Source organism: Cryptomeria japonica, chromosome 7 (genome assembly GCF_030272615.1).
Source record: "Cryptomeria japonica chromosome 7, Sugi_1.0, whole genome shotgun sequence".
Taxonomy (NCBI): Eukaryota; Viridiplantae; Streptophyta; class Pinopsida; order Cupressales; family Cupressaceae; genus Cryptomeria; species Cryptomeria japonica.
This window is the reverse complement of record NC_081411.1, coordinates 257,587,669-257,659,757: the sequence shown is the minus strand read 5'-3', so window position 1 is coordinate 257,659,757 and position 72,089 is coordinate 257,587,669.

The window sequence follows — 72,089 nt, the reverse complement described above, 5'->3', positions numbered from 1 at the left end:
TATCAACTGACTATGAGTCAAATGGAACAATCACATCCTATGGCTCCGAGTGATAAGGGTGATAGCAGTCAACAACCATTTGGGAAGTTTAAACCGAACAGAGATTCCATCAAATTCAATGAAAACATCATCAACAGCAATGTGAATGCAGCATCAGGTGTGTCTCCTATTTCTAAGTTTTTCAAGAAAGAAAGAAAGTTTACTCCTTTGAATGAATCATTGCATAGTATTATGAATAAGTTATTGGAACAAAATGTGCTTACTCTTCCTCCTATAAGGCAAATTGATCCTGCAAAGATTAATTCACCCTATTTTGATAACAAATCTTTTTGTCAATTTCATCGTCAACCTGGGCATGATACTGAAAAATGTTTTGCTTTAAAGGGGAAAATTCAAGATTTTATTGATAATAATACTATTTCTATTTCTAGAGTGAATGATAAAGGCAACACATCTGTAGCTCCTCCTAACCAAAATCTTCAGATTTTCACTGATCCATTACCTTCTCATACCTCTAATGTGATTGATACTACTGATTCCTTTGTCTCACCTGATGATCTTGTGTCCATGACTCCGAATGTGATTAACTTTGTGGAGCAACAGAAAATCCCTAAAGAACCTTCCATCACCTTTGATTCTAGTGAAACTATCAGAGCACCTGATGGTCCTTTATATATAGTTGCAAAAGTCAAGAATACACCTTGCCGTGGAGTGCTTATTGACCCTTCTTGTATGGTTAATGTCATTACTGAAGAATTTCTTTTTACTTTGCAATTGAATCAAGTGATCTATGATGAAACAAATGTGGTTGTGAAATTATTTGATGCATTTTCTTCTCCTGCAATTGGTTCTATTACATTACCTATTGAGGTCCATAACAAATCCCTTGATGTGAACTTTGCTATTATTCCATCTTCCGAACAATTCCGTGTGAAGCTTGGCTATCCTTGGTTATCTTCCATGAAAGCTATTGCTTCTCCTATTCATAAGTGCTTGAAATTTCCCCATAATGGTGAAGTTGTTACTATCAATCATAGTCTCTTTAAACTAGCTGAAAGAACCTCTAGTGTTCCTATTGATTATTTTTGGCCTAAATAATTCCAATCTCTTCCTCCACGAAGTGATCATCTTTTTAAATCTTATCAAAAGTGGAAAAAAGATATGATCCTATCTCTAAGTGAACCTAGAACACCCAAACTTGATATTCTTATCGTTCTTGAGAAGGAAGTTCTTCCTTTGAAAGATAAAACTAAAGTCTTTCCTCAAGAAGATACCCAACCCATCCCTATGGATGTGACTATGTCTATATCTAATAAACTTCCTAAGAGTAGACCTATACCTCCTCGTCATGATGGACTTGGTCTCCTTCCTAAACCAAATATTCCTCCTTTATATGGAGCAGTTCCTCCTCCTTCCTCTTATGGAAAGAAGAGACCTTCCTCTTCTCCTATTATCCAGCCTAAGAGACCACAACCTAAACACCCAAGTGATAAGGATGAGAACATTCCTCCTCCTCAATCTTCTCCACTTCCTACTAAGACTAGACGAAATCATTCTGCACGTGAACGTCGACGAAAGCGTCATCTTAGAGCTCAAGCAACTGCTTCTCAAACTTTGTGATCCCCAAAAACACCTTCAACAAGCATTATTCCATTTTCTCCTCAGCCGACGATTGAGCCGAAATCTCCTAAACATAAGATGCATGATGGTCTTGATCCTGTGCGAGTTAAAGATCCTATTTTCATAAATCTTGATGATGATGATATAGATGAAAATGTTATTCATGATGCAAATACTTCTCCTGTTCATTCTGATAGTGAATATGAACTTGTTGATATTGATAACCATTTATCTAATGAATTTTCTAAAGCACTTATCCTAGCTCCTAGACAAGAACAACGTGGCTTGGGATATGAACATAGCCCTTGTTTGGATCTTGTGATAGCTCCATCTGCTGTGTTGGATGTTCCTCCTCTAGCGTGTTCCCTACCTTCCCGAAACATTGATCAGCAAGATCAGGGGGCAGATGACATGCTAGACTAGTTTCATTAGCATGGCAGATTCTCTCCTCCTCTCTTTCTTTCGTTACTTCTTCTATGTGTTATTCTCATTCTTCTATTTGTTGTCCTTAGTGTTTTCTACTTGAGGACGATGTAAAACATTGAGATCTCTTTTGGTCTCTCTCATGTTGACTCAAAAGACACATGTGTTCCCTTCTTCTAGGTGACCTTCCTTGATTGGGGAATGAAGAACAATTGTGCATACATACATATGATATACATGAATTATCATACAACATACTGACCCCGAGGAAAGCGAAGTCACCTTGTGCTTTGTGTTTTGTGTCTATTATCCTTGGGCTTATCTCACACTTGGGGGCTAAATCCTTGTGATAACGTGCTCCTTTCCCTTTTTCATTTTCTTATATGTATCACTACCTTAAAGCAATCACCCCCGGTGAGGTGTGTGCGATCGATTTAACGTAGGGGGGCATCCCGTTCATATCTTTTCAAGATACTTGAAAATTTCTTGGCAAATTTACCCTTGCCTTGAAAATTTTTGATATCTTTCTTGCATGACTCATAGTGAGGGAACCTTGCTACTGACAGTCATGGTTCTCCCTCATGATCTTCCCTTTTACTTTGTCAATCGAATTCATAAGATTCTTAGTCCACTGGGGGCTTGGTGTATCTTGCCTCCTTGACGTGGTGAAAGTTTTTCAATGTTGTTTCCTTGTACTTTACTGGAAGTATTGGCGTACGCCTATACTCCCACTAAAGTGGGGGCTAAATGTAGTGTCCTAAAATTGTGACACTTGCAATTTTAACTACATTTGGGTCTTCACGATGGTGATGCAACACTAAACCTAAATGGAGACCCCGAAACTTTCTTATGACACTGAAAACTGCATTTTCTTGCACCCTGGCCTGAACCTCCTTTGCACCCTATTGTCCCGGGAGGTGAGACCAGAGCGCCCAGCACCCTGGTCCTTCAGGACCAGGGCACCTAGCGCCCTGGTCCCCCAGGACCATGGCACCCAGCACCCTGGTCCCTGGCCCTATTTTGGGCCCGGTCTCCTATGGGGCTTCGGGTCCTTTTGTTTGCAATTTGGAAAATAAACTTTCTTGGTCGGCCTAAGGTCGGGAAAATCAGTCTATCAGCCCTAATTGACAAGTATATAAACTACATTTTCCTCTTTCATTCGAGATGATGGAAAAAGCATGGAAACTATACTCAAGCATTCAAGCATTCAAGCATTCCTTCAAGTAATTGATCATTTCAAGTCTCCATTCAAGGCTAAGTGTTGCATTCAAGACAAGGATTCAACCATTGAAGAGGAGATCACTTACAACACATGCTACAACATACAACATACAACAAACAACAACATCTATACCTTCGCACATAAGGATACAAACATCCTTACAACAAGGTATTAGTACTTGTTTTACATTACATACATTTACATTTACAGCATTTCTCATTTCTTGGTTAATTCCAAAACCGGGGTTTGACCTAAGGGCAAACCCCTAATCCCTAACCCCCCAATCATCTTCTCTTTTCTGTGTGTAGGTTGCAGGTACGTGGCTGAAATTGAAGATCTGGAATCCTTGTGCAGAGACGAATAGATCCCCCTTCGTTTCGCGGATTTTTCGGAGGACCGTGTGCACACCGAGCGCCATCGTCCCGTCAACTTTTGCTCAAATTTGCAGGACAGCACCGTATCGACATTTTACTGCTAATTCCAGGTCCACAACTTCATCCTATATCCCTATCTCAGTTTATAAGTGAATCTTTGTCACTTTATATGCATTCCTAGCTTAATTCTTCTATCAACATTCTTTACAAAAGAGGGTAGCCTTGCTTTCTTAACCCTTGAAACACATTTAGCATCCAATCTTGCATTGTGTTAGATTGGATCTTGTGGGTTTCAACCCCTCTTTTGAATGTAAAGTCCCTCCTAAGTGAAAACCATCAACCCTAGAGTGACTCTCCCTTCTCTCTCCTTGGAGTTGGAAGAGGGGAGAGCAACTAGGGTTCGATCGCGATTTTTCGCTTTACAGGTAGATTGATGATTCTAGAGGACTTGGATTTGTACAAGGTGAAAGCTCTTGTACTGCAAATGAAGATCAGACAACCGGTATGCATAACTCATCAGACCAGAGGAAACCAGTAAGGCAATCCAATGCTTATAAATTCAATTGTAGATGCTTTTTTTGTAATAAATTTGGGCATATGGCTAAACAATGTAGAAATAGAGAAAATCAAAACTACAATTCTATTCTTGGTCAATGCACAAATTACAAGAAATATGGTCATAGATCAGAAGATTGCCGAATGAATATCAAATGTCATTCATGTGGAAAGTTTGGTCATTTGGCTAATCAATGTAGGTCAAGGAATGACACTAGATATGTTAAAGCAATTCAAAAGAACAATGTTACCTACTATGCATGCAACAAAATAGGTCATCTTACTAAGTACTATAGAAGCAAGACTCAACCCAGTAGCAATGATAAAGCAAATGAGAAAGGAAAGCAAAAGGTAGATGAAATTCAACAAGATCACACCAAGAGATGGGTTAAAAAGTCTAAAGAACCAAGTGGAGATGGATCTACACTGATAACTCCACCGATAGAACAAAGTGTTCCTGCACTAGCAAGAAATTCCACCAATAACTAAGGCATACGCCTTAGGGGTTGGAAAATCTATTGCAAATCTTGAAGATTCCCTGAAAGAGATCTAGAAGAGATCTCTAGAGTTTTCTTAATCATTGATGAAGGTTTACCTGACATAAGACTATGAAACCAGGACCTAGTAGGGTACATCGCGAAGCATTTAAGACACTAAAGGATTAGGGTTTACTTGCTGATAAAAGGAGAAAGTGAATTCATTTTCACTCACTCAGAATTCAAGAAATCCAGAGTGAAGCAAAGGAAAATTTTAGGAGATTAAGAGTGAGCAAAGACATTCTGAGAGAATTTCCAACAATCATCAGAGAAGTTATCAAATCTTCACATTGATGATCATTTTTCAGGTATTTCTTCAAAATAGCATCCGGATCATCTGCTCCTACTTTCATTGCAAATCCCACCATTGTTGAAGTTAAGGATAGGCTGAGACCTGTTTTCAAGGAAGTTCTCTAGATAGATAAGAAAGAAGACTCTGTGGGTGCATTCTCTAGGGTTCTCAATGATGTGATGTATGTTGAAGATGTAAGGGCATATATTCACTGCACCTTGGAGGATCTAGGTACAGAAGAGATTAAGGGCATGTATTAATCTATGATACTGGGAGACTCTTGAATAGCTAAGCCAGAATATAAGATGATCAAGAATCTAGGGTTAACCAGTATTCAGTACATATCAGAACTCAAAGATGAGGTGATCAGATATGTTCTGAGCATGGTTCACAATGAGTTCATATGGCTAGATAGGCCCTACATGATCACAAAGGAAGCAATTCAAGTAGTCACTAGCTTACCCAAAGTCAGACAAGAACTTGGTAGGAAGATTTCCACTACTGCAGTTGAAACGCTCACCGACGCAACCCATGATGAAAGATCTATGAGGGTCAACACAATCAAGGACTTCGATGTGAAATTTGTCAGCATGATAATCAACTATAAGGTAACCAAATCTAGTCGATTGAACTCTGTTGGTAGTTCTTACATCCATTCTGCTTATCAGATGTTAAAGAATCATGAGAAGTATGATTTATGTGAATGGATGAGAAGTGAGTTAATGATAAATCTTGTAAATATTAAGAGTGTTAAGAAAGGAACTTTTAGGTTCATAAATCTTATTGCTTGTTTAAATCTTTACTTCATGAATGTGCTACCTGGTCTAGGGAAGAAGAGTTGGGCACATGACATATCGATAGGTATGAAAATCAAGGAAGCAATCACTAGTGTTGGTACTGGCAGGGATGAAAAGATTTGGGGCTATTTCAAAACATTTCAGGAAAACATGAGACAAAGGGAAATAATATCAAAGCACATTGTGGAGAAGTACTCCACTGATATTTGTTTTATGGTGAAAATTGATAAAACTCTTATGGAAGTAGTAGAACCTAGGATAATATGGATTATTGAGCTTGGATATGATGTGGATGATAGCATTTTTTAACTCTATGCAAAAATGTTGCTTGAAGCTCCATTGGATGATAAAATAGAAAACTTTGGTACTGCTAAAGAAAAGGCTCTTGAAGTCAAGATTGGCTTCAACAAGAAAAGAAGAGAGAAGAAAATAGATAAGATGTTTACATATATACAAGATTTAATTAATAATATAGATACTCAATTGGATTTTGGATCCAAACCGACAAAGGAACCGACAATGGTTAGTGCTCTTGAGGCAAGGAGGCCTGCAACTTTCATTTCTTTTGTCACTTCTGACTCTTATCCAGAGGATAATGAACCTTTAACATTCAGAAGGTTACAAAGAAAGAAAGTTGACTAGCCTCTAGTAGAGGAGAAGAAGGTGGAGCCAAGGAGGAAACTTGTGAGAAAAGTAACAAAACCTATTGTACCCCCACCTCTGGCAAGGAAACCTATTCAGAAGAGGAAACTTGTCACATCCACTTTGGTAACTCACAAGAAGAAGAAGAAGAAAGATGATGATAATAAATTTGGTAAGGTTATAATGACCTATGCTAAATTGATTAATGAAATAACCAATGATGGAATTTTGAAAAATGTATCCATTTATTATGAAGATTTAGAGGATAATGAGCAGAATAAGATTGAAGAGGCAATTTTGTTACATATAGATATATATAAGAAAGCTTTAGTAGAAATTTTGAAGGAAATTCCTCTATCACTATACAATAAATTAGATGCTAGAAGACTTGATGTAGTCAAGAGGGATAGAGAAATTAAGGAAGTAGAAAATTTGGGTATATGTGGATCAATAAACAATGAGGAAATGAAAAGATGCATAGATGTTGCAAACAAAACAATTTCTAGTAGAAAACTTTGACAAATAAGCCTAATGATGGGCAGGGTAAATGAGGTAGTAAATGAGACCAAAGATGGTTGGACCAAATTCTTCCAAAAGAATTATGATTTTATCACCTCCCAAGAAGAATTTGTAAAAGCAATAACTTCCACCATCCTAGATAGATCTAAAGGGAAAGGTATTTTGGATAGTTCAGCTCAATTTTGAATAAACCGATAGTAACTATAAGTATATAGACACCACCAATAGTAAAGGAGAGTGTACAATCAATACCAACAAAAACAACTTTTGAACAAGGCAATGTACAGGTTATTGACAATATTATGGCTAATAATCCACAGGCAGTAATAGATACTACACCAAGTTGTGAAGCCACCACTGCTAAGGAGGATAAGGAAAAGGGAACTGAGACTATACTGACAATTGATATTGATTCCTTAGCAAAGGTTTTGGCAATTGACACTTCTCAAGTTGAGAAGAAATCAATCACTGAGATGAGTCCCACTGAGTTAATGATGATGGCTACTCAGAAACTAATAAAGGAGGGATCAACAGATAAAGGAATAATAGATCACTCAATCACTATTTTGCACAGATTAATTCTTGATTGTAAGATTGAAAATAAAGAAAGCCCTTCTGGCAAGCTTAAGGAATTAACTGAGAATATATCTAATAACTTTCAATCTTTGTAGCAAATTTCAGACAGACAGGAACTTGAATATTTACTGTGGCTAAGGGAGCTGCTTTTGATCAAATTATTAAAATAGAGAAGAAGAAAATTGAAGAAAATTTGATTCTTATTGAGAATTGTTTGAAATAGTGTACAAATATCTATAGGGTCTGTTGTAACATAGAAACTCTTAAAGCAAATGTAGATAGCAGATTAAAGGAGTTAAATGATAAGGTTGCAAGTATTGCAAATTCGTTTGATGGATTAACCTCACTAACAACATCTATTGATGGACAAATTTTGTCTTTGGAGAACCAAATTTTTTCTTTTGAAAAGGAAAGAGACAAGATCATTTGGAGAGAAAGGAGTCTTAGAGCATTGGTGAGTCCTATATTGGATTCACTCGGTGTACATAAGAGGGAATGTATGGATATGATTACTAAGCCCATACCGGCAGAAGTCAAGGAGAAGGAAACATTTTCACACTTACTGAGTGGACTTGTATCCATATCTAAAACCTTCAGAACCAGATGGGATACATATTTACAGTTGCTAGACAAGGCTTACTCAAAAATTTTGAAATTGGTCAAGCTCCGGTAAAGTAATCTGTATTCATTAATTCTTTCAAATTGTTTCACTGGTCTTTGGCATAGATGCCAAAGGGGGAGTGTATATAATGTGAAAAAAAATCAATCAAAAATATGGGAAGGATATTAGGAAGGAGTTTATTTCTCAGGGGGAGCATACTTAATGTTGAACTAGTAGGGAATCCATTTTTCACATGCATGTTGCCATCAATGCCAAAGGGGCAGATTGTTGGCAATTGACACTCATTGGATTTATATGTTGTCATTGATGGCAAAATCAACATGGAAACATGGTTACTTGGAAACAAGATTCATAAGGAAGAATACATTGGCATATAACAACACTAGGAGGCATTCACCGGTAGACATTGGCATTGGAGTATCCAGAGTTACACCGGCACCGATACTGACATCCAACACTTCAGTGAAGCCGACATTAGGCTTGGACCTGAAGGAAGTTTTATTTATAAAATCATTTTGTAATTATTGTATAAAGTTGACATTGTATATCTTTTGTAATGCATTATAAGCCAACATAAGGCATATTGTTTGTGAAGGGTATATAGGTCAGTCTTCTAGGTCATTTCAAAAAATGTGACATAGAATAATTATAACAGAATTGTATGATGCGAAGAATATGTATGTAGATCATTTGTATGTGAATATTATATCATGCAATGCTCTGTAGATAGTTTGGAAAGCATTCTTGGAGGAGAAGAGCTACTGGTAGAAGTGTTAAGGATTTATGAACTGGTACAAAGAAGAACTATAATGGGAACTCTTTTTGGCATAGAGGATGCATTTTGTGAGTTCATTATTACTGTTTCATTTCAATAGAAGCTTGTAGTTAGTGAGACTCTTTTTGTGGCGAGCAGTGTGCTCTAGGTAGTGTGCCTTTCTACATGTGCACCATTTTATGTAATATCCTTTCATATGGCCAATGAACTGATATTGTGCATCACAAATCCCACCTTGGTTTTTCCTCTTTGAGGTTTTCCATGTATAAATTCTATGTGTTATGGTATTCATTTATGTGGATTGTTTATTTTTTCAAGTTATATGTTTCTTAATTTACCGGTTTACATGTGTATGTTATAAAAGGGTAAAATCATATCTTACCAACAGAGCATTGATTCACCCCCATCTCAGTGTTCTTGGATCCCAACAGTATCCACTAAAATGGTTGATAAATTAGGCCTAAAGAAGACAACACATCTAACTCCATATAAGTTTCCTTGGATACAAAAATGACATCAAGTATTGGTAAATGAACAGTGTTGAGTGGAGTTTAAGATAGTGAGTTACAAAGACTAGATAATATGTGATGTAATGCCAATGAATGTATGGCGTTCTATTTTAAGTAGGACTTGGGAGTTTGATAGAAAAGCAATTCTTGATGGAGGAGGTAATACATATACTTTTGAAAAGGATGGCAAGAAGCACACACTCATACCTCTTAAGGATGAGAATGCAAATAAGGAATTAAGTCCTAAAGTGTTGATGCTAAGTGGAAAATAGTTCTTACATCAAATCAAGGATGAGGAGGTAAGTTTTGCATTAATTGGTAAGACAAGGGCAGTCATTACTAGCACAAAGTTGATTGATTTCCCTAAAGAAATTCAAAATTTGTTTAATGGACTTGTTAATATTGTCATAAATGAATTACCTAATTATTTACCTTGAGTGAGAAGCATTAGACACCATATAGATCTCAATCCAAGAGCCCATTTACCAAACAAAGAAGCTTATAGAATGAGTCCAAAGAAAAATGAAGAAATCAACAATTAAGTATAGGAGTTGTTGGACAAAGGACTAGTAAGAGAAAGTTTGATTCCTTGTGTTGTTCCAATAGTGTTGAGTCCAAAGAATGATGCAAGTTGGAGAATGTGCACACATTCAAGAGCCATCAACAAAATCAAAATCAAGTATAGATTTTCTTCACCTGAAATTGATGCCTTGATGGATTGTCTAAGTGGTGCAAGGTTATTTTCCAAAATAAATTTAAATAATGCATATTGTGTGAACCCAAAATAGTGGGTTACACTTTTCAGCCAAACTTGACATTGTAATGAACATTTTGAACTAAATCTTCACTTTTTGACACCTATAGCTACTAAAAAGTGAGGAATTTGAAGATGATGCAAACTAGTGGTTTGTGACATTTTGTTTGTAGATTCTAAATATATTGTTTAATTTTTTTTTGGAATCAAATTTAATTTCTTTTTCCATCTCCTTGAATAAATAGTTTTTAACATTAAACACCATTTTTAATGAGTGATGTGTACTATAAACCACATAATGTGTTTTCTATAAAGGATAAATTCTATTTTTTACGAATTTAGATTTGTAACTATGATATGTAATATATGCATATGGTTTCATAATTTTTTGTTGAATAATTTTTTAATCAAGTTTTTAATTCAAACCAATTACAATTTAGACATAGGTGATCTATTAGGAGCATACCATTTTTGTATGTAGTGAAATTCAATATTTATTTTTGTTGGATCAAGGATATAAATATCAATTGCACATATATTTTTCAAATTTTTTTGGTAGTTTAATATTTTTCTCCTATTTAGAACAAAGAAGTTGATGTTTTCTCAAAAAACTTATCCTTAGTATAACTAAAAAAAATCATAACAAAATCAAAATATCTTAAAATTATAGTTGTTGGAAATCTTGTTTTGATGTCTACCATTCTACAATTTATCTTGTCAATTTGATTTCATTTAAACCTTCAACCTGACCTTCAAAGGCCAAAAGGTTGCAAAAAGTTGCAAGAAGTGGAAGATGTTACTACTTATCAAGTTGCCATTAGTTTTTATATTCAAAGTCATACTATATATTCTAGTCGATTAGCACTACCGAATCATGCAGTCAGTATATCAAAGAAGTCGGTATACACAGTCTAGTCAGTTATAGAAGAAAGCAGTCATAGAACACAATACACACCGAGCTGTCTACTGAGTATCTTTTTATGTCTACCGAGCAGTAAAGATGACACACCGAGTTGACATACACCAAGTGAAATGTGTTACCAGATAAATTGAACATGGACATGCATATGAAAACATGTTACAAGATTGAGGCACATCTAACTGTTATTACATTGGAAATTGCACTAGAAGATTGTGTATGATTTTAAGGTCAATCTAACCAATGAAATATTTTGTTTAGTTATTCATTCAAGGAATCTTGTTTGTAAGATCGAAGCAATGAATTGGATCACCATTTTAAGAGATCTATTTATACAGCATGAGTGAAGTGTACGTATATATGAAAGAAGACTGTTACAAAGACACAAAGGTCACCGAGAAAGTTTTCAAAGAATAGTCGAAGAACAGAGTAAACAGAAGAGTTATTATATGGGTTATCGAGGTATGCTATAAGCAAGGTAATCTATTCTGAGCACATAGAATCTGCTATAACATTTCAGATGTAAAGTTGCAGATATTTGTAATGATTTTATTGTAATATTGTGAAGTTGTAAGAGAAACCTTTAACAAGGTAAAAGACTCTAATCAAGTCTATAAATTGTAAAGCCTCTAACCAGGTGCAACATTCAAAATAAATGTTGTAAAATCCTTTAGCAAGGTAGATCTAATAGATTTTGTTACTCCTAACAGGGTAAGCTATCAGAAATAGCTAAATGTAGCTCTAACTGAGCATTCTTTATTATTGTAGTAGTGAAGTTGTGGGTGCCATCCCCACCATAGTTTTTCTCTCTAACCAAGAGTTTCGGCATAACCAAAATATATGTGTTATGGAGTGAGTCATTTATGATTGTTATCTATATGTTTTAACTTTATTTTATGTTACTACACTATTCTGTTTATGCATAACAGTAAAGTTATTATTATTTAAGAAGGGTTTTGGAGTACTGATTCACCCCTCCCCTCTCAGTACATCAACTTTCCATATTGGGCCTAACAATTGGTATCAAAGCTTGAATCTTGGACAAGGGTTTAACTACCTAAAGAGAAAGATCTTATCAATGGAAGGCTATAAACAATCTCAGAGAATTGTGTATCTACAAGAAGAGCTAGATCATGCTAATCAAGTGATTGTAGACATGCAAAGGCAAATGCAAAAATCTTTGAAAGTAAGAAGAAGATTATCTGATGACTTGCAAGATTCTCAAGAGTTAGTGGAACAAATTGAGACATCATCTAAGAACAGTATATCTAAAGAGATTGAAGAAATGATTGGAGTATTGAAAGAAAAGAACAAAGCATTGGCTGATCAAATAAAAGCAATGAAAAGAGAACAAGAACATTTTAGTACACAGACTGAAAATCTAGATGCATTGAGGACAGCTGAGGATAAAGCAAGAGATCCATAGAGAGAGAAACAACAATTGGAAGTCTTAGTATCTGATAAGAATGATGAAATCACAAGGTTGACTAGGATTCAACAAAATATGATAGATCAGCTAGGTTATGCACATCATGAAGCAATTCTAAAGAATGATGAGAATCAAGCATCGAGACTTGAAGTATCAAGGTTGATCGATAAACTTGAATCAGAGAAGAAATCCAAAGAAACACTGAAGAAGAGTTATGAAGCATCAAAGATGTTGGATGATCAACTGAATATAAGAAGACCCAACAAAGATGCAGGACTGGGTTACAAAGGAAAAGAATCTACCGAGAAAGGAATTCATACTATCAAGAGAGGAGAATCATCAAAGCAAGCTGGAAACAGGAATAACATCAAAAGAAAGAAGCCTATTGCTACTACTATGGAAATCAAGGTCATACTGCCAACATATGCTAGATCAGAAAAGGTAAGAAACCAAATATCACTAAGTTCAATGGTTATTGTTACAATTGCAATAAATATGGTCACACATCCAATCAATGTAGGACAAAGTCTATTAACAACTATCAGAAGGCAAAATTCAAAGGGTTTTGTAGAAACTGCAATAGATATGGACATAGTACCGAGAAGTGTTGGGCTAAGCAAAAGAACTACATGTGGTTTGTAAGCAAACACTAGAGGTTACCGAACTCACACAAATCTTTACCGATAATATGTAGCAGTACCATGGGATTACAATACAAAGATATGGTGCGAATGTTGTGGAAGATATGGACATATTAGTGCCAACTATTTTATAAGGTTTGGAATGAACAACTAAAGATCATGGAGAAATCTTGGTATGACATGTTTTCATTGTCACAAAGTTGGACACTTGGCTGGAGATTGCAGAGATCAACCTAGAGGAGACACTGAAGAGATAAAAGAAAAATTGGAGATGATTTGGAAAAAGAAGGAAATCATGTCAAACGAAGAAAGCACCTTACCTACAGAGTAAGGTGCACCTATTCCAAATTAATCAGAAAAGGTATGAAGGGACTACATTCTCTAAAGGTTAAAATCATAATAGTTCCTATTCTTTTATGTACTAAATTCAAAATCTGCATAGTCAAGATGCATTAGTAAGTTTGAAATTCTATCAAAAGTACTTTATAGGAAACCTGTCAAGTTGGTGTATACAGGAAGCCTATCAAGTCAGTAAATGAAGGAAATTTGGTTACTCGGTTAAAATGAAAGAAAGGAGAGTAAATCGGTAAAAGGTGAACCGAGTGCATTTAATGTTTTTGACCTAACCTACATGGAGCCTGGTAAGGTATTTTGTGTACTTAAAAGCATTTTCACGGTCATTTTCATTCAGCAAGTTTTCAAGAGAGCAGAGCAGAGCGAATCAAGGTGATCAAAACCTCATTCAGAGTGAATCCAAGGTATTTACATCAAATCTCATCACACTGTTAAGCTAGTTTACCGATCTTGTCAAATTTCTATTATCTACTAAGTGTGAAATGTCTGTCGTTTGTAAACCGTCAAACCCTAAGGATAGTTTGCTAGTTTTATCTAAAATTTACAAATGGTACCCAAGATCTAAGATCCCATAGTTGTCAATAATGTGGAGAAGCCCTCTCTAAAATACTCTTTGACTCCTAAAGTCGCCTTCGAACCGGATGAAAAAACTGCCTTTTCACTCATCCTGGATTGAGTCTTGTTAGTCGAAGATGTGAGATTCTTCACCAAATGTTGTGTTGAAGAACTCAGTCATGTTGAGATAAGTGACACCTACAATGAGCTATGTATTGATGGCAAAATGGATAGAAAGTACGAACACATCAAAATCAAAGGATTAACTGAAGCCCTAATCTATCCTCGTGTGTTCAAACCCCAGTGGGTTAAGTTTGTTTTGAGTAGAGTTCATGATGATTTCATGTGGCTAGAGGAGCAACCATTCAAAATCACCAAGGAAATAATTCATGTGATCACCGGGTATCCTATCTATGATCATGCACGAGCTCAGAAGATGATAACACAGAAGGAGTTAATCAGTTTAATTGGAGTAGAATCTAATTATAGAGGACTGAAACTGAACAATGTCACTGATGCAGAACTTAAGTTTTCCATTAGAGTAATTGGTTACTGTTTCTTCCAATCAGCAAGGGAAAATAGTGTACCCTGTGCCGCAGTTGACTTAGCCTATAAAATAGTGAAAAAGGGAATGAAAGTTGATTTATGTGAAGTGCTATTGAAAAACTTATTTGAGAACTTGAACACAATAAGGAAGCCAAAGAAGAACAACTTGGCTAACACACTAAAGTTTGGTTCACTTCTTGTATGCATGTTTTTCTACTTTGAGAAATTCTTTCCATCAGTCGGTAAAGTAGTTTGGGAGCTACACCGACCAATCACCCATCAAATTAATGACTTTATCAAGAAGTTGGGAGATAATTTCAATGATATCATGGATGACTACTTGAGCAAATTTCAAGAGAAGATGCACAATAGGTATCGGATTCCGCCCCAGTTGGTAGAGAAATATAAGGATGATATATGCTTTGAGGTAGACACCGATTACTGTTATGTGAATGCTATGGAACCAAGGACTCAATCTTTGCCACCAATGGGTTACGAGATTGACTATGATATCACACAACAACAAATTGATGCCCATCTTTCATTACCAAGGCATGCCACCGAGCTGAGATATGGAGCTTATGAAGAAGTTAAGGAAAAGGTAAAAATGAGCGTTGTAGTACCCAAAGCTACAAGAAAGGCTACAAAGATGATTAAGGCATTATTTGAGAAATTCGGAGAAGACACTTCCTTTACACCTATCAAAGGCACTCTTGCCATTACCGAAGAGGAATCTGAAGCTCAAGAGGCAGCTATAATATTGAGCACCAAATTGCCTAAGGGTAAAGTGTTGGAAAGAAAGAAATTGGACACTACAAAGGCCCTACCGACTCCACCTCCAACAAAGAGACCTAACACAAGAGCATGAACTGCATCACTGAGTAAGAAACAAAAGAGTGTTACTGCTCCCAAGGTAACCAAGACCTACAAGAAATCTACTCGGAGACTCATTCTGACAAAAGAGTCTAGTGATACAGAATTAGAAGATGCCAACAAATTCTAGATTGTAAAGAGCAAGAAGGTAAATATACATAGTGTTGAAAACTTCTGTGCCAATCTTAAAGAATATGGTGGATTTGGAGGATTTAGATATGTCAAGTACGAGACTAGGAATAATGATGAGAAGAGACAAATTGAAGAAGCTATCATCTACACACTTCTAAAGTTTCAGCTAGCTCCATTAGAACTAGTAAAGTTACTTCTGAATGAACACTTGCATAATGATAATAGGTGGAAATATGCAATGGACTCAGAGAAACAAATTAGAGAAAGAAGTCTAGTCCATCCATTTCCTAATATGTTTGTAGCAAAAATAAAGGAACATTTGACAACCTACAATTCAAAATTTCTTGTCAAACAAAGAGCCTTAAAATTGATGAATGGGCTAAATATTGATGTAGAAAAGGAGACAAAAGAAAAATGGCAGGAAATCTTCAAAATGAAAGATGCTAGTGAACAATCTAAAGTTGAAATTGTTGATGTCACCGAGCATGATCCTGATGTCACTGAGCAAGGTCCTGATGCTACCAAGCAAGACCTGGATGACACTATTCAAATTGATGAAGATGTCATGGATGCAGAAGCACCGAAGCAGGAAATGATAGAAGGCACTACCTATGCAAAACTTGTATCTAGTGAATCTATTTTAGAACAAGTTCAGCCTTACCTACTGGTCAAGCAACCCGTCTCTACCGAAGCTCCTAAGGATACAGCACAAGGCACCAAAGGTCACCAGTCTGAAGTAGCAGAAGGTACAACTCAAGAAAAGAGCTCTCAAGCACCGTCAAGCATTGAAAATGTTACAGATGAGACACCCAATACTAAGACACCAAAGGACACCACCACGGCTATAGGAATTGACCAAAGTGTTGCCTCTACCGAGCAAGCCTCACAAGCTATTGTCTTGGTACAACCGACTAAAGGGAAAGAGAAGAAGGTGAAAAAGCATAGTTTTAAAGTTGATTTAACTAAACTGATAGTGTTGCCCAATATGGATATTTCAAAATTAAAAGGGCAAGCACTTATTGATTTTGGTGAACTATGCAAAGCAAAGGGCGAACAAGAAAAATAGATGGCCATTCAAAAGAAGAATAAAGTACTTCAAAAGGTAAAGACACTGCTAACAGATATGCTACCTTTAGCTACAGTGTCAACCGATGCAGCCATCCACATTCAACTAGATGAACTCCTTAATCAAATAGAAACATCTAGAGTTGATGTATCTGATTACTTGAGCAAGCTAAAAGTCAAAGGGCTTACTGCAAAAACGATAGAAGAGGTACAAAAAGCTCTAGCTATTGGAAAAGTCAAGCTTGTCAAATTCATTGCTTAGTTGTCCCCTCAACTCAAGCATATTCTTTATTTATTTCAGAAACTTTGTACATTTTCTATATTCATTAAAGATATCAAGAATAAAACTGATGCAATTGAGAAAGAGATCACCGATCTCTCAAATAAGTTGACCACAGAGCCCAATTTTGTTTAGAATTTTTATACCAAGCTTCAACAGCTCATGGCTCAACAGTTGGAACTAAGAAATGAAGAACATAAGATTAGGATGGATATAATGACACTCCAAACATTATTCCTTCCTCATCTCTCATCAGTTCAAGAATAGATTAACCGAGCTACATGCCTATCTACTGCACAAGAGGGAAGCACTCTTGATGGCTTAATATCCCTTTTGGCTGATATTCAAGCACAAAATTCTTTAATGGAAAGTGTAAAGGATGCACTCTCAGTCGCTCTCACTAACACCTAGAAAAAGTATAAATCTATTTTTGATCAGTTACTGCCCCCGGATGGAAATTAAGTTTTTGATGTTTGTTAAAAAGGGGGAGTAATACTATATAGGGGAGTAATATAATATATTCAGAGTATAGTATATAGGGGGAGTATACCGAGTAGAGTATGTAGAGTAAGCAGAGCACACAAGCACAGAACAGAACCAAGCATGCAAAATCAGACTTATGTATAGTATAATGATAAGGGGAGTATATTTGAATATACTATTTCATTGACTACTGTATATTATTACAAGTATAGTCATTTTGCAATGTATATAGATTTTTGAGTTATGACTTTGAAAATAGTTTTTGTCAAACATCTCAACTAATGTCAAAAGGGGAGATTGTTACTACTTATCAAGTTGCCATTAGTTTTTATATTCAAAGTCATACTATATATTCTAGTCAGTTAGCACTATCAAATTATGCAGTCGGTATATCAAAGAAGTCAATATGCACAGCCTAGTCAGTTACAGAAGAAAGCAGTCACAGAACGCAGTCCACACTGAGTTGTCTATTGAGTATCTTTTTATGTGTACCGAGCAGTAAAGATGACACATCGAGTTGACATACACCGAGTGAAACGTGTTACCAGATACATTGAACCTAGACATGCATATAAAAATGTGTTACAAGATTGAGGCACATCTAACCGTTATTACATTGGAAATTGCACTAGAAGATTCTATATGATTTTAAGGTCAATCTAACCAATGAAATATTTTGTTTAGTTATTCATTCGAGGAATCTTATTTGTAAGATCGAAGAAATTAATTGGATCACCGTTTTAAGAAATATATTTATATAGCATGAGTGAAGTGTATGTATATATGAAAGAAGACTGTTACAGAGACACAGAGGTCACCGAGAAAGTTTTCAGAGAACAGTCAAAGAATAGAGTAAACAGAAGGGTTTACCGAGTTATTATATGGGTTACTGAGGTATGCTATAAGAAAGGTAATCTATTCTGAGCACATAGAATTTGCTATAACATTTTAGATGTAAAGTTGTAGATATTTGTAATGATTTTATTGTAATATTGTGAAGTTGTAAGAGAAACCTTTAATAGGGTAAAAGACTCTAATCAAGTCTATAAATTGTAAAGCCTCTAACCAAGCATAGTATTCAGAATAAATGTTGTAAAATCCTTTAGCAAGGTAGATCTAACAGATCTTGTTACTCCTAACAGGGTAAGCTATTAAAAATAGCTAAATGTAGCTCTAACCGAGCATTCTTTATTATTGCAGTAGTGAAGTTGTGGGTGCCATCCCCACCACAATTTTTCTCTCTAACCAAGAGTTTCTGCATAACCAAAATATATGTGCTATGGAGTGAATCATGTATGATTGTTATCTATTTGTTTTAACTTTATTTTATGTTATTGCACTATTTTGTTTATGCATAATAGTAAAGCTATTATTATTCAAGAAGGGTTTTGGAGTACTGATTCACCCCTCCCCTCTCAGTACATTAGCTTTACATATTGGGCCTAATAGAAGATGGATAGAAAATTAGGGGGTTTGTTAGAACCCCTCTTCAAATGTATCTATTTTCATATTAGAAAATAAGTGCCAAGGATAGTTTGAATGAAGGTCTCCATAGAGGAAGCTTTGTTCAATCTCCCCTTTCGAACAAATGCTTCTTGTCCATACGAAGGTAAAAAAGGAGCCATTATTCAAACACATGTTCATATGAAGGTGCTTGTTAAAATTTTCTTTGCCAACTTTATTTTTTCTTTGTGGGTGAAAGTATCACCCACTATTGTGGGATTCCCCTATCATCAGATAAGAATTAGACAAGGTGATGAATTGAAAACAACATTTTAGACAAATTATGGGATCTATGAATGTCTAGTGATGCCTTGTGGGTTAACAAATGCCCCAAGTCCCTTCTTGAGACACATGAATGAGGTACTAAAAAAATTAATAGGTAAATTTGACATTGTTTACTTACATGATATTCTAGTATATAATCAATCAAAGGAAGATCACCTTAGGCATCTTAGAATGGTGTTGAATAAGTTACAAAAAGATAAATTATTGATTAATCTTTAAAAGTCTAATTTCATGAAGACAAAGTTGATCTAATTGGGATTTGTTGTATCACAAGAAGGTCTAAATATGGATAAGGAAAAGGTAAAAAGAAAAATAGAGTGGCCTACTCCATGGAATGTCTTTAAGGTAAGAAGTTTTCATGGTCTAGCTAGCTTTTATAAGAAGCTTATAAGAACCTTTGATGGAATTTGTGCTCAAATTGTGGAAATAATTAAGGGAAAAAGCACCTATTACAATGAAACAAGGATGTTGAAAGAAGCTTTTAATTGATTAAGGAAAATATTACAGAACAACCTATTATAGCTTTACCTAATTTTGGCAAACTTTTCCATGTGGAATGTGGTGCTAGTGGGACTACTATAGGTGTTGTCATAAGTTAAGAAGGAAAGCCAATTTCTTACTACAATAATGCCAAAAATAAGTATACTTCGCATGACAAAGTATTTTATGCTATTGTCAAAGGTTTGAATAAGTGGAGGAATTATTCAATACTTAAGGAACTTGTATTGTACATTGATAACCATGCCTTGTAGTTTATTAGTAACCAAACCAAATTAAACCGAATGCATGTAAAGTGGATTGAGTTTTTGCAAAATTTTACCTTTGTTATCAAGCATAAAAGTGGCCAAGATAACAAAGTTGTAGATGGTTTGAGTAGAAGGCTTGATTTATCATGTAGGAATCTCAAGTGAGCATATTTGGATTTGACGACTTAAAGGAGTTATACTAGGAAGATATACACTTCAAGGAGGCATATAAATCACGTATGAATCCTCTTAGTAGGTATATAAGTTTGTGGATGGATTTCATGTTTTCAAGAGGTTCTACTATTCAATGGCAGCCAACACTACATTCCAATAATTATGATGAGAAAGAACTTCTTGAAGGAGAAACATAATGGCAACTTAATAGGATATTTTGGGAAAAATAAGACACCAGCCCAATTGTGTACACACTATTATTAACCATGTATGAGAAATGATGTTAATAAGTTTTTAGAGAGGTGTAAAGTTTTCCCGCATGCAAAAGGGAGCTGCCAAAATGTAGGTTTGTATTAGCTATTACCAATCCCCAACAAGCCATGGGATTCCATAATTATGGACTTTGTACTTGGTCTACCAAGAAATTAGAAGGGGCATGATTCAATCTTTGTGGTAGGTACTAGGTTATCTAAGATGCATCATTTCATTCCATGTACAAAGACAAATGATGTTACTAATATTGCCAATTTGTTCTTCAAAGAGATAGTTAGACTACATGGACTTTCAAGGAGCATTGTCTTTGATAAAGACACAAAATTTGTAGGACAGTTTTTGAGAACTTAATGGAAAAATTGAGATAGTAATTTTGAGTTTCAATTTAGCTTACCATCCTCAGATTAATGGTCAAACAAAATTAGTCAGTAGAAGTCTTGGGAACATCTTGAGAAGCTTGGTGAGTATGCATCCAAAACACTAGGATTGTATGCTTGCACAAGAAGAATTTTCATAGAATGAATCACCTAACAAAAGTATAGGTATGGGTCCTTTTTGAAACATGTATGGTAGGCATTCTAGAGGAGTGTATGAGCTTATAGATTTGGATAATGGAGACAAGAAGTGTTGATGGTGAAGAATTTGCAAGTGTAATGCAAGACTTGCACGAATAGGTGAAAAATAATCTTGAAGAGAGTACCATCAACTACAAAAAGAGAACAAATTAGAAGAGAAAAGAGGTTAGTTTTAATGTCGGTGATCTTGTTCTTGCTCATCCCAGAAAATAAATTTTTCTAAAGGGTGAGTACAAGTTGAAAGCTAACAAAATTGGTCCTTGTATGGTTCTAAGGAGATTTTCTAGAAATCTATATGAAACAAAACTTCCAAAAGGCATTGGAATTTATCTTATCTTCAATGTTTCAAATCTATACCCTTACAAAGGTGAAGAACATATAGTCTAATTACCTAAAACTGATGAAGAGAAGATCATTGGGTTGGACCAACAGTTGCCTAAAGAGACACCAAAGAAACTTGAGGCAATTTTGGAAAAGATAGTGGTCATTAAAACAAGAGGCAAGGAGTATTTTTAGTACTTGGTCAAGTGGAAGGAACATCCACTTAGAGATGCTACATGGATGGCAAGTTCAAACATATCCATGCATGGTAGTAGTATTGATAAACTCATGGGCAGGAGCCCATGAAGAAATATTTTGTTCCTTAGTAGTCTGATGCAGGTGCATCATATATGTATTTGTGGTTTGATTTTTATTTTTATTTTCTAGATGGCATAATTAGGGGGTTGTAAGTTTTCTGAATCAATTTATTTTAACTAAAATATAGGAGGTTGGAGGAATTACATTAATAGTTAATTATTTTTTTCTTAAGGGGATCTCAATTGGATTAGTTTTAGGCTTGAATTATCCTATTTGTGTGTATAAAAATGGGCAATGTTCTTAGCCTGAGGAAATAAAGAGTTTTTGTGCAACTCTTGAAATATGTATAACTCTCATTTTATTTATTTTGTGTATAAGTTTTTCAAGGCTCATTTTTTGGCTTCCTTGTTCACACCAATAATATTTTTTAGAATAAATAGCTTCAAAATGTTGTGGATATTTTTCTCATAGAGTCACTCCATGAATGTTCCTATGTGTGGAACTTCTTTAGATCTTATGCTAATTTTTTTACTTAAAATTTATATTCTGATTCGATGATATAAAAAATTAATTTTTGGCATGATTATTGGTTGGACGATAAAGCATTAGAAAAGAAACGCAACTTCTCAAAGGATGTTGAGGATGTTTCTAGCACTTTTGTTAAGGATTACATTATTGAGATGCCTCTTTAAAATATTAAAATATCTTTGTTCCCTTGGTGTATTAATTAAGAGAAGATTGTAGAGAAATTCTAAGGAAACTAGAGATTTGACCCATTGTTGGATCTCCTAAGGAGGATTGTATGGTTTGGAGTAAGCAAGGTGATGGAAAACATCTTTCTTTCTCAACTTATCAAGCTTGTATCAATGGTAGAGATTTATTGGCTTCAAATATCCACAAGAAAATTTGGACCAGTAAAGGGTTTCTGAAGGCTAATATATTTCTTTGGATAATATGGAAATGGAGGGCTCTCACTTGGGATAAACTACAAATTATGATGAGGAATGGTCGCTCAAGATGCATTATGTGTAAAAAATATGGATGAAAATAACCATAGTTTTATGCTATGGGATGTGGCAAGAAAGATGCGAATTTTTTCCTTAAATATGTATGGTTTAGTGTGGGTTCTACTATAAAGTGGAAAATTGAACCCTAATAATTCCCCACCTAGGAGAAAGAAAGGAAATCTCTAGGATGATTTTCACTTGGGAGAACTTTACATTCAAAAGAGAGGCTTGAATCTACTAGATCCAAATCCAAAGGGAATAAGGATGTCAATACCAAGTGGATTGAAAGGATTGAAGTGTGATTTGCCCTCTTTTTGTAAATGGGAAATTTGACTTGTTGACTATAAAGAAAAGAGAGATAAAATGGGTGAAATGAGGAGCTACTGGTTCGGGATAGTGCTATAACTTCAGATCTGAGATATTTAGACTGATACAGATATGCCTGCAAATTTGGAGAAAATTCTTTGGTACCATGTTGAAAGTGCACACCGTCCTCCAAAAAATCCATGAAATGAATGTTAGGACCCAAAGGCAACAGAGAGGGGGGGGTGAATCAGTTGTCAATTAATTTCAACCCAAATATAACTCAAACAAAATTGATACTTAATACTAGTAAACCAAACTTAATGTCAATTGACAGATTAGTAGTTAATATTAATACCGATGAAACTCAATGCATAAAACCGAAAGAGAAACAACATCCATAACACATAACATAGAGATTTGTATGTGGAAACCCTATAAGGGGAAAAACCATGGTGGGAAACCTTACCCACAATCAGATGATACTATTGTAGATAGTATGTGTATACAAATGGGGTCTGCACATGCAAAAAGGACAACCACTTAGAGCTCACTACTCAATCACAAAATAGGAGTCACACTGACTACAATCAGATGGCTAAATCCAATGATAATGTACTACTCAAAGTAGATTCTCCAATGCTGGATTCAGTATTGGTTAAGCTTAGATAATCACCTTCAAACCTTCCTTGAACCTTTTCTATGGTCTTCTCATATGATCTTCAATATTCACACATACCATGTTACAAAACCATATACCATGTACCGTTATCTTCCTTTTTTTATTACTTCATCTCACAAATGAGATCTTACATATATACAAAAACTTAGGACCAAATGTGTAGGTTGGCTTACCAAGAATATTAAAATTAAACCAATTACAAATAAGTCAATATGCAATGCATCATGTCGGCTCAATACATTTACAACAATATCCAATTAATTAAATCATCTCCATAATGTGTCATGTAGATCTGGAATAGATAATGCATGTCTATCCATAACCTAAACCAATTTGTCAGTAACAACAAATATGTCAACCCGATTAGACCAATAACCAACATACCAAAACCAAGTGTCCAAACTATGCCTTCGACATAACCAAGTGATCTTTGTTAGGATTCCCAAAGATACTGAGAGGGGGGCATGAATTAGTATCTAACCGGAAAATAGATTTTCTAAACTTATTAGATAAATTACATTCCAAAATAGTGTATCGGTAAGCAAGAATTAATGTAGTAAATATGAACAATAAACACAACCTAGAAAGCACACCATAACACAAGCTTTTTAACGAGGAAACCCGGTGTGGGAAAAAATTTGGTGGGATTTGTGACCCACAATATTGACTCACTTGGCAAATGAATGGATATTACTTACAATAGGGGCTTGCACATGAAGGAAGGCCAACTGCCTAAAGTTCACTGCTTAATTACAAAAGGAAGTCTCATTGACTTACAAAATGGATTATGCAAATCCAATATAATGTACTCCTTTAGTTCAATATCTTCTATGCCAGGTTCAGTACCACTTTAAGCTCATACAACAAGCATAAAACTTACTCCAAAATGTGCCTTAATATTCACACATTACTTCTGCAATAATCTTACCATGTCTGCATCTTAAATGATCTACAAGATCTCATACTTATATATGAGTCTTATTATAATACACCTTGTCGGCTTACAAAAAGATATTACAATTAAATAGAAAATACAATAATCAAAATCATGTTAGCTGGGGTTCCGATAATCATCTTTGTCAATGTCGGTGATCTATCTGCCAGTGTAGAGTCTGTCAATGCTAGTGCTTGCTAGTGCCATAGGATTGCAAGGTTGCCATCAATGACAATACCTTAAATCATCTACAATTATCATTGGAATGTGCAATTCCAACAATCTCCCCCTTTAGCATTGATGCAACACCCATGAGAAAAGTTCAAAATTGTATCCAAAAATTGAAGTCCAAAAATCTTACCAAAACTATGTGCTCCCCTTGAGCAGATGATCTCTAAGTCATTGGATGTTTCACTTCTCTACTACTCCCCCTTTAACATCAATGAAAAAGGTTTTCAAAATGTCAATTGAGTGTAGTTATTGGCTAGAACCCTGTAACCGGTTGGTTACAATCTAAAAAAGGTCTGCTAATACAAAATTCAGGCTCTCAGTGAACCTGTCACTATCCTTCAATGTTGTCTTTGTTCTTTGAATGGTACCAGTGAGGTGATGCATTTTCTCTTCTAGTGTCTTCAGTCCTTGAACAAGTGCCTCTGATATCTCTTTCCTCAAAGAGATGAGGTGATCCAATTTCGGACTGAGTCTACATTTTAGATCTTTTGCCTTTCCTTTTATTCTTTCCTTTTCCTTCTCCAATTTCTCAAGTTTTTCCTTAAATTCAACTATCTTCTACTCTATAACTGATATTGGTTTAGGTGAACCAATGATGTTGTTAGCTATATCATTTATTTCTTTCTGCACATTACTAATCTTCTTGTCTATATCCACTATCAAAATATTAATCTTGCATGTGTCTCTGTACAATTCCTTAAACTCCATTATTGTTTTGCTTTAGTGCCAGTAGGAGTGTGTCAATGTGTCCCATGCACTTCTTTATTGTCTCATCAAAGAATTTCTCTTTTTCCTTATTCATTTTCTCTCTAAATGTCTCCTCATTTATCTGGTCAATTGTCAATATGTTACCGGCGATATACTTAGACAATGTGTATAATTGACTTAAAGAATCTTTATTTTCCACATTGCACTTGGGTGATATTAGTTTAAGAATAGGAATGATATCATCAATAGCCTTATATGCTAGTGCATTACATTATGTGATTTTCTTAATTGAATCCAATAGTACCTCTGTCACATTAGTTGGTCTGAATTTTGTCATGGAAGAACCAAATGATTGTCCAACTACCTTAACAATCTGCATTTCACCAGTGTGAGTAACCTCTTTGCTTGTATTGACCTCTGGTAGGCCAGTTTGTGTCTGCATTTCTATCAGTAAAGGTTTAGGCTTCTCAGTTGTTGCCAATGGCACTATCTCCACATGAAGTTGTGACTCAACCTTTTTCTCTTCCTGTTTTTCAACCTATACCTCAATGGGTTTCATTGTTCTCTCTACTATCAGTTTCTTTGATGATGTCTCAGTGGTATTCACTGTCGGTTTCTCAGTATGCACTACTGTACTATCCACTACCAGTATCTCAACTGGTTTCTCTATGTTATCAGCCGATTTCTATAACTCTGTAGGTTTTTCAATGTTTGCATTAATGATATTGTCAGTATCCATTCTAGTAACTAGGCGATCAATTGATTGTTCTGTTTTCTCAAGGTGTGTCTCAACCCCAATCTCAACATTATCAACTAGTGTTTCAACTACAATATTGTCAATCGGTGGCTCAGTAGCCACATCTTTCTTCCCACCAGTGTTTTCCTTATCAACCACAATATTGAACTCTTGTGTATCAATATTCATTGTGTATAAAACTTTAGAATTTGGATTTGTATCCTCATTTGTAATCTCCATATCCTCAATTGTCGGTGTGTCAATAGTTTCAACTGGTGGAGTAATAGAAGGAGGTGGTGGCAAATTGTTTGTTACTTTTATGTTGGGTAGTCCACCTACCTTACCTTTACCTTTATCTTTATCCTTTGGATAGACCTTGAAAGTTTTGGGTCTATTGAGTTCTTCTTTCTTCTCTTTCTCCACAAAGAATATATCCCATTTATCTATTGTCTCTTCAGTGATTTCATTAACTCTACCTGCCATTAAGGATACATGCTAGTGACCACTAGAAAATACTGTCCTGTTAGCCTCACTTATTAACTCATCACTTTCTTCTACTGATTTAACAGGGTGTACAACAAGTAGCTTTTCAACTTTTATTTTCTTATCCAATTCCATAATAGCTAGTCTCTTAGCATCAAGTCATTTATACAAGTCACTGGGCAGATCATCTACAACCTCTATCAAGAATTTCTTATAGATATCTAGGTGTACAATGATACTATTTTCTATGCTTTACTTTTTGTCATTTGAAAAAGTATCATACAACTTACTAGCATTAGACAAGTTTCCATCATCTGTTATTTCATTCAAAAGATTGTCTAAAGGAGGAATAACCTGTTTTTCCTTCTTCTTCCTTGGTGTCATTTTCTTTGTTGGGGGCCTTACTACCTATTGTTTCCTTCTTGTTCTCTTTGGTGCAGGAGAGGGTGTTGGTGAAGGTTTTCTCTTCCTTTCTACTCTCTTAAACTTAGCTGGGATTTCACTGTCAGATGAAGTTCCAACCAGTGAGAGGTGAGCTTCCAGTTGTAACCCTTCCAAGTCACTTTCCTTAATACCAGTGATATTCAATACATTTTCCTTGATCTCTTTCACCTGTTTAGTTGCTTTCCTGATATATTGCTCTCTTTTCTTCCTTCATTTAAGTGTTTGTATTTTGGTTTCAATGGTTTCGACACTACCAAATATCTTCTATTCAGGTTCTCTAGAGGCTTCAAGTAGGCCTTTGACATATGTCTCAATTATGCTTATATTAGCCTCATAACCCATTTCTATCACCCAAATAGTTCTAGGAACCACTGCCTCCATCCAGATTTCATCTTTCTTAATAACAAAACAAATTTCTTTATGATATTTGTCAATAATGTCCTGAGATAGCCTTTCTCTTGTTTTCATTCTAGCCTTAAATTCTTGTAAATACTCAATTATATGGTTTTCCCTGTCTGTTCCCATGCTGGTAAAGATATCCAATAGTTGTTTACTTATCGGTATGTCAAAACCAAATTATTTCCTACCTATACCAGGAACTTCCTTAGTAATATATAGCATTAGGAACACAAGTATATTACCAAATCTGAAAGTACCTTTCTTATCACCTTTAATTTTCTTCAAGTTGCCAATCAATTCATCCTTCAACCATTCACATATATCTATTTTAGCATTACTGTTCACCATATCATAAGCACTCTTGATACATAAACTAGAAACATAGTTCAATCTGTTAGCATGTGTAGTTTTGTATCCTAGTATCATGCTAATGAATCTAACATTTATGTCTTTTACATCATTTACTCTCAAGGATCTGTTGTCATGGGTTGCACCAGTTAATATCATTACAATGTTATTTGAAACTTTCTTAGTTTTATTAGGCCTGCTACCGGTGGAAGGTAAGCTAGTCACTGCCTTTACTGCTTATGGATAGAATCAATCCAAAAGAATTGTCCATGAACTCTATTGAGTACAATCCTCACAACTTCCTTAGGGAAATCCAGAATATCAATTATTTCCACAAAACCTAGGGTTTCTATGATCTTATGTTCTACTTTCATAGCACCATTCTCATCACAAATGATAGTCTTATACATTTTCATCATTTCATCACCACCTAGTTCCTCAATATGGCATTTTATGTATATCCTAGGGTCTTCTGCATATGCATCTCCTTTAGGGATTTTAGAGAATGCACCTAGGGTATCATCTTGCTTCGCTACTTTGGGTATGATTTTGAATATGAGCCTATGGTGTTTAACCACTTCAATAACAGTAGGGTTCACAATGAATTCAAGAGCAAAGGAGGAAGCCATTGATAAATACCTTAATCTTCCTTTAGGTTTGGATGCTTGAAAGATTTTATTTCACTTCTCATTGTGGATGCCTTCGCTTGGGTTTTTCATGCTCTTAGAAAATTTGAATGCTTGGTGAGTGAAAAAGAGTGAAAAACATTTTCTTTATAATGTCTTTTCCTTCAACTACCATAATAAATGCCTGTCAGTTAAGTGAAACTTAAGTCATCTGCTGGTAAAGAAGCAATTCATATTCTTACCATCAACCGAGGGTAAACTAGCATGATTTTCAATTAGTTTCCATACCCCCAAAAGGGTTCTTTTCAGTTAGATGAAGAATCTCCTACCGATAGAGTGATACTATGTTCTATCGGTGAAGGAATAGTCTCATCAACATTCTGATCTCTCTTTCTAATCCATTGTTTTGAAAATTCTTGCTTTACCTCATCAACCTTCTCTTTACCTTTCAAACTGGGTCCTTTATTATTTGTCGGTGATGCCTTACTTCTACCAAATTTTGCAATATGTCCAATCTTGTTACAAGCATAACAAGTCACATTGTTTTTCTGAATAGCCTTTCCATATCCTATGTCGGTATGTGTTTTGCATTAATTAGATAAGTGTCCATCTTCCAAAATCATAACATCTTACATTCATTTTGTAGTTTTCTAAATTATGACCAATTTTGTTGCATTTTGAAAATTGACTGGTGGGTGCATTAGTGTTCTTATAGTTTCTAGATCTACACTGATTTTCTCTATGACCATACTTGTTGCAGTTAAAGCATTTCCTATTAAATTTGTAGGCATTAGGTTGTCTTACCGGTTTACTGTGACCATGATTGTTTGCAGTACCTGAGCTTTCACCACCTTCAAAGTCAAGTCCATTAGTATCTCCATTAGGTTTCTGATTTTTCAGCATATCATCAAGTTCTTCTGAACTTTTCTTGAATTTCTCTTTGTGTTGATTTGCAGTAGCCAACTCATTTTCCAAAAAATCCTTCTATCTCATGAGTTCAATTTTATCATGCTCCAAGTGAATTAGATCTATCTTCAACATATCATTTTCATGACTGATTCTTAGATTTTCAGTTCCAACACCATTGAGTCTTCTAATCAAGTCATCTTCATTCTTCTTTCTTTCTTTGGTGTCTTTATAAAATCTCATACTCATATCTTGCATCTCATTCCTCAAGGTCATGTTTTCTTGCTTCATCTTTCTTATAAGATCATTAAGAGTTTCCTTTTCATCATCATCATTATGTATCTTCTCATGAAGTTCTCTTCTTTATTTTCTAGCAATAGTAAGATTCTCTTGAAGTCATTGAATGATTTCCTATGTAGCCTTCAGATCATCTTCAAGTTTTCTGCATCATAATCTGAAAGAGTTGTTTCCAATTGCTTTCTCAAGTTATCCATCTATACTGGTGTTAGAATCTTCTTCAAGCTGTTAGGCTTTTGAAAATAGAGGACCAGACTCTGATACCAATTGTTAGGATTCCCAAAGATACTAAGAGGGGGGGTGGGGGTGAATCAGTATCTAACCGATAAATAGATTTTCTGACCTTATTAAATAAATTGCATTCTAAAACAATGTACCAGTAAGCAAGAATTAATGCAGTAAATATGAACAATAAACACAACATAGAAAGCACATCATAACACAAGTTTTTTAACGAGGAAACCTGGTGTGGGAAAAACCTCAGTGGGATTTGTGACCCACAATATTCACTTACTTGGCCAATGAATGGATATTACTTACAATAGGGGCCTACACATGTAGGAAGGCCAACTGCCTAAAGCTCACTGCTTAATTACAAAAGGAAGTCTCACTGACTTACAAAATGGATTATGCAAATCCTTATAATGTAATTCTTTAGTTCAGCATCTGCTATGCCAAGTTCAGTACCGGTTTAAGATCATACAACAACCATAAACCTTATTCCAAAATCTGCCTTAATAATCACACATTACTTCTGCAATAATCTTCCCATGTCTGCATCTTAAATGACCTACAAGATCAAATACTTATATATGAGTCTTATTACAATATGCCTTGTCAGCTTACAAAAAGATATTACAATTAAATACAAAATACAATAATCAAAATACTGTTGGTTGGGGTGTTGGTAATCATCTTTGTCGCTACCACTGATCTGTCTGTCGGTGTATGTTAGGAAACTCACAGATACTAAGAGGGGGGGGGGGGGGGTGAATTAGTATCTAACTGGTAATTAGATTTTCTCAACTTAAAACATGCAGAACATATTGTAATAGTGTACCAGTATGCAAGAAATAATGCAATAAATAGAAATGAAAGAAACCACATGAAAATCACACCATAACACAATGATTTAATGAGGAAACCTGGTGTGGGAAAAACTTCGGTGGGATTTGTGACCCACAATATTCACTTACTGGCCAATAAGAGAATATTACTTACAATAGGGGCCTGCACATGCAGGAACACCAAGTGCTTAGAGTTGACTACTCAAATGGGAAGTCTCACTGACTTACAATGTGGATTATAGAAATCCAATAACTTGTATTGCTTTGCAATAGCCTCTTCAATGCCAGATTCAGTACCAATTTCTGCTCTGTTATTTCCATATACCCCTTAACCTTTATTTCACATAATAGGTCTGCCTAATCTTTTTCACCTTACTTTTCTTCCTTACTTCCTTACTTACAAAATGTCTACAATGATCTCTTTTATATATAAGAGTCATTTTACAATGATATGAAGTTGGCTTACAAAGTTTTTCAAATAATAAACAAAATATAATATATCAAAAATCCTGTCGACTTTTGTGTTGGTATGCTTCCTTTCTCTATGTCAGTGCCAGTGTAGAGTGTGTTCTGCTAATGTTGGTGTAATGCCTTGTCGGTGCCATAGGATTGTAAGGTTGCCATCAATGACAAAACCTTCAATCACATACAATGTCTCATTGGAGTGTGTATATGCCAATAGTGTAGAGTCTGCCGGTGCCATATGATTGAAAGGTTACCATCAATGACAATACCTTCAATCATCTACAATTCTCATTGGAGTGTGCAATGCCAACAATCTCCAAATGATAACAAGTCATCTTCTGTGTCAGTGTATAATATAACCTATCGGTGAACAATATACCGATGACTATGCATAATTCACTAAATTTACCAGTGAACATAATGTGCCGGTTCAACATAACCAAAGATCTCTAGAAAGATAAGTGTTGACATCAATGCCAAAACCAAAACAACACATCCATAATACCAACAATGAAAAGGGTTTTTTTGTCTCTGCAAATGAAGCCTCAAGATGCAATTATAGCTACGCACCTGCAACCTACACACTTAAAAGAAGGGAAGAAGGGTTGTGGATAGGGGTTTGCCTTAGTCAAACATCGGTTGATGAATCTACCTTGAAAGAAAGTAATTACAAATGCTTAAATGTAAATAATGAAAATGTATACCTTATAGATCTACAATTTACTGATGATGGTTTCTTTTCTTTTTGAATGTAATCACAAGTGTTGCATGAAATGGCATGTAACATGACAAAACCCTAACACACACACATGCTTGAAAATGAATCTTGTAATGTTGCTCCAATGGATCAATGAAGAAGACTTGATGGATTCTTGAAGACTTGAATGCTTGATGAAGACATTTCGCTTGAATTTTGCCTATCGTTTATTTCATGTATATGCAAATGAGAAGACTAACTCCCTTTTATACATGCCTTAGAGAATTAATTTATCTCACCAAAGGGCAACATTGGGGAGGTTTGCAATCCCAAAATGCAAATAGGGACCTACCTTGGGGCAATCCTAAGAGGAGGGAATAGGGGCGCCATGCCCCTGTCCTACCCTATCTTGGGGCTTGGACAGGGTCCTGAGACAAAATTAGGGCTCAAACAGGAGGGGTTCAAGGTGAAAGTGTAGAGAGGGGTCTCAGTTGGGAAAGAAGATACTGTCGGCAAGATGAGGACCTCAAATGTGGTTAAAATTGCTAGGGTTGCAATTTTATGATGCTATATCTATCTAATGACATTTTTAACCTATTAGAATGTGGGAATTTTAAGTTTAAAATTCTAGATTTGGAATTTGTGGTTGGAACTTAATAGAAAAAACTTTTCAGGACAAGGAAAGGTTTATTGAGATTTTTTGAAACTTGGTTGAGAGCTCCATCTTTGAGCTAGGTGAGGTCAATGGTGATAAGGATTGCTTGATTTCAAATGAGGAAACTATATGGGTGGAGGCTTGGTTGAGATTTAGGTGACTAGGAAAGGAGAAGATTATTTACAAGGAGAAGGTTGTGAGGAGTTTATAGTAGATTCTTCATCCATGGTGGATTAAAATCAATTTTGATGGCATGGCTAAGGGAAATCTTGGAAGAGTAGGTGTTGGTTGTCTACTCTTTAGGAATTTGGAAGGTTAACTTGTGGTTATTTACTCTTATCACTTTAGGGTAGAGACCAAGAATAATACTAAGGCTATATTGGCATTGTGGGGCCCGATGATCACTAGAGAGAAGCGATGGAAAAAATTATGAGTTGAGGGAGACTCCAAGTTGATAGTAGAGGCTTTCAATGGAAGCTCTATGCATTCAAGGGAATTGGGGAAATAGTAGATGAAGCTAGAAAGGTTAAGGAGTTCCTTTAATGATATCCTTTTTTCCCATATTAGCAGAGTGAGGAACTAGGTTGCTAATTGGGAGGCCAATAAGGATTTCCAATTATTGAATGATCTCAAAGTTGGCCTTCAATTTTAGTAGAATTTATTATATGAATCAATTCAATTGATGCAAGATGATACCAAGGCCCACCCTCCTAATTAGGGATTGAAAGTGGAGGACCAGTGATGTGATCATTAATTAATTTTCTCATGAAGTTTGGATTGATTAGATTGTAGGGGAGAGGACCCAGTAGTTGTGCACTCTAACTTCACACATCTCAAAATCTTATGTGGAAATTTCAAATCTCTCCCAATTTTTTATAGGAGCTTATTTTGCAAGTCCCCTACTTATAACTAAGATTTCAAGGCCACATCTTCAAATACGATGCAACATCAACATGCTTTTTGCCAAGCTGTCCAAAAAAACTCCCAAAAAAGTGTGGCCAATAGTCGTATAAAAGAGGCCCCTATACTTGTGTAGCTGATGTGGCATCACATAATTGGTTTCTTTTTACAACTAAGGGTACATTTCATTCAATTATGCGTAGTCATCATAGCAATAACAACTTTAAAGTCATAACTATTGGTGCAATGTTGTAAAAAAAATGGACATTAATCAACAAGTATGGGTATTAAAATCAACAAGTATGGATATTAAATCAACAACTACTATCACAATAATTGAAACATGTTCAACTAGTAGGTCCTCTCTCGTAGATGAATTCCATTGTGCGAGTTTTGAGATAAATTGGTTTTATTGACTTATTTTATTTTTATCCTTCAATACTTTTGCTTGCTTTATGTGCCTTCCTACTATTGCTTGTACATCTTGATATTGTATGGTATGTGAGACCATGTGACCTATGACTATCCAACATTATATTTAGCACAGGTTGCAAAAGACTAAAAAAATTCGAAATGTCTCCTTCGTAACCATACTAAAGATAATGCTAAATAGACGCTTCCTACCATGTATGCTTTCTTTCTCCACCTACTCCGTTGGCTGCGAGTGATGGCCATGTGTCTCCTTGTAGTGGTAGTTCCTTTGTTTGCTGAATGTTCTATTTCTGAATACGATACCCTAAATAATCGGCGAAGAAATCTGGCCTACTCTGTCATGTCTGTACTGAATTTTCCAGAATTCTGGCCTACTCAGTGACGCCAGCACGAAATTTTTCAGAATTCTAGAATCATTTAAATTAAAATTCCTAACATTATATTTGAGGGTTTTTCAGATTTTTGGTTGTTCAATCATTTAAATTTACACATTTTCAAATAGGATATTTGGATTTTAAATGATTGAAAATGTGTAAAGTTAATTTAATTGTTTTAAGTATGTATCTATATATATACAAACATATACATATTTAACTTTTAAAGTTTGTTAAAATGTGAAATATATGTGTAAAATATGAAACATAAATTTTACAACTACATAAATCGATGTTTCAAATTTTTCACATTTTCATAAAATATTGAAAATTATTATTTTTTATGTAATTTCTAGTAATTCATGTTTGTTTTATTGTAAATTATATTTTTTACTTTTTATATAAATGGTAATAATAAGGAAATACTTGCTAACAAAATATACAATACAATATCATGTCATGAATATAAAAAACCAAAACATGCTTAATATATGATTTACAAGAAACTAAATTTTAAAAAATAACTAAACAAAATTAAATTATTGAAATAAAATATAAATTTACAAAATTTATTGAATTTTAAAAATAAAAATAAAAAATAAGATAATTTGTATTAGTTAGATGCAAAATTAAAATACATTTAAAAATGAAAATAACATAAGAAGTAAATAAAATAGTCTTAAAATAATATAAAGTAAATATAACACTAATACATATAATAGACAAATATATACTAGCTTACATATATTTGATTTTAATCATATATATATATATATATATATATATATATATAAAATATGCCGAGAGATAAATAGGCGCCTCGAGAAGGATATCTCTCGGCCTATATATATATATATTTGATTAAAATCAAATATATGTAAGCTAGTAGCAGTCTTGGCACAACATGGAAAACAATTAAAATTCAAAATAGAACTATATAATATTATATTATTAATGTTTGTTGCAATAATATGTAATATTATTGTTGCAATTATTATTATTATTTTCTATTTGTTTGGGTTAGGGTTTAGTGTTAAGGTTGAGTTTATGGTTAGGGTTATAATTATGTTTAGGGTTTACATCAAAGTTAAGACTAGAATTAGGGTTATAGTTCAATTACATTAAGGTTTGGGTTAAATTAGTATAAAAGTTCAATTAGGATTAGGGTTTGGGATAGATTAAGCTGAGGAATAGATTAGGATTAAATTTCAATCTAGGTTAAGGTTAAGGTTATAGTTAAATAGAGTTAGGGTTCAAATATGATTAGAGTTTGATTATGGTAAGGGTTATATTAAGATTAGAGTTCAATTACAATTAGAGTTTAATTAGGTTTAGCATTAAGTTTAGGCTAGGATTTAGTTATGGTTAGATTAGGGTTGAAGTTGTAGTTAGGGCTTAATTGTAGGGTTATATTTAAATTTATGGTTAGATTTTAATTATGGTTAGATTAAGGTTGAAATTTAGGATTAGGTTATGGATTAGGGTTCAATTAGGTCTAGATTAGGGATATTGTCAAGGTTAGGGTTTCATTGTGGTAAGGTTTTAATTATAGTTCGGGTTTTTATAAGAGTTCAATTAGGGTTAAAATTAGCTTTATGATTCAATTGCATCGAGTTACAATTAAATTAGTATTAAATTTTAATTAGGGTTAGGGTTTGGGCTAGAATTCTCTTAGGATTAGGGATTCAATAAGTGTTAGGGTTTGAATTAGGTTAGGGTTTAATTAGGGTTAGATTAAGGTTGAAGTTTTAGGTAGGGTTTAATTCTATAGTTAGAGTTATGCTTAGGGTTGGGTAATGGTTAGAATTCAATTGGGGTTATATTTAAGTTTAGAGTTAAGTTCAGGGTTATGGTTTGGGTTTACATTATGTTTAGGGTTAGGATTATGGTTAGGTGAGGATTTAGTTTTATGACATAAGGGTTATTAGGGTTTAAATAATGGTTATGTTTACGTTAGGGTTAGGGTTAGAGTTAGGGTGTAGGGTTAGCATTAGGATTATAGTTAGGGATACAATCGACACCATTGTTAAGTTTAGGAAATTAGGATTAGGGTTAGAGATAAGTTTTGAGTTATGATTAGGGTTAGGACTAAGGATTATTATTAGGGTTAGAGTTTATCTTATGGTTAAGTAAGAGTTAGGTTTAGGGTTAAGAGTCAAGGTTATAGTTAATTAGAGTTAGGGTTCAATTACGCTTAGAGTTTGATTATGTTAAGGGCTTAATTAGGATCAAGGTTTGGGTTAGATTATGTTTAGGATTGAATAGGGATTAGTTTCTAATTATGATTAAAATTTAATTAGGGTTAGGGTTAAGTAGGACTAGAGTTCAATTAGGGTTAGAGTTAAATCTAGGGATACAATTCAATTATTACATTAGATTATAGTTTAACTTGTAATTAGGGCTTAATTATAAGGTTCTAATTAAGGTTAGAGTTATTTTATGGTTAGGGTTCAATTAGGTCAAGATTAGGGATATTGTCAAGGATAGGGTTTGATTACGATATGTGGTTGATCATAGTTATGATTAATATAATTAGATTTTAATTAGGGTTAAAATTATGATTATGATCCAATTACTTTAGGCTTAGGGTTAAATTAGGGTAAGGGTTTGGGCTAGAATTCAATTATGATTTGGGTTCAACTATGGTAACTTTTAATTCTAGGGTTAGAATTAAGTTTAGGGTTCAATTAGGGTCCAATTTTGGTTAGGATAAGGCATGGTGAGGATGAGGATTAGTATTAAATTAGGAAAAGAATTCAATAACTGTTAGGGTTCATATTAGGGTTAGATTAAGGTTGAAGTAGTAGGTAGGGTTTATTTCTATGGTTAGAGTTAACTTTAGGGTTAGGTTAGGGTTAGCATTCAATTAGAGCGATTAGAATTAAGGGTTAAGGTTATAGTTAATTAAAGTTAGTGTTCAAATATGATTAGGATTTGATTATGGTAAGGATTAGATTAAGATTAAAGTTCAATTACAATTAGAGTTTAATTAGGTTAGGACTAAGTTTAGGCTGGGATTTAGTTATAATTAGATTAGAGTTAAAGTTGTAGTTAGGGATTAATTGTAGGGTTGTATTTAAATTTAAGGTTAGGTTATGCTTAGGCTTCAATTATGGTTAGATTAAGGCTAAAGTTTAGGATTGGGTTATGGTTTAGAGTTCAATTAGGTCTAGATTAGGGATATTGTCAAGGTTAGGGTTTGATTATGGTAAGGTTTTAATTATAGTTAGGGTTCGTACATAAGAGTTCAATTAGGGTTAGAATTATCTTTATGATTCAATTACATTAAGGTTACAATTAAATTATTATTAAAGTTTAATTAAGGTCAGGGTCTGGGCTAGAATTCAATTAGGATTAGAGTTCAATAAGAGTTAGGGTTTGGATTAGGTTAGGCTTTAATTAGGGTTATATTAAGGTTGAAGTTGTAGGTAGGGTTTAATTCTATAGTTAGAGTTGTGCTTATGGTTAGATATTGGTTGGAATTCAATTGGGTTTATATTTAAGTTTAGGGTTAAGCTATGGTTTAGGGTTATGGTTTCTAGGGTTAGGGGTTAGTGTTAGGATTAGGATTATTATTTGGGTTTACTTCATGTTTAGGGTTTGGGTTAGGGGTTAGTGTTAGGATTAGGATTATGGTTTGGGTTTACATCATATTTAGAGTTAGAACTATGGTTAGGTTAGGGTTAGGGTTTAGTTTTAAATGACATAAGGGTTTAAATAATGGTTAGGGTTAGGGTTACGATTAGGATTAGGGTTTAAATAATGGTTATGTTTAGTTTAGGGTTAGGGTTATTGCTAGGGTTTAGGATTAGTGTTAGGATTATAGTTAGGGATATGGTCTACATCATGGTTAAGATTAGGAATAGGGTTATGGTTTGAGGTACATTTTGAGTTATGGTTAGGATTAGGTATTAGGGTTAGGACTAAGGGTTATTATTAGGGTTAGGGTTTTGGGTTATGGTTAAGTAAGAGTTAGGTTTAGGGTTAATGGTCAAGGTTATAACTGATTATAGTTAGGTTTCAATTATGCTTAAGGTTTGATTATGGCAAGGGCTTAGTGAGGACCAAGGTATGGGGTAGATTAGGGTTAGGATTTAATAAGTATTAATGTTCAATTATGATTAAAGTTCAATTAGGGTTAGGGTTAAGTTTAGGGCTAGAGTTTAGTTAGGGTTAGAATTAAATCTAGGGCTATGGTTTAATTACTGTTAAATTATAGTTTGACTTGTAATTAGGGCTTAATTATAGGTTTGCAACAAAGTTTAGGGTTAGGTTATGATTAGGGGTCAATTGGGTCTAGATTAAGGATATTGTCAAGGTTAGGGTTTGATTATGATAAGTGGTTGATCATAGTTATGATTAGTATTAGATTTCAATTAGAGTTAGAATTACCATTATGATTCAATTAATTTAGGCTTAGGTTTAAATAAAAGTAATATTAAGTTTAAGGTTAAGATTAAGCTACAATTAGGGTTAATATTGTAGGATTGTGAACTCATAAAACTTATTATCTTCATTATTATGTAAAATTTTCCAATACTTCTATAAAATGTATGATGAGTATGCATCCAAAACAATGGGATTTGGTGCTTGCACAAGAAGAACATATTGCATACAATGACTCGCCTAACAAAATTATAAGTATGGGTCCTTTTCAAAACATGTATGGTACATGCATCCTAAAGGAGTGTATAAGATAATAATTTTGGGTAAATGGAGATAAGAAGTGCTAATGGTGAAGAACTTGCGAGGGAAATGCAAGACTTGCATGAGAAGGTGAAAAATAATCTTGAAGAGAGTACCATCAAGTACAAGAAGAGAGAACATTATAATAGGAAAGAGGTTAGTATTAATGTTAGTGATGTTTTTATTTCCCATCTCAGAAAAGAAAGGTTTTCAAAGGGTGAGTACAACAAGTTGAAAGCTAAGAATATTAGTTCTTGTACGGCTCTAAGGAGATTTTCTAGCAATGTATATGAAATAGAACTTCCAAAAGGCATTAGAATTTCTCCTATCCTTAATTTTATAGATCTATAACCTTACAAATGTGAAGAGAAGATCTTTGAGTGGGATCAATAGTTTCCCAAAGAGATACTAAAGCAACCTGAGGAAAATTTAGAGAAAAAAGTGATTATTAAAAAAAGAGGCAAATAGTATTTTTAGTACCTAGTCAAGTGCAAGGAACATCCACTTGAATATGCTAAATGGATGACAACTTTAGACATATCCAAGCATGGTAGTAGTATTGATGAGCTCATGGACAAGTGCACATGAAGAATTTTTTTGTTCCTTGGTAGTTTGATGCAAGTACATCTAATATGTATTTGTGGTTTGATTGAATTTTCTTTTCTAGATGACATAATTAGGGGGTTGTAAGTTTTCTGAATCAATTTGTTTTAACTAAAACATAGGAGGTTAGAGGAATTTACTGAATAGATAATTTCTTTTTCCTAAATAAGGTGATCATGATTAGATTAGTTTTAGGCTTGAAATAGCCTATTTGTGTGTATTAAAATGCACAATGTTCTTAGCCTGAGGAAAATGAGAGTTTCCATAGAAAAATTCAAATATGTAATCTCCCATTTGCTTATTTTCTGTCTGATTTTTTGAAGGCTCATTTTTTTGGCTTCCCTTTTCACTATAGTAATAGTTTTTTAGAATAAATAGATTAAAAATGTTGTAGATAATTTTATCATAGCTTGTCACTCCATGAATATTCATTTGTGTGGAACTTATTCAGATCTTATGCTAATTTTTTTTCTTAAAAATTATATAGTGATTTGGTGATACAAATTTTTTTCATTTTGACATGATTATTGGTTGGATGATAAAGAATTAAAAAATAAACCCAATTTCTCAATGCATATTGAGGATATTTCTAGCTCCTTTTTTAAGGATTACATTATTGAGATGTCATTGTAAATTAGTGGAATCTATTGGTTCCCTTTGTGGTTGAATTAAGAGAATCTTGTAGATAAATTCTAAGGAAAGTAGAGATTTGTCTTAGCCTTGGATATCCTAAGGAGGAATGTATTGCTTGGGGTTAGAAAGGTGATGGAAAAGATTTTTCTTTTTCAAGTTATCAAACCTATACCAATGGTAGAGATGTCTTGGCTTCAAATATTAATAAGAAAATTTAGATTAGTAAAGGGTTTCCAAAGGATACCATATTTTTTAGGATAATATGAAAATTGAGGGCTCTCACTTGGGATAAGATACAAATGATGTTGAGGAATGGTCCCTCAAGATGCATTATGTGTAGAAAAATATGGAGGGTGATAATCACATTTTTATGCTTTGGGATGTGGCTACAAAGATGCAAATTTTTTTCTTAAATAAGTATGGTTTAGTGTGGGTTCTACCTAAAAACATTTCCAACCTATTAGAATGTTGGAATTTTAAGTTTATAAGTCTAGGTATGGAATTTGTGTTTGAATCTTAATAGAAAAAGTTTTCAATAAAAGGAAATTTTTATTGAGAGGTTTTGGGAGTTGGTTGAGAGCTCCATCTTTGAGCTAGGTGAATTCCATAGTGATAAAGATTGTTTTTTTTTCCAAATGAGGAAACTATATGGGTGGAGGAATAGTTGAGATTTAGGTGACTAGGAAAGGAGAAGATTATTCACAAGAAGAAGGTTGTTAGGAGTTTTGTTGGAATCAAGTAACATTGAAGGGGGAATGAATAAGTGTTCTATAATTTTTAACATTGAAATTCAACAAAAGAAAGATGTAAACACATAAGGCAAGCATCCACAACACCACAACACTAGATTTATATGTGGAAAACTTGGTTAAGGTAAAAACCACAGCGGGAACCTACCCACATTGAGCTAATACCCAATTTGGAGTAAATGTAAATATTACAATAGGGAATGCACATGCATTTAGGCACACTACCTAGAGCTCACTACTCAAAATTACAATAAAGGATACAACCCAGAAGACTCACTGCCTTACAAAATGATTACAAAATATACAAGAAGCTTTTAACTATTGAATAGCATCAAAAAGTGCTCCAGTATAGTTCTGTTTAAGCACATAACACATATTATTACTCTGCTCTGTTCTAATATTCTACACCATATCAAAGCATAAATATTTCAACTGCGCATGTGAAACTACACACATTTGCTCATAGACATTTTCCACACCATCATCAATCTCTAAAATGATCAAATCAATCATCCTAATATATCCACATCAATATTTTACGTCTTCATCATGTCGGCCCCAAAATGCATAACATGCAACATGAAACATGTTAGCCAAGTCAAGTCAATCCAATTAAAACCAATCATGTGAACCAAAAAAAATGTTCACATGCTTTTGACATGTTGACTCAACATCCTCAAATACACAAACAACCACCAAAATCACTTTGCATGATCCACACAATGAATCTTCACATGTTATTGCCAATAAACATTGATCTACCAGAAAACCTGCCTATTGGATGTACCAGCTAACTCATCACTCCATGTTGGAGGCCACAAATCTGGAATAATGCACACTACATGACCACCTTGCATCATCGAGATTTGTAACACCAAATACTCAACACAACTGAATCACTAACTAGAACACTGTACACTCTATCGGATGACTTTTTCTTCTCACCAAACCTCACTAGACCTCAATCAATCTTTCGGTATGAATAAATTATGATCTATAGACTGATGAATACTAACAAAGGGGTGAATTATTATGCCTAAGAACTTAACCAAACTTTTAAACAATTTTCTAGTAGACTGGTGTAGTAGTTTAAACAACAAACTGGTTAAAACATAAATAAGCCAAATAGCGAATAGAGCATTCACCCACAGAAGCACAATCACCATAACACAAGATATTTTGTCATCGAAACCCAAATGGGAAACACCATGGTGAGTAAAACTCACAAGTCAGCTATCTACAGAATAGTAACTAGACCGTTTAAGGCCTTACAATGTTCTTCACCATAACAGATCCTGTTAAGAATCCAAATCTCTGTTAGGAGATAAGTCCTATTAAAGACTACCCTGTTAAAGGATTTCAGATCCATGATTGTGAACCACCTTGTTAGAGGATTTACACTAGGCTTGGCTGGGCCTACCCGATTAAGGGTTTGAGACTTGTCGAAGAGATTAGTAATCAACAAGAGAATGATCTAGAAGATAACACATAATGCTTGATTAGATCCTTGACAATTCTCCATTAATGCATTACAACATTACTTCAATCTTCTATCCTTTGCACTCACAATCTTTATAGTGAGATACCTATTTCACATAGATCTAATCTGCTCTACAATACTCACACACATCAATCCTTCAAAATTCTAGACATGATGTCCTCATATACGAATCTGATTTCATGTCGGTCCAATTAGATTAGACTATAATTTCCTAGGTACCGTGCATCTAGACATATTTTGTAACATGACACAGAATCACTGCTAAAGTGTCAGTGGATGATAACTCGTCACACTTTACAATTATACCGGTTCGACACAGTATACTAATTACCGGTTTAACAAATAAGACTAGAAAACTAGAACATAATGTTCTAATCAAAAGATTAACTGCTGCTAGGGGTCTTCGTTCTGCTTGAGGTCTTCATAGCGCTACGACTGGTAAGCTTCTTAAAAAAAATTGATAGTCTTGAACAAATAAAGACTATACATACAGTGGCATATAATACCAATGTGAACAACACAACACATATTACTGGTGGAGAATAACTCATACATAAAATAAGTGTGTGTCCATCAATGACAATCACAACTTAGACATCATCAAAATACCAACAATCTTCCCCTTTGGCAATGATGGAAACACTTAGGAAAATTTTGACATCTAAGTGCTTACAAAACATAAACAAATGCCATAATAAAAATCACTCCTCGTAAGCATATACACTACTCCCTTTTTAAAAATTACAAGTATGTGCATGAAATTTTCAATACTACTCCCCCTTTGCCAACAATGACAAAGTAATACAAACACTCCCTGTTTAACCAAAATTAACCATAGTGATATTGCATAAAACAGAGTATATCTTCATGACAATAAAGAGGAAAACTTCTCAAAAAGAGATTTAAAGTTTTTCAGAAAATTCTTCATGTCTGAAGACCATGAATCAAGAACTAAGGCAACACTTTCACTCTTTGTCTTCACCTAGAAGGCTAATTCTTTCGATGTAGAAGGCTAATTCTTTCATTGCATCGATAGTGCTCATCTCCTATGTTATAGTAATAACTTCCAAGTTCAGGAAACACTTCTGAAGAACTTGCAATCTTGGTAATAGAAGCAACTGGAGCTCCTGCAGATCTTGAGTCCACTTGCAAATCTCAAATTCAATCTTTGCAATCTGACACTAGTGAGTGTGAACAGTTTGTCCATACACTATGAACAAATCATATGGCAATTTGAAGTTGTCGATATACTTCTTTAACTCCGATTGGAGTTGACTCTTTTGTTGCAGAGCATCTTCACAAAATAGGTGAGGTTGGCAGATTTTTCTCAAGAGTAGGTTGTCTTCACCCATAGCTAAACTTATATCATCCTTCTACTTAAGTAGTTTTTCTCTATCTACATCCATTTGCTTTATTAATGAAGATTTAAGAGCTTTTTCATGCTTTTTCTCTACAGAAACCTGGGAAACATCTTCTAAAGATTGTACTTGATCATCTACCACTGTGCAAAGAAGTTTTAACTTGGCCAATGAGGAATCAGTACTGGGAAGGTTAGTATCAGGAATTAAATTGGAAAGAGTGTCAACAACAAACTAAATGATATCCTGTTCTTTCTTTTTCCTCAGTTCTTCCAATCTAACCTGCGCTAGTTGAATGCTCCTCAGTAGCTCACTTTCATCAACTGATTGAGTAAGACAGGCAAGAGTCAAATCAATGGGACCGGTGGGATCAACCTGCTTGGCTTGATCTTTGGTTTCCTTAGGAGTCTGTTCTCATTCCTTTTCCTTGATCTCCTCTTGTCTTTTCTTCTCCTCTTCTTTTGTTTCCTCGGCTACCTTAGCGACCTTCTCTTTCTCCTCTTCCACTCTCTTCTTCTCTTCTTCTTTCTTCCGCTCTTCTTCCCTCGTTTTCTTTCTTCCTTTTTCTTCTCATCTTCCTTCTTCTTATCCTCTTCCTCCTTCTTCTCATCTTCTTTCTTCTTCTCCTCCTCCTTCTTATTCTTTGCTTCCTTCTCTGCTCTCTCTTTCTCTTGTCTCACTTTCTCCACTTTATCTTTCTCTTGTTTTTCTTTCTTCACTTTCTCTTTTACCAGTTTCTCTTTTTTTCTTTCTCATCCTTTTCTTTATCTACTCTCTGTTTTTCAGCTTTCTCCTTCTCCGGAGCAATGTCCTCAACATCTAGTGCATCAACATCAATGGGTTCATTTTGAACATAAATTAGTTCATTTTGATATGCTATTATTTTACCTAGACTATCAAAGATTTCATCCGGTTTGGTTGTGGATAGGTTAGGCTCTCGCTCAACCAATTGATTAGCTTCAGATAATTTCTGCATTTTGACAGCTACTTTAACCTGCAGATGAGTGTTTTTGTCCACTTCAGAGGTTTTTCCACTGAGTAGCTGAAGTCTTCTTTTTGCCATGAAAAATATGCCTTTGTACCAATTAAGAATCTCATATAATTCTGAATTAGAGGCATCAGGAAAATATTGGGAAAAAAATTCTTCCCTAATTTCTTGCTCCTTTTTAATGACAATGTGCTATTTATCATCCAAATAATTATACAAAGAATTAGGAACAATAGGTTTAATGTCTATCGGAGAATGATCATTATCACACAAATATTTAATGACCTCTATCTCTACTTATTCCTTTTCACTATCACTAAGATCATCTAAATAATCTTTTAGATCATCAAGTACTTTCCTTTTAACATTCTTCATAATTGTTTGAAAGTGATTCATAAGCTGGTAAGAAGCAACATGCATATTTACTAGTGTAGAGGTTGCTGGTACATTATCGGTGGACTTCGTCTTCTTGCTTGATTGCTTTGTCTTCTTCATTTGTACCTTTGGTTCAATGTCTTTGAATCTGGTGAATTATTCCTGGTTTTTCTCTTCCTTTCGAATACCATTGGCAGAATAGCCTCTAGTTTCTTTTTAGCTGGTGACCTCTTGGTCACTCTAGGTCTAGCAGTAGATGTACCAGTGCCAATGTCGATGGCACTGCTTTACTCTTTTTTCTGCTTCAGTACTTCAATAGATTTGATCCTCTCAGAGTAAGTACCAGTCCTCTTCTTCTTTGGATCTAGTGATGAAGCAAGAAGGGCAGAGGCATACTTGTGAGTATATCATTTATGACTTCATAGCTCATAGGCTCAACTTCATCTTCTCTGGGCTCAAATGCTTCCATTATGTAGTCATCCACTTTGATTGTGTAACATTTATACTCTTCATACTTTTTAATTAGATCACTTGATATTCTCATTCTCTGGTTCATATTTAGTCTGAACTCATCAAAATACCTATTCAGAGTCTCCAGATACGCAGTTCCCACTACTTGCAGACTCTCCTTTATTTGTCTCAAAACCGGTAGGTCACTCGACCATTAAACATCACCAACTCCTGGAAAATATCCTTGAAAATAGAAAAACAAACTGACAAGCAGTTGACCAGACTTAAACCTCAGAGTTTTGTCCACTTTGATAGACTTCAGGTTCTTCATGAGTTGTTTCTGCATGCAGATACATAAGTCATAGTCTGCATTCTCCTTGATCATCCTATAAGCGGCACGCACCACAGCTGTAGGAACAGAATTCATTATGCTAGCATAGAATACTCTATACCTAATTACCATGCACGCATATTTCACCAAGTCATATTTAATGATGTTTACAATCATTGCCCGCTGGTCACTCACAAAACTAGTGAGCTCTGTCACTTTAGTTTTAGTGATCTTGCGAAGAATGAGAAATTCCTCAACATTGCATAAACCAGTCACGATAGGAATTGCTTTCGGTGTAATATCATGGGTTCTCTCAACGTACATCTTATCACCATGAACGCTACTAATAATAATCCTAATGTGTTCTTTTGTAAAATCCTCAAGAAAATATACTACATTGTGAAGTTTCTTCTTCTTGATTATGTTGTACTCGGGTTTAATCTTCTTATCATTTGCACATAACAGACTCAACTTGGAGTGATTCACTAGAGACCCTAGGTCTTCTAGTTTGCAATCAATATATCCTGAAACATCCCTTTCGACAATTACACCATTGGGAATTTGAGATAGGGCATTGTACTTCACCTTCCTCCCAAGAAATTCAGATGATTCCTTAGGTTCGGTAGAACTAGAAGGGATTTCAGATGTAGAAGCCATATCAAGATAATTCCAAATGATGAGAGTGATTCGATGAAAAATACGTTATTATTCCAAACTAGGGTTCACCGATTTAGAACTAGGGTACACTGATGTCAAACACAACACACTTCTCCAAAAGCTTATTTTACCACTCTGACCTCCACTCTGAATGACTACAAAACTCTTGTGCAAGATATCTTCCTGAATTCTTTCGATGCAAGATGAATCACTCTTGTTTCTTTTCTCAAGGTAGAGAAATTATTCTTTGAAAATAGGTAAGTAAAAATGATGATGAAAGTCACTTTTAAATATGCTCCTACATACCATAATAAATGCATCACTGTTAGGACACAAACCCTAAGTTTTCCTTTCACCTCTTTGTTTCTTTTGTCGGTCGACAGGTAACCAATACTGATAAAGGCACTTTACTGATATACTCCGAGGGCTTGATACATTGTTACCAATATGTTCCCCCTAATCTTTTTAAAGCTCATTTTTCCAGTTCAGGGATCCTCACACTGGATGCAGATACTGGTACATCTTGTGGCTTCTCTTTAGATTTCTTTTTCCAAGTTTTATCCATATCCACTTGAATGGTTTCCACACTGATCTTCCCTTTTGGGTCGACCAATATGTCATCTGATGGATTCTTTCTCAATCTGCATGCTCTGGTAGTGTGTCCCAATTTTGTTTCAATGATAGCATACCATACCAAGTGTTCTCCATGGTCTAGTGTTCACATTTCCATTCTTCCTTCTACATGTTGCAGCAGTGTGACCACTACCACGATAGATCAAACAGGTTTCTCTCCAACTATTTGCTGCTCCATAACCATTTGTCCAGTGGTCATAGGTTCTGTGCCAATTTGGGTTCCGCTTCATAGGAGGTTCTTGCACAACTCCTTTAGATCTTAGTGCATAACTTCAAGAGTTATTCATAACTGATGTACATCCAAAAGCTCTATGCCCAAACTTGTTGCATACAGTGACCATTAAATATACCCATTCTAGCCACATTGTTTTGTATGTAAGGAAAATTATTGTAACCTTGCTCCTACATACATTGGTAGTATGTCCTTCCTTATGACATTTGAAGCATACAGGTTTAAACATTGACTTACCTTTGCTCTTGCTATTGTTCTAAGGTTCTGATTGCTCCTTTGGTGCATCACTCTTGGCTCCAAAGGTTTCACTTTCCTCATATGAAGAGAAACCAAGTCCAGTGGTATCCTTTGACCACTTCACTGATTCGAGCTTTTGTTCTAGTTTAACAGCACTCCGGTTGAACTTTGCAAGTATCTCTTTTGATTCAGCAAGTTCCTTGGATAGAGCATCATTGGTTTTCATCGAAGTTTCATTTTGAGAGATAGCAGCATTGATGTCTTCTTGCATTTTTTCTTTCTCTTTATTACTCTCTTGCAGATGAGCGGTGATGGTACCAATCTCTTATTTTAAGTTAGAGATCTCATGCTCCTTGTCCTTCACTAAATCTTCATATTTTCTTCTTTTTTCTAGCTCCTGACTCATTCTGATAGTCAGTCCTTCCAACTTCCTCCTTAGGTTAGTTTCAGATTCATTTAGTTTCTCCACTTCTCTGACTAGGACCTCCATGTCTACTTCATCAAAAGAGTTGTTTTCAGTAAATTTCATCAATTGCTCAGCAAGTTATCTTCTCATGGCCAAAGAGGCTTTATACTTCATTTTGAGTTCATCATATGTTCTCTTAGACTTAGTCAGATGGTGAGTGAGTTCCCTCATGCTCTATTCCCCCATATCTCCTTTCAAGTGGTTAGACTTATAGAAAGGTTGTCTTTGATACCAATTGATGAATACTAAGAGTCGGGGGGTGAATTAGTATGCCTAAGAACTTAACAAAACTTGTAAAGACGTCAATCTAGGATCTAACCCTAAACTACTCTTTATTCATAAATAAACTTAAATTTCAAACTTTAAGCATATTTTACACAAGATATAAGAAAACATCGAATATGGATATAAAAACATTCATAGATATATCATTATAATGCAAATGAATAATACAATTTCTCACTTAGATGTTCTTATTTCCTACTTAGGCTTCCAAATTTCCTTAAGAATATACAAGAAGATGCATCTGTTGATCTTTAGTCTGAGCCGCTTCCTTTAGTCCTTTGAACATAGATGAGAACAAGAATCGGGTGCTTTTTCTGCCCAACCTTGAAGCTTACGCTTCCCCAAAATTATTGGTCAATCAAGAATACCTGACCCTACATGAATTGGTTTAACCAAATAATTTGAAAGCAAGAGGGAACCTGGTGCATGCCTAGATAATATATGCATTTTCATTTTTCTACTTTATTCTAAGAAACAAGCATTCGCTATCATACTAGGATGTGGTAGAGAGCATAAATAAGGAATTTCCATCATTTTCTATGGATAATTCAAACAATAACTCGGTCGAGTATAATGCCATGCACAATAAAATAATAGTTGGAAAAAGCAACTATTCTCCGTAAAAACATCCACATTCGGCAACCGTCCTGAAATGTAATTTTCTAACTCAAGCTTAACCCTAGCTTCATTCCCTCAAACACAAATTCAATTGACAATACAATCTTTCATTTTAAACAAAAATAGAGATATCATTTTCCTTACTAATCATTACTTGTCTAATATATCTATCGAAGACAATCTTTCATATTTGGAAAACAATAAACTTTCATAAGCAATAATCTCATAATCAATCTTTCGACTAAATAAGGTACATGCAAAAGAAGGTGTTATACATGTATGAATTTAATCTCATATATAACCAAAAAGTATGCAAACACATTCTTAAAATAGAATTAGAACTAATTATTTTGGACAAAATATGTTATTAACAATTAGTTAACATCTTTTCTCTATATTCTATTCTTCTATTCTAAAATGATTTACAATGCATTTCAAATAAGATAATGACATATTAAACAAATTTGGATAATCATACCTAATATCTAAAGCTTCTAACTCTATACATTATCATACCAAATCATAACAAATAACAACCATAAACAAAGGAATTCTGACCTTTTGTAAACTTGGTTTGGTTTGTACAACCTTGACGTTCTTTCGTCCAATAGTTCCTCGCCTGCTTCGCAAGTCACTCTCAAAACTATTCCGATCAAATCTATCTCTATTCTATTTCTCTCTTTCGATATTATCAAAGAATCTTCTCCTATACTCTATCCTTCTCTTCTTGATTCTCTCATTCTTTCTTGCTAGCAAAGAAAATATGATCCTTTCTTCTATCTTCTCCCTCTATTTATCTAATTTTTCCCTAAGATTACTCCTTTACTGAGGGCTCGTTCATTGCAAAGGTTTAGAAATCTTTTACCTTCATCTCCTCTTACTCTTCCATGTCTGGGAGAGAGATGGCATCTTTGTTATATTTCTGCTATTATTGCGCAAGATTAACACCACAATAGCAGTCTATCTGTATGTTACGTCCATGATATGACTTCATCCCTAAGTTCTCTGCTGCTTCTATTCTCCCTTGATCGTGTTTATAGAAGTTCTGATCGGTTGAATATGGAGGTTGGAAGATGTAACAAGCTCTTATGTGTTGTATTTCATAGTTTTATTGCTATCCCTGCTAGGTCTACACCACGTTGAGGCTAACTTGCTTGGTTTATGCCACTGCTAAGAGTCTTCCTCTTGCTGCATGGCATGGGAGGAGTCTAACAGAGGTTTCAAACATGTATAATGGCAATTTTAACGCTTGATGCATGACCACGTTCCCTATTTTTTCTATGAACTGATTGTTTGCTATTACACCCACGTTGGAATTCTTAATTTTGCACTTAATTCCACTAGTCTATGCATATTCTAATGTTAACAATGGTCTATTTCCTTTGCATGCTAAGTTCCACGTTAAAATCATCCAATTCATGCATTTGGTCGTTGGTTTTTGCATCACTAATGTTAACTAAAGTCTTTGTTTTAAATTCCAATGTTTGCATGCCATGTCACTCGACTCATATTAGTCATTATTTTAACTCCAAGTTAGTTGATAGTTTTGGTTTGATTAGTTCGGCCATGCATTAGTTAAATGCAGTCTAAGCGGCCTCCTTTAAGACATGCGACATAGTTGCTTTTCAAACTAAATCTATTCCAACACCTTTTAAAATGTGACTATCTAATATAAATAATAAACTTAGAAATATTTAAAGTTTATAATTTATATTCCTAATTTGGAATATAAATAATAATAATCTTATATGTTTAAAGTTATAATATATATAATTTACGTATATGTTAGATAAATACATTTTATGACTAGTCATTTTTATAGCTTATGACAATATTCATCTTAATTAAATTTACAATTTCGCCTAAAAATCTATATTTACGAATATGTGTAATCGATAAAATCAAGTTGTCTACCAAATGACTAAACATTTTATAAACTAGGTCATATAATTCAATTTATTTAATGACTAATTAATCATACTAAAATATTCAATATAAATCATGAACTATATTCACTTTTGAATATACAACTTTATAATCTATTCCTAATTCATACGACTAAAATTTAATTCCGAAGACCAAACATAATCGATAATTTCACACAAAGCAAATGAAATCATGGAATCGCTATATAATTCAATCATTAATAAATTTTTCATCCTATATGGTCGAATTTAACATAATATTTTATTCATAAATGCAAAGATTAATGTATATGCAAATGTGGTGTGTGAGATTCCCTTTTTCCATCGAAGTCATTTAGTTAAAAACAATTCTATCCGATTCGTGTTCTCACCTTCGACCTCCTTCACCTGATCCTGCATTACTTGCACTCGAAAGTTTATCAGTATTGACAAACCCAAAAGAATATTAAATGTCGAATTTCATATCTATTGCAGGAGTAAAAATTCATACAATATTTCCTCACACTAGATTATGAATGATCTAATCTATTTTAATTTTAAAATCACATTAAATCTTTAAAATGCACATTTATTAAAAAAAACAATTCGTGACATCCTTCCCCTCTTGGAAGAGACATTGTCTCGATGTCTTGCCACTCAGCAATAATCACAAAACAATTATATCTCATAAAATGTCAATCATACCTCAAATTCAAATAATAATACCAATAGCACACAAGCTATCCAATTTTACATTATAAAATTTAAATAATTGTTTTAAAATATCCAAAATTAAATAGCAGTTATTTCCTAAGAAAGCAAATGAGGAAAATGGCGTTCAATCATCTGAGCATCCTCCCATGTAGCACTATCCTCAGAATATTGGTCCCACTGAACCTTATACTGAGTGAAATCTCTGCTACGTAGCTTTACACTACGCTGATCTAGGATTCGGATGGGCTCCAATAGCACCACCCATGGATCCTCAAACTGTAAGGATTGCCAATCAAGAATTTGAGATGCATCAGCATTGTAAGGTTTCAGTAAAGACACATGAAACACATTATGGATTCGAGCTAGAGTAGGGGATAAAGCTAATCTATAAGTAACTGGATTGATAACCTCTAGTACATCAAAGGGTCCCACATATCTTGGAGCCAATTTTGATGATTTTCTAAACAAGATAGAGCTCTTATGAGGTTTGACTCCCAAAAAGACTTTATCTCCTGTAGCGAATTGTCTAAAAGTTCTATTTTGTTCTGCATAAATCTTCTATCAGTCAGCTACTTCCTTCAATATACTCTTAATCAACACCATTTTCTCATCCATTTCCTTAAGTAAATCTGGACCAATAATGATCCTATCCTCTAGTCTATCCCAACTGATAGGTGTGCAACATTTTCGCCCATAGACTGCTTCAAAAGGTGCCATCCCTAATGATGCATGAAAGGAGTTATTATAAGCAAATTCAACTAAGGGTAAGTACTCCTCCCATTTGTACTGCTGATCTATGCAATACATTCTCAAAAGAACCTCCACTACCTAATTAAACTTTTCTATTTGGCTGTCAGTCTAAGGATGATATGTTGAGCTAAAATTTAGCCTTGTTCCCAATGTTGCATTCAATGTTGTCCAAAATCTGGAAGTCATCCTGGTATCCCTATCATATATTATAGTTTTTGGAACTCCATGTAACCGAAAAATTTCTTGCACAAATTTCTTGGCAAGAACAAATGATCCATCTTTTAGATTTCTAGGTATGAAATGTACAACTTTAATCAACTTGTCCACCACTACTAAGATAGTGTCATGCTTAATCTTACTCATTGGTAATCCTTGGATGAAATCCATACTGATTACTTGCCACTTGTATTTTGGTATAACATGTTGGAATAGAAGTCCTGATGGATGAACATGTTCAGCTTTTACTCTTTGGTATTCTAGGCATTGTGCTACATACTCAACTACTTCTAATCTGAGTTTAGGCCAGAAATACAATGTTTTCAAATCAGTTACCATCTTTGTTATTCCAGGGTGTCTTGAATAAGGTGTATTGTGCATCTCATGTAAGATCAACTTCCTCAACTCTCCCCCTTTTGGTATGTACATCCTTCCTTGGTATCTCAAAATACCATCTGGTTCTATCTCATATCCATCATAACGATGGTCTGAAGAGTCTCTTTCCAAGGCTTGTTTAACTCTTAAATAATGTTCATCTTTGGAAAGATTATGCAACACTTGTTGCTTCAAATTTGTCCTTGTTGTAACCATAGCAGATAGGTGTCTTCTTCTGCTGAGAGCATTAGCTACTCTATTTTCCTTCCCTTGGATATATTCAATACCAAAGTCATACTTACTTAGAAATTCAAGCCACCTCTCTGTCTTGCATTTAGGTTAGGTTGTGTAAAAATATACTTCAATCCTAAATGATCTGTTTTAAGCTCAAAAGGCTTCCCTAAAAGGTAATGCCTCCACATTTGTAATGCATGCACAATAGCTAGTAGTTCTAAATCATACGAAGCATAATTCATGTCATATTGCTTTAGCTTTCGTGATTCATATGCAACCACCTTTCCTTCTTGCATCAACACTACTCCCACACCTTCACCCGAGGCATCTTTAATTACTACAAAATGTCTGTTGGGATCTGGTATTGTTACTACTGGTGCTGTTGTCAAAATCTGCTTCAGGAGTTGAAATGATTCCTCACACTTTTCAGTCCATTCAAACCTTTTTTCCTTTTTTTGAAGTGAGGTAATTGGTGCTGCTATCCTGGAAAACCCTTCCACATATTTTCTATAATATCCTGCAAGTCCCATAAACTTCAAACTTCTGAAGCATTCTAGGGTGTTGGCCAATCTACTATTGCTTCTATCTTTGCAGGATCAACTGAAATTCCTTCGATGGATATAACATGACCTAAGTATTGCACCTTTTCCTGAAAGAAGGCACACTTAGAGAATTTCCCATAAAGTTTACAATCTCTCAATTATTGTAAAACTATCCTTAGGTGCTTCTTATGTTCTTCTTCATTCTTAGAATAGATCAATATGTCATCAATGAAGATTAAAACAAAGTCATGCAAGTATTCTCTAAAAATATTGTTCATGAGGTTCATGAATGCTGCTGGGGCATTAGTTAAACCAAATGGTACAACTGTGAATTCATAGTGACCATACCTTGTTCGGAATGCAGTCTTAGGAATGTCTTCATCTTTAATCCTTAACTGATGATATCCGGATCGAAGATCAATCTTGGAGAATATAGATGCACCTTTCATTTGATCAAATAATTCATCTATCCTTGGTAAAGGATATCTATTTTTGATGGTTACTTTGTTCAACATCCTATAGTTAATGCATAACCTCAAAGTACCATCTTTCTTCTTTACAAAGATCACTGGTGCACCCCACGGGGATACGCTTGGTCTAATAAAACCTTGGGTAAGCAATTCCTACAATTGAGCCTTAAGCTCATACAGTTCTATTGTTGTCATTCTATATGGAGCCTTAGATTGTGGCTTCATTCTAGGTAAGAGTTCTATAAAAAAATCAAACTCACTCTTACGTGGTAACTTGGTAAGTTCTTTTGGAAAGACATCTAGAAACTCTGCAAGGACAAGATAATTTGTAGGACTTTTCTGTACATTATTCAAATCATTAACCATGACGGTAATGATGGAAGATCCTTTTCTTTGGGCCTTCTTGAGTTGGAATGCCGAAATGTATCTCAATTCAAGAGGATTTTGAGACCCAAAAATTTCAACAGAATTCCCAAAATCATCCATGCAACTAATGACCTTATCTTCAAAGTTCACTATGGCTTTATGTTCAGTCAACCAATTAATACCTAAGATCACATCATATGATCCTAGTGGTGCAACATAAAGGTCAACTTGGGTTTGGAAACTAGGAAGTTCTAATTTACTACAAAATAGACAAGTATCTACCCTCTTTTCTACTCGATTTCCATACTAAACCATCCATGAATTTGAAATATAACTAGGTTTAACAGATATTCTAGAAAATACTTGTGGATCAATAAAACATTCAGTAGCTCCTGTATCTATTAAAATAGAAACTATTTGTCCAAAGAGCTTACCCGTAATCTAGATAGGTGCGGCTTGGAAATCAGCTTGACGATTGTCGACAGTAGCGTGAATTTGATGTTGAGGGGCTCCTTGCTGATATGCTCCTCTCTGTGCTGGGGTATGTTGTGGACAATTGGAGGCGTAATGACTCCCTCCATAATTATAACACCCATCTCTAGGACTAGGATGGCCACCTAACCTTCCTCTGTCTATATTTTGTTGAGCATTGGTGTTATTGTTTGCTTTCTTGTTTCCATCCTGATTCGCTCTTCCTTTTTCCAGGGTGTTGGGTCCCCTCTTAAGATTTCTTATCTACTGATTGTTGCCATTGTGGTTCCTTTGGAAATTTCTATTCCCAAAATTTGGTTGGTTGTTCTCATTCTTTCGGAGGTTCCCCAATTGCTGCAACTTCTGCTCTTGCTTAATCGCCTTTTCAAATACCTCCACCATAGTTAATGGATTATGGATATCCACCTCTACTCCTATATGGGTTCTTAAACCCAAAATGAACTTCTAAATGTGGAATCTTTCATCCATATGGTATTGCAGAACATACTTAAGGAGATTAGTAAATTTCTCGCAGTACTGTGTTATTGACATATTACCTTGAGTAAGGTTTTGAAATTTTGTCATCTTCTTGTCGAAGAATAACTATGGAAGCCACCTTTTCCTGAAGGATTGTAAAAACAAATCCCAAGTGATCTCTCTTGGTTGTAGTTTCCTTTCTGACTTTTCATTGCCCCACCAAGTAGCAGCTTCACCAAACAACTGATAAGCAGCCCAAACTGCCTTGGTTTCATTTGACATGTTGCAGAGACCAAAATATTTATCCATTTCAATTACCCATGCCTCTCCACCATCGCCCATTGTTTTTCCATCAAACTTTGGTGGGGCTATCCTTTTCAAATCTTTTGCCAGCTCTTCTTCTATTCTGGCTTGGTTGTCGGGTTGCTCCTCAAGCCTTGGGGCTTCCTGTCAGACTTCTCCAACCCTTCAAACCTCTTGTTCAAGATCATTCATCCTTGCACTTTGCTGATTGAGTAGGTCAAGAATTTGATTTAACCTTTCATTTCCATTTCTTGGTCCTGCCCTTGTGGTTCTTGAGGCCATTTTTAACAATTCTACATCAGGGAGATGTTGATAATTCTTAGCGAAAAAGAAACATATTTGCAATGTTACATTTTTTGTAACTTCTATCATGCTCCCTAATATCTAGCCTTATATTACAACTACAAAGATTTAATACTCTTATTGAATATTATAGGAAAACAATATAAATTTATAATATAGCAGTATCAAATAATTTTCAATCTACTTCATTCAAATTTATAACACAAGTTAGGTTCAAAATACATATAGATATCATCAAGAGATACACAATTTTTAACTCAAAATACAAAAGAGGACATCTTTATTTGATAATAGAAGGGAATACATCTTTATTTGGTAAAAGAAGGAAAGACATTTTTATAGAAGTGTTGTAACACGTTACATCACTCATCGGGAGGAGTCAAGGGAGTGGATTCTTCTGACTCATTAGGACTTAAGGGGGTGTATCCTTCTGATTCAGTCTCACTCAGAGGGGTTTAGCCCTTAGATTCATCATCACTTAGAGGAGCATACTCGGATTCTTCAGAACTTATCACTATTGGCCTTATAGGTGAGTATTCTAACTCAGGCTCTTTTTCTTTTACAGGAATATTCTTCTCAGAAGGTATTACAACACTTCCTTCTGGGATTGGTTTCACTCCAAAAGGGACATCATCCAAAACTGACTTGATAGGAGATGGAGGATCCTTCTTGACCCTCAGGTAATGGGCATACCCAGCTACGGATTTCTGGGCTATCTGCTTGGTATGGACCATTTCTGTAATGTTTAAACATAAAACTATTAATCTCAAGAATTTATCTTAACGTAGTGACTCATATAGGTCCTAGTGTCATAAATCCTATGCTCTGATACCAAAATGCAAAGACATCAATCTAGGATCTAACCCTAAACTACTCTTTATTCATAAATAAACTTAAATTTCAAACTTTAAGCAAATTTTATACAAGATATAAGAAAACATCAAATATGGATATAAAAACATTCATAGATATATCATTATAATGCAAATGAATAATACAATTTCTCACTTAGAAGTTCTTATTTCCTACTTAGGCTTCCAAATTGCCTTAAGAATATACAAGAAGATGCATCCATCAATCTTTAGTCTGAGTCACTTCCTTCAGTCCTTTGAATGCAAATCAGAACAAAAATTAGGTGCTTTTTCTCCCCAACCTTAAAGCTTATGCTTCCCCAAAATTCTTGGTCAATCAAGAATAACCGACCCTGCACGAATTGGTTTAACCAAATAATTCGAAAGCAAGAGGGAATCTGGTGCATGCCTAGATAATATATGCATTTTCATTTTTCTACTTCATTCTAAGAAACAAGCATTCTCTATCATACTAGGATGTGGTAGAGAGCATAAATAAGGAATTTCCATCATTTTCTATGGATAATTGAAACAATAACTTGGCCGAGTATAATGCCATGCACAACAAAATAATAGTTGGAAAAAATAACTATTCTCCCTAAAAACATCCACATTCGGCACTCATCTCGAAAGGTAATTTTCTAACTCAAGCTTAACCCTAGGTTGGTTCCCTCAAACAAAAATTCAATTGAGAATACAATCTTTCTTTTTAAACAAAAATAGAGATATCATTTTCCTTACTAATGATTACTTGTCTAATATATCTATCGAAGACAATCTTTCATATTTTGGAAAACCATAAACTTTCATAAGCAGTAATCTCATAATCAATCTTTCGACTCAATAAGGTACATGCAAAAGAAGGTGTTATACAAATTTAATCTCATATATAAACAAAAAGTACACAACCACATTCTTAAAATAGAATTAGAACTAATTATTTTGGACAAAATACATTATTAACAATTAGTTAACATATTTTCTCTATATTTTTTTCTATTCTAAAATGATTTACAATGCACTTCAAATAAGATAATGACATATGAAACAAATTTGGATAATCATACCTAATATCTAAAGCTTCTAATTCTATACATTCTCATATCAAATCATAACAAATAACAACCATAAACAAAGGAATTCTGACCTTTTGTAAACTTGGTCTAGTTTGTACGACCTTAACGTTCTTTCATCCAATAGTTCCTCGCCTTCTTCACAAGTCTCTCTCAAAACTATTCCTATCAAATCTATCTCTATTTTATTTCTCTCTTTCGATATTATCAAAGAATCTTCTCCTATACTCTATCCTTCTCTTCTTGATTCTCTTGTTCTTTCTTGCTAGCGAAGAAAATATGATCCTTTCTTCTATCTTCTCCCTCTATTTATCTAATTTTTCCCTAAGATTACTCCTTTATTAAGGGCTCGGTGATTGCAATGGTTTAGAAATCTTTTACCTTCATCTCCTCTTACTCTTCCACGTCTGAGAGAGAGATGGCATCTTTGTTATATTTTTGCTATTATTGTGCAAGATTAACACCATGATAGCAATCTATCTCTACATTACCTCCATGATATGACTTCATCCCTAAGTTATCTACTACTTCTATTCTCCCTTGATCATGTTTACAACAGTTCTGATCGGTTGAATATGGAGGTTGGAAGATGTAACAAGCTCTTATGTGTTGTATTTCACAGTTTTATTGCTATCTCTGCCAGGTCTATGCAACGTTGAGGCTAACTTGCTTGGTTTATGCGACTATTAAGAGTCTTCCTCTTGCTGTGTGGCATGGGAGGAGTCTAACTGAGGTTTCAAACATGTATAATGGCAATTTTAATGCTCCGTGCATGACCACATTCCCTATTTTGCTATGAACTGATTGTTTTCTATTACACCCACATTGGAATTCTTAATTTTGCACTTAATTCCACTAGTCTATGCATATTCTAATGTTAACCAAGGTCTATTTCCTTTGCATGCTAAGTTCCATGTTAAAATCATCCAATTCATGCATTTAGTCACTGGTTTTTGCATCACTAATGTTAACTAAAGTCTCTATTTTAAATTCCAATGTTTGCATGCCATGTCACTCGACTCATATTAGCTGTTATTTTAACTCCAAGTTAGTTGATAGTTTTGGTTTGATTAGTTCAGCCATGCATTAGTTAAATGGAGTCTAAGCGGCCTCCTTTAAGACATGCGACATAGTCACTTTTCAAACTAAATCTATTCTGACACATTTTAAAATGCGACTATCTAATATAAATAATAAACTTAGAAATATTTAAAGTTTATAATTTATATTCCTAATTTGCAATATAAATAATAATAATCTTATACGTTGAAAGTTATAATATATATAATTTACGTATATGTTAGATAAATACATTTTATGAATAGTCATTTTTATAGCTTATAACAATATTCATCTTAATTAAATTTACAATTTCGCCTAAAAATCTATATTTACGAATATGTGTAATCGATAAAATCAAGTTGTCTACCAAATGACTAAACATTTTATAAACTAGGTCATACAATTCAATTTATTTAATGACTAATTAATCATACTAAAATATTCAATATAAATCATGAACTATATTCACTTTTGAATATACAACTTTATAATCTATTCCTAGTTCATACGACTAAAATTTAATTCCGAACACCAAACATAATCAATAATTTCACACAAGGCAAATGAAATCATGGAATCACTATATAATTCAATCATTAATAAATTTTTCATCCTATATGGTTGAATTTAACATAATATTTTATTCATAAATGCAAACATAAATGTATATGCAAATGTGGTGTGTGAGATTCCCTTTTTCCATTGAAGTCATTTAGTTATAAACAATTCTACCTAATTTGTGTTCTCGCCTTCGACCTCCTTCACCTGATCCTGCATTACTTGCACTCGAAAGTTTATCAGTATTGACAAACCCAAAAGAATATTAAATGTTGAATTTCATATCAATTGCAGGAGTAAAAATGCATACAATATTTCCTCACACTAGATTATGAATGATCTAATCTATTTTAATTTCAAAATAGCATTAAATCTTCAAAATGCACATTTATTAAAAAAAATGATTCGTGACAAAACTCTTCAACACTTTTTCAGCAGAGTGGTGTAGTAGTTTAAACAACAAAGTGGTTAAAAGATAAATAAGCCAAATAGCAAATAGAGCATTCACCCATAGAAGCACAATCACCATAACACAAGATATTTTGACGTGGAAACCCAAATGGGAAAAACCACGGTGTGTAAAACTCAGAAGTCAACTAGCTACACAATGGTAACCAGACCAGTTAAGGTAAGACTGGTTGAGGCCTTACAATGTTCTTCACCAAAATAGATCCTGTTCGGAATCTAGATCTCTATTAGGAGATAAGTGTTATTAAAGACTACCCTGTTAAAGGATTTTAGGTCCACGACTGTGAACCAGCTTGTTAGAGGATTTACAATAGGCTTGGCTGGGCCGACCTGGTTAAGGGTTTCAGACTTGTCGAAGAGATTAGTAGTCAACAAGTGAATGATCTAGAAGATAGCACAAAATGCTTGATTAGATCCTTGAGAGTTCTTCATTAATGCATTACAATAGTACTTCAGTCTTCTATCCTTTGCACTCACAAGCTCTGTAGTGAGATACCTATTTCACATAGACCTAATCTTCTCTACAATACTCGCATGCATCAATCCTTCAAAACCCTAGACATGGTGTCCTCAGAAAGGAATCTAATTTCATGTCGGTCCAATAAGATTAGACTACAATTTCCTAGGTACAATGCATCTAGACATATTTGGTAGCACCAAACAAAATCATCACTAAATTGTCAGTGGATGATAGCTCGTCACACTTTACAAATATACTGGTTTGGCATAGTATACTGATTACCGATTTAATGAATAAGACTGGAAAACTAGAACATAATGTTCTGATCAAAAGATTAACTGCCACTAGGGGTCTTCATTCCGCTTGAGGTCTTCATACCGCCACGACCGGTAAGCTTCTTCTTCAAAACACCAATAGTCTTCAACAAATAAAGACTATACATACAATGACATATAATGTCTGTGTGAAAAACACAACACATATTACTGGTGGAGAATAACTCATACATAAAATAAGTGCCTGTCCATCAATGGCAATCACAACTTAGACATCATCAAAATACCAACGCAGACTGGATATCTGACTCAAGTTACCATAAATAACAACATTTGATCATCAATGCAATGTCTTTTGCCAACAATCTCCCCCTTTGGCATTGATGCCAACACTTAGTCATTTTTCACTCCTCTACTCTCCCCCTTTAACATCAATGGAAAAGGTAGAGTTTCGGAAACAAAACATTATTATTTACATATGTACAAACAGTCCTTTTATACTAACAAAAAAGTGAAGATGTCTACAAAATAATTCTTCAATGAATTTAGATGGCTATCCCATCCCTTCTTGAGACTCTCCAACATAGTTATAAGCCCACTCAACAAGTATGCAAGTGCCTCTGTTAACTTGAGATCTATCAGCTCCATAGATTTCATGGCACTTTGGGCATCTCCCAGACCAATAATCAAGATATCCAACCTAGGAGTAATGAGACTCCTAAGTTCACAGACTACCAATTATTTTCTCTTTTTCATCACTCAAACTCCTAATTTTCTCATGGAAAGATATTACTTGGTCTTCATGACTGCTCAAGGAGACTAATAAGGGATCAAATGATTGAGACATCTATGCAAGTTGACCATCATTATCTTTAGACTTTTTCTCCATATCCATAGTGAATTTAAATAATGATTTAATCATAACTTACAAATGTTTCCTCCCTTGGATAGACTATCCTGAATTACTTTTACACACATATGTAGAGTGCTTTGTTCATAATAATCATCTTCTTTAGTGTCAGGGGCCTTTTTGCATTAAACTCATTCTAGACCTTCTCTTCAACAATTTTTTTAAAGGATTGAAAGTGACTATCTGTAATACACAAAAAATGGTCATCTAAACCATGGGCCCATAAACTTGACAATGTCACTAAGGCCCTAACCAAAGGCAATTAAATAAATCTTGAGCACACAATTAATTCTTTAATCATCAAATGTCACATGGCAAAATTAATCAACCAATATTAATTAAATATTTAATTAATTAATTAAATCATTCCAAGTAAATCATTTTAAATAAATTATCTTATTTATTTTAATTAAATATCTTTTGCATATTTAATTAAATAAATCAATTTGCCATTAAATCATCAAAAAGAGGAATTGGAAATTATGAGCACAAATCTTCAAAAAAGGAGACAAATTAAAAAAGGAATTAATTGACCAAAAAAGAACTAAAAATTGAGAAAATAAATCAATTGGAGATAATCTTGAAAAACAAATTAAAAATTAATAAATAATTTCAAAGAAAGCAATTTAAACAATTAAATATTAAAATTGAATGAAATAGAGAATAAATCATTTTTTCCTGATTTTATCTTTATTTTAGTTCAATTTCCTTTAAAACCAAGAAAGCATCAAATCACATCAATTCACCTAAATTGTGCTTCTTCTTGGAAAATCTTGACCATTCATCATCATTTGATCTCAGCTGTTGGTTTCTTTCTGAATTTTCTATAAATTCAGGCTCCCATCTCTCATTCAAAAAATCCTAGATAATATATTGTTATTATGTTGTTTTTTCTCTAGGTTCATTGAGAATTTGCATTAAGATATTGCATATTACTTAGTTCATATTGAATAAATCATTTAGCTTAAATATTCATATATTGCTTAAATCATGTTAGATTAATCTTGCATATTTAGCTTAAATCTTGCATCCATTTAGCTCATATTCATGCTCATATAGATTTAAAAATCCTTCATTTAGGTGTTGTCTAGTCATTGGATAGCTTAGCAATCTGAGAGAAACCTAAACTTGCATCTACTAGAAGCAAATGGGTCACTTTATAATGGTTTATTATTCATTGATTATTTATTTACTAACCATGCATCTAATGACTTAATTGAAGTGTTGTGTATTCTAGATACATATGCAGGTCCACTTTTCAAACACACATTTTTGGCGCCTATCGTTGGGCTTGAACTCACAACTACAATATTTCTAATGTTTCTTGAATAAATGTAATGTTTGGTTTTTATAAATAATAAACATGTGTTAAATTTGCAAATAAAAAACTTTCCTTTTGCTTTATCTTCCATGGTAGTAAAAAATGGTCTCTGTGTGGAAGGCATAACTTTTTATTGAACTCATGGATCTTAACCAAGTTTTGATATGTTGTTGAAAACCAAGTTTGCAACATTTTCACTGAAGTGATATCCCTAATAATGATGGGTTTGAAAGTTAGGAATGGCAAAGTGCATTACTATCATTTTACTTATTCTTCTGTGACAGTAAAAAATGGTCTCTGTTCGGAGAGCATAACTTTTTATTGAACCGTTGGATCTAAACAAAATTTTAATATGTTATGTAAAACCAAGTTTTCCACATTTCCAGTGCAGAGATTTATCTCATATTCACGCTCATATAGATTTAAAAATCCTTCGTTTAGGTGTTGTCTAGTCACTGGATAGCTTAACAATTTGAGAGCAATCTAAAATCGCATCTAATAGAAGGCAATGGGTCACTTTGTAATGGTTTATTATTCACTAATTATTGATTTACTAACCATGCATCTAATAAATTAATTTAATTGTTGTGTATTTCAGATACAGATATAGGTCCACCTTTCACACACAAGCGCCTCTTGTACTCAAGCGCTCCATCTATCAATGCGGCATTGGCATTCTCGCTTTCATGCATAATCCCTTTCACTTGTACATATGTTTCAGTCAGTTTTGTGACATCCTGGTTTGTTGGAACCCTCATGGCTTGAAACTGATCAATGTCCAAGTTTTAGGGTAATCGACTGATCAATTTACATGTCCTAAACAGTATCAACCAAGTCATCTTTATGTCAGTGATACCTGGTTATTCACTCTGAGTTAGTCAACTATCTCCTGACTACTGTAGAGTTTTATCACTGAGTACACAAGCAAAACAAAACTAAAAACAATCACTAAACTATTTGAGATATGCATGAAATTTTCTTTGTGTGTTGTCTTTTATATTGGTTTTCAATTATTATCTCTTTGAATAACTCGAGGAAGTCTATCTTGACTAAGAGAAGAAATGATTGGGGGCATAATATTTTCTTTGTTTTCTGCTTGTAGGAATGATTCTGGTGATTTGGAAACATCTAATCAGTTGGGTGTCTGTGATAAGAGCCTTCACATTAAGGTGAAATTGCCACACATACCTCAACTTCTCTTATTTGTATGCTATATGGAGTTTCCCATCATTTCTTTGTCAGTTTTGAGAGAATTTCTTTATCATGCAATCTAGGTCCATGCGAAATATGTCCAAGGATATGAACAAAAAAGGGTCATTGCGGACAAGATAATTAATATTGCACATGAAAAGAAAGGAACTCTAATCTACCTGTTGTGGTTGTAAAACTCTCAATGATGAAAATTAAGTTTTTCAAATCTAGTGACTAGGTTTAAGTTGCATCTCATTTTGCATCTCATTTCGCATTTCATTCTAAATCTTGTGAATTTAGAGTGGTTTTGACATGGTAATAATGATCTCTTTATCTTTTGAATGAGAAGTTGGAAGCATCATCATTTCTTAGCTAAGTGGTCTCTTTTTCATCATCATTTCTCCGATCAAGTACTTGGGTATTGAGATGTTAGCTCCATACATGAGCATCTTATATAGATCCATACATTGCATTTTATACTTATTTGCATTTATATTATAGCATGAAGAAAATTAAACATTTGCATTACTAGTTACCCATTCTCCTCATTTATTTGCATAAAAGAAGCAAAAATAAACATCCATATTCCCTTTGCATTCATTCATTTATACTAAAAATATATGCATACATATAGAATAAAGCATATAGAACAACATCTCATAATCAATCAACACAAGTACAACGAAATCAAATCAAGAGCTTGTAAATTGGCTATCCTGAGTCCATTTTCGAGATCGAAATCAAAATTTGATGTCAATTCTCTCATCAAAATTTCATGACGTTGACCACTTAGCGATTTTATTAACTCCTCATTCTCTTTTTCAATTTGCGCTCAAATTCTCATTAATCAACACTAAATCTCAATTGAATTCTCACATTAACTCTAATTTTAATCTTCAACATTAATCCTTGTGCTCAAATAACTTATCATCGCTACAAAAAAAAATTGCCTACAATAACTATGCAACCCTCGCTATCTTTCGAGTTTGCTCCTAAGGGGGCATACTCATGACCTCAAAGTCAAGAATTTCTTTCAAAAATTTTCGTTGCAAGGCGAGCAACTAATCTTTTATAAACATCAAACAAGACCTAATTGCTAGGGGCATCGCAAATTCATCACTTTATATCAAGTTGAGATTTCTCGACCATCTAAATAGAATCAATTGCTAGGGGCATATCAATTTTATTGCTTCATATCAAGCTAGTATTGTCTTTGTCTGAATCAGTCTCTTAACGTTAATCAGTTTCATCGCTTTTAATCAAGATGATTATTTGTTTAAACTCAATCAAGGGTTTAAAGACTATCTTTGATCATACTCAATCTTAGCAGGTTTTTAGTTTCATTGCATTGAATCAAGCTGGACAGTTTATCTTCACTCATCGTATCTTGATCCATCAAGTTCAAGATCAATTTTATCCTCGCTCATTGTATCTAGTTCAATCAAGTTCTAGATCAGTAAGATCCACTTCTTGATCAATAAAGTTTAAGTTCAGTATCTTTTCTCTCTATTAGTCCTAATTCAATCAAGTTCGGGATCAATTTTGCTTTAATCAACTTTGTTCAGTTTCATCACTTCAAAACAAGTTTAATACCTCACTCTTCATCTTGTTCATGATCAATCAAGTTTAGAACTGGTATCTCCTAGACATCAAATTTTCTTTGAACGAATACGCTGGTCGCACATTAATTCAAAGAGGGGAAAATGTAATACCCTAAAAATGGTCATCTAAACCATGAGCCCATAATCTTGACAACGTCACCAAGGTCCTAACCAAAGGCAATTAAATAGATCTTGAGCACACAATTAATTATTTAATCATCAAATGTCACATGGAAAAATTAATCAACCAATAATAATTAAATATTTGTTTAATTAATTAAATCATTTTAAACAATTATCTTATTTATTTTAATTAAATATATTTTGCATATTTAATTAAATAAATCAATTTTCCATTAAATCATCAAAAAAAGGAATTAATTTGAAAAATAAATAAAAATTGCCATAAATCTTCAAAAAAGGAAACAAATCAAGAAAGAAGAATTCGAAATTCTGAGCAGAAATCTTCGAAAAAGGAAACAAATAAAAAAAGGAATTAATTGACCAAAAAAGAATTAAAAATTGAGAAAATGAATCAATTGGAGATAATATTGAAAAACAAATTAAAAATTGATGAATAATCTCAAAGAAAGCAATTAGACAATTAAATATAAAAAATGAATTAAATAGAGAATAAATCAGTTTTTTCCTGATTTTATCTTAATTTTAGTTCAATTTCCTTTAAAACTAAGAAAAGCATGCAATCACATCAATTCACCTGAATTGTGCTTCCTCTTGGAAAATCTTGATTGTTCATCATCATTTGATCTTAGCCGTTGGTTTCTTTCTGAATTTTCTATAAATTCAGGCTCTCATCTCTCATTCAAAAAATCCTAGAGAATATATTGTTATTATGTTGTTTTTGCTCTAGGTTCATTGACAATTTGCATTAACATATTGCATATTAGTTATTTCATATTGCTTAAATCATTTAGCTTAAATATTCATATATTGCTCAAATCATGTTAGACTAATCTTTCATATCTAGCTTAAATCTTGCATCCATTTAGCTCATATTCATGCTCATATAGATTTAAAAATCCTTCGTTTAGGTGTTGTCTAGTCACTGGATAGCTTAGGAATCTGAGAGCAATCTAAACTCGCATCTACTAGAAGGAAATGGGTCTCTTTGTAATGGTTTATTATTCATTGATTATTGATTTACTAGCCATGCATCTACTGACTTAATTGAAATGTTGTTTATTCCAGATATAGATACAGGTCCACTTTTCACACCCACTATCCATAGAGTTGATTAATATTTTCAATTGTCCAGATGGAATGTCTGATGAGTCCTTCTGAAATGATGGCATGAGCTTCTCTATAACACCAGAATCCATAGCAAGCAACTCACTATCCTCTATGTGATATTTTAGAAGATCCTCACTAGCTTTGGCTTGAGAAAATGCTTCCAATTTGAGTGCCTGGATAGTGGACATAGAAGCTAAGTTGATGAGGACTTGTGTGAATTCTGAATCCACATGGATCTACTTCCCCTTCACTTATTTTTCAGTGTATCTTTCCTCATCTTCAACCTCAACCTTAAATTCCACCTATTCTACTTCTGCATCCTTCTTTGTGTCTGCTTATTTTCCAAGGACCAGAGGCTTAGCTACATCAACCGATGGTTTATCAATGATATCGTTATCCTCGTCATCTTTACCTACATCCATATACTCAACATTAATTCCTACTAGTTTAACATTTTGGACTTTTGGGACAAAAGTGTCATCCATTGTCTACACTTCTGGATTAGTAACATATTATCTTTTTATCAAACATGATCTTATTAACTCTATACTTACTTCTAAACTCACTCTTTTCTAGCTCAAGTAATTTGTCTATTTCTTCCTTAGAGATTACTGAAAAGAGATTAACAAGTACATATTCCTTCAAGTTCTCATCTTCTTTACTTTTCCGTTTGTCTCCTAGCATCCAAAATGTCATACAAGCTCTTGGGTATGACTATCATTAATTCAATAAGAGCTTTGCTATATACATAATAGTATTCTGTAGTTGCTTCCTCTATAGTTCTTTTGTCAGGTTCATAGTGGCTTTAGGTTACCATTCTTAACAACTTCATTAACAATATCACTCAAATATATAGGAGGCTTAACATTAAGTTTACTTTTCTTTAGAGCCTCATCAAGTTCAGATTTTTATTTCTTACCATATTTAGGTCCATTGGATGGTTTCTCCTTTGAGATCTTGGTCACCTTAACACCTTTTTCTTTGACTACTTCATCTAACTCTGTCTCCTCTCTATCGGAAGCAATAGATACCCTAGCTTGTCCTCTCTTTTTTTTCCTTCACTAGATGGTTTATGTGAACTAACATGTTGTTTACCACTGGAGGAGGGTGTTGAGTTCTTTCGTTGTTTTGACTTAGGTGCAGGGGCTTTGGGTTTAACCTTTGGCTTCACAATGTCTTCCTATTTTAGAATGTTTAGCACTCTAGCTCTCTAGACCACCTATTTGGTAATCCCCATGCTTTCTGCTATCTACTTTACTTCCTTCCTCACCTTGTTCTACATCTCAGTCTTCTTGAACTTAGAGTGTAAGTCCAATCTCTTCACCTTGTAAGTTTGAAACCTTTCTTCAAATTTATCCATCGGATTTCTCAATAGGTGCTAAGCATATGCATCAAGAATGTATCCTTCCACCTCATACCCCATGGGCATGATCCATGATGTTCTTAGTTCCACAACTTCCATAAGACATTGGTCAGTATCAACCATAAAATAGATTGAGTCCTCTTATTTTTATACTATCTCCTTAGGAATCCTCCCCCTGATCTACATCATACTCTGTAAAGTTTTGAAGTATCCCCAAATAATTCCTTTCCAGACTATAGAATCTCCAAGGCCATGAAGTATTTCATTAATCTGAACCACCACAGGTCTGTCGTAGGCCTATTGGACTTTGTCAACACTTGAAACCTCATTCATGAAATAGAAATATAGGCATATGATCAAAGTTCCAAATTTCAATACATGCTTCTTATTCTATTTTATTTTCTTCAAATTGCTTGATATCTCACTCCAAAGAACCTCACACAAATCATATTTCTTATCTTCCTTCAACATCTTATAAGCTACATAGATGGTTGTACTAGACAGTGAATTATCTTGGCTAGAATGGTATATCTTGTACCCCACAACCATCTATGCAAATATGACATCATATTCAACAATATCATTGATTGGCATTCCCCTTTTGTCAAATTGTGAATGGGTTGTCTCTATTAATCTGGTTCTTCACATTCCTCAACGAAGAGACCTCACTGACTAAGATTAAAAAAGTTATCACCTTAATTGTATTCTTGGTAATCTTGTAGGGTTTGTTAAGCCACATGAATTCATCATGCATTCTTCTTATGATGTATCAAACCCACTCAAGCTCATTGAACATCAAAAATTTTATGAACTGTGCGAAACCCTTCTCCTCAATCAACTTAAATTCAAGTTTCAAGTTTCCCATTTTGTCAATCATGTGCTGAGTGTATAATTTCATTATTTGAGTACTCCCAAGATCCTCAATGTTATAATGGATGTAAGCCCTAATATCTCCCACATGCAACACTTTATAAGGGACTAATGAAAATATGTTGCTCGAATCATCCTCCATTAACTTATATAGATGCTTCTTGAAATGAGGTTTTTCCCTATCAGTGACATCTACTACCAATGGGGTCACAATACCAGAAGATGCCATATCTGAAAATTTAATCTTCAAATTGAAAAAGTATCAACTGATAAATACCTTTCTATTAGATGCAAGATCATGTGATAAATCCTCTTTTCGCTCTAAATTTCTGGAAATTCTACTTCACTACACTCTTCTGCTCAATCGCTTTGAATGAAAAGTAAGAATTGAAAGGTCAATTTTCTTTTTATCTTCTACATACCTAAATTTTAGGTATAATAAATTCACATAACCCTAACTCTTCAGGATACCTTGTATTTATAGAGTTATCTCAAAAGATCATCTACAAATCATTAGGTCTAATTATATTTTTTTGGAAATTCGTCTGTAACCATCATACACATATCTGCAACCTACTGGAACTAGGTACAAATCTCCAATAGGGGGTTTGTAAGCTTATCATGAAATCCTCCTCCTAAGGCTAGATGCCTTAGCTTAGTTACCAGATGAGGTTCCAATACTAAAATCTGGTGCAGACCCATTCACTGCATTATCATCATTCTTCTTAACCCAAGTCTTGTTCATCTGATCTCTGATCTCCTCAACTTTTAATTTTCCCTTCTCATTTGGCTTCAGAGTTATTCTTCTACAATACTTAGAAATGCGACCGGATTTGTTGCAAGCATAGCAAACAACATTTCCTTGCATGGGTCTGAAATTCATTTGATTTCTTCTTCATTTGCACTTATTAGCAACATGTCCAAATCTACCACATACATAACATCTGACATTTCTCCTAATATGAAATTTATTCATCACACTTATGCATACATTTGCCTTAGGACAATAATTATTTCATTTGAAACATTTCTTAGTAAAAGACAAACCATTATTATTCATCCTATTTCTACACTGACGAGTCATATGACCAAATTTATTGCAAACAAATAGTTTCCATTGATTTTATGAGCATTAGGTTGCCTTACCGGAGGATTTATTGAGTTGTTCTTCTACTGTCTTGATTTGGAGCTTTCACCCTTCTCAAATCCAAGACCTTGAGTATCATTAGGACTCTTTTGACTTGCAAACATCTCATCTAGTCTAGCTGAGCTGATTTGGAACTTCTCCTTGTACTCATTTGCAGCTTCAAGGTCAAACTTAAGAAGTAAGGTCTGATTTCCAAGATCTTCTTCATGTTCTCTACCATCTTGAAGGTCACTCATCAATTGTCCATTTTTATTCTCAAGTCTGCAACAATCTTCATATTTGATTTTCAAAGATTGAGCAAGCTTTTCCTTATTCTTCTTCCTTTCTTCAATCTCTCTTGCTAGTTTGATCACAGTGGCTTCCATCTCATTCTTCTGAACCACATTATCTGTGGCAGTCTTCTCACATTATTTTGTCTTTTCCTTCAGGGCTTCATCATCCATGCTTAGACTTTATTTTTTCTTAAGCTAATCAACAAACTCCTGTCTCTTTTTCTTGGACTTAATCAGTGTTTTGCAATTTTTAACATTTGAAATAAACAAAAGAAAGATGTAAACACATAAGGAAAGCATCCACAACACCACAACACTAGATTTATATGTTGAAAACCTAGTTAAGAGGAAAACCATGATGAGAACCTATCCACATTGAGATAATACCCTATTAGGAGTAAATATAAATATTACAGTAGGGAATGTACATGTATTCATGGACACTACCTAGAGCTCACTGTTCAAAATTACAATAAGGGCTACAACCCAGAAGGCTCACTGCCTTACAAAATGATTACAAAAGATACAAGAAGGTTTGAACTATTTAATAGAATCAAAAAATAACTAAGTATAGTTCTAGTTAAACACAAAACACATATTCTTACTCTACTTTGTTCTGATATTCTACATTATACCAAAGCACAAATCTTTGAACCATGCATGTGAAACTGTGTACAATCGCTCACAGATACTTTCCACACCATTATTGCTCTCTAAAATAATGAAATCAATCAGCCTAATATATCTGCATCAATATTTTAGGTCTTGATCATGTTGGCCAAAAAATGCATAACACACAACATGAAATGTGTTAGACAAGTCGACTCAATCTGATTAAAAATAATCATGTGGAGAAAAACAAAATATCCACATTCTTCCCATATGTCAGCTCAACATCCTCAAACACACAAAAAACTGCCAAAATCACTTCAAATGATCTACACAATGAATCTTCACACATTATTGCCAATGAACATTGTTCTAGTAGAAAAACCTATCTACCAGATCTACCAACTGACTCACCACTCAACACTGGAGGCCACAAATCCAGGATAAGACATATTACACATCCAACATACACCTTTGAGATCCACAACACCAAATACTCAACACAACTGAATCACCAACCACAAGAATATACACACTGTTAGATGACCCGTTCTTCTC